The sequence below is a fragment of the Aristolochia californica genome, unplaced genomic scaffold, assembly GCF_029961685.1.
Source record: "Aristolochia californica isolate CCGP_79_NKW_82.1479 unplaced genomic scaffold, dmAriCali1.0.hap1 SCAF_12, whole genome shotgun sequence".
Taxonomy (NCBI): domain Eukaryota; kingdom Viridiplantae; phylum Streptophyta; class Magnoliopsida; order Piperales; family Aristolochiaceae; genus Aristolochia; species Aristolochia californica.
This window is the reverse complement of record NW_027181793.1, coordinates 2,562,500-2,634,588: the sequence shown is the minus strand read 5'-3', so window position 1 is coordinate 2,634,588 and position 72,089 is coordinate 2,562,500. Positions and strand designations below refer to the sequence as shown.

The 72,089-nt window shown below is 36.1% G+C and overlaps 3 protein-coding genes across 5 annotated transcripts in view; 1 reads left to right on the top strand and 2 right to left on the bottom strand.

Moving 5' to 3' along the window:
- Positions 1-22,936: 22,936 nt before the first annotated feature.
- Positions 22,937-40,516, top strand: LOC137945757 (KH domain-containing protein At1g09660/At1g09670-like). Of its 2 annotated transcripts, none has more exons than XM_068791764.1 (7): positions 22,937-23,110; positions 24,132-24,223; positions 32,793-32,938; positions 33,153-33,287; positions 33,570-33,686; positions 34,200-34,343; positions 39,917-40,516. In XM_068791764.1, the coding sequence occupies exons 1-7, from the start codon at positions 23,001-23,003 to the stop codon at positions 40,061-40,063; spliced, it is 891 nt and encodes a 296-aa protein (XP_068647865.1). In that variant the 5' UTR covers positions 22,937-23,000; the 3' UTR covers positions 40,064-40,516. The 2 variants fall into 2 exon arrangements, with proteins under 2 accessions (XP_068647865.1, XP_068647864.1); XM_068791763.1 differs by having other exon boundaries at positions 22,937-23,134.
- A 454-nt stretch (positions 40,517-40,970) lies between these two features.
- LOC137945243 (agamous-like MADS-box protein AGL11) lies at positions 40,971-52,847 on the bottom strand. 2 transcript variants are annotated; one of them, XM_068791024.1, is made up of 9 exons: positions 52,759-52,847; positions 51,211-51,447; positions 47,705-47,786; positions 43,020-43,081; positions 42,803-42,902; positions 42,658-42,699; positions 42,424-42,465; positions 41,300-41,457; positions 40,971-41,160 (listed from the first exon to the last, which is right to left on the bottom strand). In XM_068791024.1, exons 2-9 carry the CDS (start codon positions 51,390-51,392, stop codon positions 41,157-41,159), a joined length of 672 nt encoding a protein of 223 aa, XP_068647125.1. In that variant the 5' UTR covers positions 51,393-51,447; positions 52,759-52,847; the 3' UTR covers positions 40,971-41,156. The 2 variants fall into 2 exon arrangements, with proteins under 2 accessions (XP_068647125.1, XP_068647126.1); XM_068791025.1 differs by lacking the exon at positions 52,759-52,847 and adding an exon at positions 51,558-51,645.
- An 18,109-nt stretch (positions 52,848-70,956) lies between these two features.
- LOC137946522 (uncharacterized) overlaps positions 70,957-72,089 on the bottom strand; it is a 5,271-nt gene continuing 4,138 nt past the window's right edge. The window contains exons 2-3 of the mRNA XM_068792856.1: positions 71,364-71,656; positions 70,957-71,243 (exon numbers count right to left, since the gene is read on the bottom strand). Coding sequence (XP_068648957.1) covers positions 71,412-71,656 — 245 coding nt within the window. The 3' untranslated portion in view covers positions 70,957-71,243; positions 71,364-71,411. The remainder of the gene's footprint in view (positions 71,244-71,363; positions 71,657-72,089) is intronic.

The window sequence follows — 72,089 nt, the reverse complement described above, 5'->3', positions numbered from 1 at the left end:
TACGTAGATTTTCTATCATCGGGTGATCCAACCCAATTTGCATCTAAGAAGCCTTCTATATTGAAGTACCCATGTTTTTTATATTACAATCCTCTTCTTGGAGCACCTTTTAGGTATCATAGTATTCTCTCCAAAGCTTGCCAGTGAGTGATTTGTGGTTTGTGCATGAAGTGACTTACCACGCTCATAACATATGATATATTTGGCCTGGTTACCGTGAGATAGATCAATTTTGCCACGAGTGTTTGATATTTGACAGTGTCAACATCTTCTCCAATCGTAGCACACAATTTTTCATTCGCATCCATAGGTATATCAACTGGTTTACAACCCTTCATTCTTGTTTCTTCAAGAATATCCCATATTTTGACTGAAGGACTTCTATACCCAGAAAATATTTGAGTTTATCCAGATCTTTAGTCTTGAACTCTTGACATATCATATTCTTCACTTCTTGTATACTATGAGCATCATTCCCAGTCAAGATAATATCTTCAACATACACGGCCAATAATATCTTCCCTTTGATAGTATCTTTAACATATACTGACTAATCAACCAAGCACCAGTGAAAGTCAAATCGTAGAAGCGCTTGACTGAATTTATCAAACCAAGGTCGAGGGGATTGTTTAAACCCATATAAAGATTTCTTTAATCGGTATACGGACTCCTCCTCAACCACATATCCTGGTGGTTGGATGTTAAGCACCTAGCCAATACTACCCAAAAGACCAGCCTGTTAGGAGCAGAAGACATTGGTACTTAACCCAGACCCATAACCAGGATGTCCCATAACATCACACCCCCCTTCGAGAGCCGATGACCACGGCGGCGCAACGACACAGACCCGACCCAGGTTTTTATCCTACGGCCTACCTGTATTTTAATCTAGCCTCTGCACCGTTGTTGGGAATCGAACTCGCTACCGAGGGTCGGCTCTGATACCAAATGTTAAGCACTTAGCCAATACTACCCAAAAGACCAGCCTGTTAGGAGCGGAAGACATAGGTACTTAACCCAGGCCCATAACCAGGATGTCCCATAACATTGGACCATACAAATTTCTTCGCGTATATCAACCTTTAAAAATGCATTTGTTACATCAACTTGATATACTGGCCATGGTGAGTTAGCAACAACAAATAGGATGATACGTACTGACTTCAGTTTTGAAATTGGAGAGAAAGTATCTTCATAATCATCCCATAGCACTGCGTGTAACCTTTTGCAATGAGTCATGCTTTAAGACAAGCAACCGACCCATCTTGGTTGTGTTTCCCCGTAAATACCCATTTACAATCAATCGATCTTTTCCCTTTTGGAAGTGACGCCAATGTCCAGGTTTGATTTTCATATAATGCATGCATTTTTTCATCCATAGCCGTCTTCCATCCTAGATGCTTCAGGGCCTCCTGATAAGATTGTGGAATGGAAATAGATGAAAAAGAAGCAAGAAATTAAATGATGAGAAGACTTAAAATTGGCAATTGGATGAGATGTAGTACACGAACGGCGTTCCTTTAGTAACGCAATAGGCCGAGTGTCAAATTCAAGCCCAAACATAGGAGGAGGAGAAAGACTTACCTCGGGTGGATCCAACAACTCCAAAGGTGAGGGGACGATAGGTGCTTCAAGGGGTTGAGTAATATCTCCAATAAATGGCACAAGTGAGCATGGAGTGGTAGGAGGAAATTTAAATCCTGGAGGAGCCTCGTGTGAGGAGTAGAAGGAAGTGTCTTCAAAGAAAATTACATCCTGAGATACCATCAACCTCCAAAGGGTAGGATTATAACAAATATATCCTTTCTGAGTTCAAGAATACCCCAATAAAATACACCTCAAAGACTGAGGATCAAGTTTACTTTTTTGTGCTGAAGTATCAAGAAAAAAACATGTGCAACCAAAGACTTTAAGAGGAAGAGAAAAGGATCTTCACCATGAAACAAAACAAAATACGGAGTTTGATTGCTAAGCACTAATGAAGGTAACCTATTAATGAGAAAGCATGCTGTAAGAATAATACGAGGCTAATAAAAGTAGGGTAACTTCATGCAGTAGAGGAGGCCCTGAGCAACTTCACGGAGGTGATGATTTTTTCTTTCAGCAACACCATTTTGTTGAGGGGTATAGGCACATGATGTTTGATGAACAAGCCCATTACCCTAACAAAATGATTTAACCTCATTACACAAATATTCCTTAGCATTATTTGATCTAAGGATTTGATTTTTCTTCCCAAAATGCGTCATTACCATTGCATGAAATTTTTTAAAAATAGAAAAAATTTCTGATCGTTCTTTAAATAAAAATCAACCAAGTCACTCGGGTAAAATCGTCAACAAAAGTAACAAAATAATGAACTTGAGAAATGTTAAAGACCTTTACAGGTCCCCAAAAATCAGAGTGTATTAATGCAAATGGAGCAACACTGGTAGTTGTAAGACGAGGAAAATATGTACTCCTAAAATACTTACTTAATTGACATGCCTCACAATTATAAGTAGACAAAGATTTAAGAGATGGAACTAAAGAACGAAGTGACGAGATAGATGGATGACCAAGCTGGTTGTGCCAAAGTTGAGGCTCAGATGTAGTGGATGAAATAGAAGCTACTAGTGGAAGAGTAAAATAGTATAATCCCCCTTTTTCATGGCCACCACCAATCACCTGTTTCATAGTTAGATCCTGAAATGTACACAAAGATGGTGAGAAGGTGACATAGTAATTCAATTGTTTGGTTAATTGACTAACAGAGAGAAAATTTAATGGAAATTGAGGAACAAACAACACATCTTGAAGAACAATAGACGTGGTAAGAGAGGAGGAACCCATGCTAAGCACCTTGGTTTGGGAACCATTAGCAATAGTGACAAATTTATGAGGAAGACATTAAGACAATGAATGAAGCATGTGTTTGTTAATTGACAAGTGTTCAAAAGCCCCGAAGTCAACGATCTGGGTTTGAAGAGGAAGAAATTGTACATGAGGCAATAGTAGTGGCACAGTAGCTCCTGGTGGAGTTGAGGACTCCTATAAGGATTTTAACTTCTGAATTGCAACATAGTTTTCTGCAGTAGTAGTCACACTCCCGGAAGGAGAATCAGTCATTTCCTCCTTTTTCTCAACATTAACTGAGGTTGGATTTGTTGTGGCCCAATCAGGCTTGTTATGAAGTTTCCATCATGAATCCACAAGGTGGTTCTGACCACCATAGTAAGTTCACAATTGAGGCTCAATGCGAGAATGAGTCAGACCCATTCAACCACCCCTATTGAGGCCTCCTCTTGTATTTCTGCCCCGCCCTCAGGATTGGGATGATGTACCCCGATTACTAGAGAACATAGCTGATGGAGCATCTATCGAAGAAGGTGGAGATGGATCAGGAAGCCGTAACAATGTAGCACTGATGTCATCAAATGAGGGAAGAGTAGAGGAACTAAGAAGCTGAGTCTTAGCCACCTCTAGATAAGGCTTAATATTGGTAAGGCAAATAGTTGCTGCCAGGTCCTCTCGTTATTTTTCTTGAACAACAATGTCAGTAGAGTATGGTTGAGAAATTTTCCATTCTTGGAGAAGGCCACGAAATCGGACCAAAAACTCATGAATATTATCTCCTTGTTTGCTAGCCAGCATACTTTGGAAAACATCATATACTCTTTGCAAGGAGGCGGTACTTGAATAGAGCTTAGCACATGTGTCCCAAATATCCTTGGATGTTTCCAAGTGGACCACATTGTTAGCTACATGCTCTTCCATGCTGTTAACAAGCCAATTGATAACCATGTTATCATTTTTAACCCACTTGTGGTAAGTTTCATCTTCTTCATCAATCGGAGGAGGGATTTTGATAACATGACTGAGAAGGTCATGAGTAATAAAAAACCTCCATACTGATGGAGACTAGATGAGGTAATTGGAAAGACCTCTTAGTGGAATTGTAGTAATTTGGAGTATGTCACTCTTATTACTCATATGTCCGCTCTCCATGTTGACGCAAATCAACTGTTGAGGTCAATTTTCGATGGGCTTCTTCAAATAACAATTACACAATGTAATTAGAAGCACCCGTAGACCAAATTAGCCACCAACGAAAAATAAGTAGAGAATATTTTCACGAGAATAAGCACCAAATCATGAAAAAATTGTGTTTTTGTCAAGTGATAACAAGAACCAACCACTACTCAATTTCTCTTATATTTATCTAATAAATAGACAGAAGAGACTAGATGCAACTCTCATCCATAATCCAAACTCAACCACAAAAGCGAGAGCAAATTTAGACAAGGCCTTTCTTGGCTAACCAAGAGCAATTTCTTTGCAAAATAATTTCCAACTCATGGGAAGACTTCAACAAAAAAATTCAATTGCTGAAGACTTCAACATTTCTTAGTAAATGTTGGGATTCTAACCAAATGACGGTCATTCAACAACGTAACCCAATCCCATGAGTAACGTTAGATTATAAAATTGATAGAAACATGTGCTGGAATCCCATATCAATGAAGTTTGATCCAAGTTACATAAAGGTAACTGAATCCAAATCATAAAAAACAGAAAAAAAAATAACTTTTGATCAATCATGTAATTTTGCTACAAAATGATCAAGACTATAACATCCTTTAGTCATAAGAGATAGATTTTCACAATATTTATGAAGATTATCCTGACTTGATGTGACTCAAGAATTCAAGAATAGAAAAAAATAGAAACTGTAAAGAAGGAATATGAAAAAAAAAAATTTTACCTATCTCTTCGTGGCAAAACACCTTCTTCTATAAACAACTTCTTGAATGTATGACATAACTACTTGAATATGGATCCTAAACTCCAAGCTCTTATACCATGTAGAAGTTAGGATCCCATAAGAAGGACTCTAGGTTAACGTGGAAGACGAAGGAGAGAAGAGAGAGAGGAGAGAGGAAGGAGAAGGACTTGAGAGAGAAGAGTTTGGATTAAGGGAAGGAGAGAGGGTGGCTAGACGATTTCTAAAAGAGAGGTGAAGGCTTGAATGCCTTACCTCTTAGCCAAAGTTCTTATTTATAGTGTTACAATGCCCTTAGGGCTACAACTCAATAGATTAAAAGACATAATTAGATAACGTATTTACATCTTTATACCATCCTTATGGAGCTTATCATAAATTTCCACTTTGCCACTCCTTTGTCGTGTGGGCTTCTAGCCTTGAGCTTGTGGGCTTGAGCCCACCTTCCAACACTATGAGACACCACGTGCGTAGGACTGGCATGGCTAGTAAATAAGGACAACTTTCATAGAGATGGTATGGAATTATAATTATGCAAGTTGGTGTATGTCCACTTATGTCTTTTTCCTTTTGAAGCATGTAGCCATAAGGGCATTGTAGTCTTTGTAAACACTTTCCTACAATTATCAATACAACCTCAAGGCATAGTGTAGAGCATTCAAGCCTCTTTCTCTTGGCTCAAATTCGTCCATACACCTCTTTTTGTTTTTCTCTTCCTTCTCCGTCTTGGTTTCTTCTATTTTCTCTCCCAAGAGCTAGAATTCCTCTTTCCTCTCCTTCGCTTGAGATCTCTTGCCCCTAGAAATCAACACTTAAAAGGATTAGGACTTTCCAATGAGCCCTAATCTCTCTCCATCTTCTCCTCTGCGTGGCCCAGGCTACAAATACCTATACACAATTAGCATTTGGCTACATTGGCCAAATCATGATAGCTTAAGGGAAAAAATATCTTTCACCAAGTGAGTACACAATTAACTTCAACTAAACTTACTCTACACCAATAGTCACACAGGCTTAAAATGGTTGTGAGATGATTTTTGGAATTATTATTGAAATTGAGGCTCTAGATGCTTTTAAATACTTGAATTTTGATGATAACAAACTTAACCATTGTATATTAACCCTTGAATAAGAATTTTTCAGAAAACAAGAGCCTCCAAATTTTTTGGAAAAAGGATTTGAATCCATAAATGGATTCAAACCCACTAGCATGGAAAAGGAAATAAAGGAGTTGGACCCCAATAATAGTAAGTTTTAAATAAAAAAGGAGTTGAACCCTCTGTCTAGGATTCAAACTCATCAAGGAGTTGGACTTGAATCCAAGGACTAGAGAAATTGTGAAAAGATGAAAGGATTTGACCCCAAGCTACAAGAATGGAACCCTTAAGGCAAGTAAAAAAGAAAAAGAAGTCTATCCCTAGTTATAAAAACTTTTGGATTAAAAAGTGGAAACAACCCCTATATTGTGAATAAGAAAGAGGAGTCGAACCCATGTGAGGATTCGAGCCCGTCTAGGTGAAAAATAGCAAAAAGATGCAAATCTAGCTAATAGAAAGTTTTAACACAAACAAAGGATTTGGTTACTTTAGTGTGCATAAGCTAGAGGAGTCAAATTCAGGGGAGGGTTCGACTAAAAAATCAAACTTTTGGAAGAAAATTGAGTTGAACCCTGGGCATAGGATTCAAACCCACACCGTAGAAATTCAAAATTTAAGAATGTCATATCCAAATCTTGATGTTGAAGGTCTTCAAATGTTGTAAATGACCTACCAACATGTTTAAGAACAAAAATAGGATTTTATGATTGTTTTTTCATAATCTTTGAACCTTATTTTCATCGGTTTTTGCTACATGCCAAAATAACCATATCCATTCATTTTATATGCCAAAGTATAAGCAAATAATTTTTAGAAGCATTAGTTAAGCCTTATGTATGCAAGACCTAGTCTCATCTTACTTCATTGAGATAGATTTTCTTATTGAGGTTGAGGTGTTGAAAAATTCCTTTATGGGTCTAGACTTTCAATTGGTTGTTAATAAGCCCTTTGTGGCTCTAAACAAAGAGCCTAGTTGGCCACTAATAAACCCAGTGTGGGTTGTGGATGGAGTGCCTAGTTAGATGTTGAAAAGCTCTTTGTGGATCTAGGCTGTGAGCTTAGTTGGCTGCTGAAATCCCTAGAGTGGATCTTGGCTAGAAGACCTAGTGTGTTGAAAATCCCTTTATAGGTCTAGGCAAAACTTTGTAGTTTTTTGCTATCAAAATCCGAAGTAGTGTGTTGTAACCTTTGAGGATATGCTTTGCAAATTGGTTGTTATAGTCAATTGAGTGATGTAAGGCCTTTGAGTGACTAGCATTATAATTTCACCATTGTGACTCTTGATGCAGATATCATTAGGCCTTTTACATAGTGAATTTAACTTTGAGGTTCAAACACTTTGGGAGTTGACATAACAACTTAAGTTTGAGTTCTGAATTATTAGTGTACATTATATTTTTAATTGCATCCATGTGGGATCTTACCTTAAGATTCTAAATTGCAAATATCTCTTTTAAGAGTGAGAACAAACATCACCCAATCAAAAGTAACTTAATTTTTAGGAAAGAAAAATAACAAAACAATTCACTCTCCCTCTAAGTTTGTTCTCAATGGGTCTAACAAGTGGTAGTAGTATTTTTTTTTTTTTTTGTGAAATAAGAACTATGAACATTACCTCAACCAACACCTCTCCACTTTTTGATTCCCAAAACTTATAACTCTGGAAAGAGAGAATAATCCAATTCATTTGAGATCAAATCATGGAATGCAATTGTTAATGGGTTAAACATCCCCACAAATGGAAATTTGACAATTGAAGACCAGAGATATCCTCAAGTCAATGGATTGGGCCATGCATCTTCTATCTTGTGCAATTAGACATGAGGAGTTGTATTTCACTAAAATGTGCACAATAACCAAGGCAATCTAAGAAACATTGAGCATCTTGATTGACTAAACACCTGAATTTTTTCAAGAAGAGAATGAAATTCATGTTTCTGAATCCATTTCATCAAGAGATGATGAGAATTAAGCCACAATTATGAGGGATCTAGAGAATGAAATTGTCAATTTACCCTCTTCATCAAAAGATGAAGAATAAATTGGTACATGCTTCTCTACCAACTTGATTAAAACTTTAAAAATCCACCCTAGTTGGATAGTGAAGAAGACTTGAGATACTATGAAGAGACCAACCTATCCTAGTGTAAAGAAGTTATCAACTTATGATGTAGTCTTAGATCACCACAGTAAAAAAAACCCAAAGGCGAGTTTAGGACAAGAAAAAGAAACGAAGATCAGAGAGTTGAAGTGTCCCTCTCTAGGCACCATACAAAACAAGTCACAGATTGGCCCTTATCCTATAAGAATTTACTTTACGAAAATCCATCCTCAAGTCCAAGAAAAGGGACACATTAAAAAATAGAAAGTCAAAGGTAGCTGATTTTGGTAATTTGGAAAAGACCATCACATAACCCTTGCATGGTGTTGTATGCCATTTTTGGATGCCATGAGGACTATACTTTTGGCTACTTATTGAAAATCTAAGCCAAAGGCTGTGAAACAAGTTTGTAACCTGTTCATTTTTAGGACTCCATGGATTTAACTCATGGAGAACAAGAGAGAGGAACTTATTGGGAGAAAATAGGAGAAAGAAGAGGTTATGGACTTGTGTCCTAACCCTCTCCATAAGCTCAATTTATAGATTGGTAAAACTATAATATTATAATAATACCCTTAAAACTTAAACTAATTACATAAATACCATTTTTATGAGATGACTCTTTATTTTCCATCCTATCATCATTGTGTGGGCTTATGGGTATTCTCCTTGGTATATGGGTCTGGAGCCCATCTTCCACATCTCTTAGATGTGTTGGTTTTCCTTGGTCATTTGGGTTTGGGCCCATCTTCCAACACCCCCCTCAAATTGGGTGTGAGAGAACAACATTAATGCCCAGGTTACTGCAAATGGTGTATAAGATATTCCCGTATAAAATGATATTCCACCATATCTTCTAACACTATCCTTCAAGTTGGTGGTATCTTCCAAGAGGCCTAGCTGGCATAATATAAGTGAGATTAAAATCACTCCTAGTTGTAAGACATCACTCCATACTCATGCTGGATGTTGGACAGACTCCTATCCTCTATAGGTAGTGGGTCTATAGGCATTGCTCAGAAGTGTAATAAAACTTCTCCATCATGGATTCACATTGTCCCAACATATGGCAACGACTCTCAAATGGTAGGAGTAACAAATACCAATAAGGGGGGTAATAGGTAATCACCCGGAAGATAAAATTTTGGGGCCACCATTCGCTCTCTTCTTCATCAGAATAACCAATGCTGACAATAGTTAGCAATTGAGAAGTCCTTCAATAATAATATCTCAACCAAAGAGACATAATAGCAGCAGCTGAACTGGGCCTGGGCCCAATAACAGTTACCAAATAATGAAAATCTTTAAAAAAAGACCCATAAAATAATCTGCTACGAGTCCATCAAAAGGTTGTGCACCAAATAATATGTTGACCAAGGAATAAGTTTCCAATACTTCAAAATACTAATCCAACTAGAGACAAGGAACCATGTCAATCCGAGTCAAATAGTAGACCAATATAGTCGAATCATAGACGAAATAGGTATAGAACTTGGGACCCGGACACGCATAATCGAGGTAGGAAGTAAGTGAGCTAGGCTGAGTCAGGTTGACCTGACCGGGTTGACTCGGTCTGAGTTGGCCCGAGTTAACTCAACAAAACAGAAGGAACACTCGGGTCGACAAGTTCAATGGGTTAACTCGGCCCGGTCCAGGTTGGGCTGAATTAGCGCTAGATTAAATCAACCTACCTTAAGCTGGCAGATTAAATTCGAAAATAGTGTATCTTCTTCCCCGAACAATGCTGGACAGTAGAGAACTAGAGAGACTTCAGACAACAATCATGGCAATCAAGCCCAATAGAGAGGCATCATTGCAACCGTTGGCTCGGGCAAATATTTTTGAAAAGGGATAGTAGATTAATCGGCAATGGCTATAAGACGAAAGTTGGTTCTAGAAATAAGATCTCTTTCTCGATTGAGTTCCTTTCGTAACAGTGATGGCAAAGAAAAAAATTCCAGAACTGATGCAGAGTAGCCGAGCCTTCTGTTAGACTTGATGTCTAATAATAATAAAATAAACATCATAGAAATAAATAGTAAATCTTCCATAATTTTTCTTAACATGAGAGTCATACATATATCATAGAATTGAAATAATAAGAATAAAGAGAGCGTACATTTCATCTTGAAGAAAATAAATAGAACTTGAAGTGCACAAGATAACCTTTGATAATTCGTTTACAAGTGATAAGTTTGCTCCCGTTCAGCCAGACTGGGTGTGCAAATAGCCTTAGCCTCACTTGTAAGACCATGGAGGAATTTATAGATTTCCAAAGGGTGTGGCACTTATGACTATTCATAAGGATACATCCCCTTAGGAGAGATACATCCTCTAAGGAGAGATACATCCCCTAAGGAGAGATACATCCCTTCAAGAGAGATACATCTCCTTATGCCCAAGGGATGTGTCCAGTCAATGCACCCAATGAATCTACCTCTACAGGGGGATGTGCTGGCCATTATTCCCTGTACTGAACATTCATTGACAAAACATCTAGAAGTGGGCCCCATGCCTCTAATATCATGGTATTTTTATTTTATAAATAATATATTTGAAACCATAATTCTAAAAAACTCCCACTTGGTTTCAAATTCATTTCAAATTCTGATTTTCGAAAAAAACATGAAAAATTCAATCTTGACACATAAAACCATACCATGACCATAGGCATTACCTTAAACACTTTAATATACATGTGTACTTAACCCGGGCCTACACAATATATATCTTAGATATCCATGGGGAATAAATCAAATCCATACTTGTCAAATTTTCCAGTTCAGCGGTCTCCATTCATAGCATACTCAGACCTGAACTTAGGGTAAAGCTCTGTACCAGTTCGAGTATTAGCCACTAAGGTAACTGTGCCAAATCAGTACCATAGGCCTGAATAATTTAGACATCCAACCCTACCTTCCTATTGAGACACTTCCGTATATACATACAAGTATATACCTAATAGAAAAGTTGGATATCAAGGCATCTCACCGTCCATAGCATACTCAGCACCTGAGGAGCTCAGGGTAAAGCTCTATACCAGCATGAGTATTAGCCGTAAAGGAAACTGTGCCTATGCAGTCCCATTGCCCTGGACTATTTAGAGACTCAACCGTCATTCCCTATTGAGACCCTCACATATACACGTACAAGTGCATACCTAATAGGGAAGCTGAATCTCAAGGCATACACTGAGTACTCATATTATCACACAAAAGCATATGCATTCTTTCAAAATCATTCCATGGAATATAAATTACAATGTCATGACATACATAGTATTACAAATCATTGAGACCACAATGCATACAAAAACAATATTCTCCCACTTGGTCTCATCAATTATACACAAATCAAACCCATGTTCCCCACATGGAAAGTGAAACTGGTCACGGGAAGACACTTGGTTAGTGGATCAGCTAAGTTATCCAGAGAAGATATCTTCTAAATAACAACTTCCTCCTTCCTCAGCATGTCTCGTATGTAGTGGTATTTCCCTTCGATATATTTAGCCTTGGAGTGACACTTCGGATCTTTCGTGATAGCAATAGCAGATGCATTATCACGAAAGAGAGGAATAGGTCGTTTCACACAGTCTACCACTAGAAGACTTCGTAAGAATTTGTGAAGATAGACAACCTCCCTTGTAGCTAAGTTCATAGCCACATATTCTGCCTCCATGGTTGATTGCACGACATAGTCTTGCCTCTTGCTTTTCCAAGAAATGGCACCTCCGCCAAACATAAAGATAAAACCAGAAGTAGACTTTCGGGTATCAATACATCCTTGATAATCTGAGTCGGAATAACCAACCAATTCCAACTTTTCCGCTTGATAAGTCAAAGCATATGACTTTGTTCATTTTAGATAGCGCATTACCCTTTTTACCCCTTCCCAGTGAGTGAAACCTGGATTAACCTGAAACCGGCTAAGAATCCCAATAGCATAAGAAAGATTAGGTCTTGTACATATAAGAGCATACATAAAACTCCCCACAATAGAAGCGTATGGATACTTAGATTCGTCCAACTTATCTTTGAGGCGAGAAGGACAATCCACGTGGCTCATCTTTTTAGTGCTATCATAAGGTACTTTACCTTGTATACAGTTAGACATGTGAAATTGATCCAAAAGAGTGTCAATATACTTCTCTTGAGACAAACTCAATTTTTGCAAAGATCTATCCCGTAGAATTTTAGTGCCAAGAATATAAGAAGCTTCCCCAAGGTCTTTCATATCAAATGTTTGAAACAACCATGTCTTTATACCTTGGAGTAACTAAATATCATTCCCGGCTAATAAAATATCATCTACGTATAAAGTAAGAAAAACAATACGATCTCCCACTATTTTTATATAAACACAGTGATCTTCTGGATTCTGAGTAAAACCATACACTGTAATTGCTTCATTGAACTTGATATTCCATAATCTTGAGGCTTGTTTCAAACCATAAATAAACTTCTCCAACTTACACACTTTTGCTTCAGTTCCAGGTCTAACAAATCCACGTGGTTGTTCCATACAAATCTTCTCATCCAAATTTTCATTTAGAAAAGAGGTTTTAACATCCATTTGGAACAACTCATAGTCATCATATGCAACCTATGCTAGGAGAGCTCGAATAGACTGTATTCTTGCAACAGGAGAGAATGTTTCATCATAATCAATCCCATATTGTTGAGTAAAACCCTTGGCAACAAGACGAGCTTTGAATCTTTCAACTTTACCTTCAACATTTCTCTTCCTTGTAAAAATCCACTTGCACTTAATGGGCGTAACCGATGTAGGAGGATCAACAAGTTTCCAAACTTCATTTTTATACATAGAGTCCATCTCTTCTTCCATTGCCGACTTCCACTTGTCGGAATACACATCAAGGAGTGCTTGCTCGTAAGTGACAGGATCAGTAACATCTTCATTCAACCTTGTACTTTCATAAGTTTCTCCAGCATAGGTATAAAAATCTGAAGATGATAGGAGTTGACTAGGTTTTCTTTCTCTAGTCCCTCTTCGAATATCCATTTGGGTGGAATTTTCTATATTAGAAGGAGGTTCAGAAAAAAGACATTTCAACACATTCTTCCAAGTGAGACTTCGTACCTAAATCTTCATCACAATCAAATCTATCCTCAATGAATTTTACATGTCTACTTTCAATAATCACCTTCTCCTTGGGCTCATATAACCTATATCCTTTCGAATGTTCAGAGTACCCAACGAATAAACATCTTCTAGTCTTAGCCTTCAATTTGTCTTTAGGATCAAGTTTTAAAACATGAGCAATACATCCCCATACTTTAAAATGGTTAAGACTAGGAGTTTTGCCTGCCCATTCCTCATAAGGTGTTTCCTCAACCAACTATGAAGGCACTCTATTTGAGATATAGGTAGTTGTCAATAGCTTCGCCCCAAAAGGATATTGGCAAATTTGCAAGTGTCATCATAGATCTTACCATCTCTAGTAAGGTTTGATTTCTCCTTTCAGCAATACCATTCTGTTCAGGTGTATAAGGCATGTTAAACATAAGAATAATCCCGTTTGACTTGCAAAATTCAGAGAATAACTCCGAACAATACTCTCCACCTCTGTCGGTGTGCAATGTTTTGATCTTCTTTCTTGTGGCATTTTCTACCTCCAATTTGAAGGTTTTGAAATAATCTAAGTCCTCATTTTTTCTATGCAGTAAATATACTCTTACATATCTTGAAAAATCATCTATAAATGTGATAAAATACGAATGACCATTACGAGTATTCACATTCATAGGTCCACATATATCAGAATGAATAATATGCAAAACATGAGAACTTCTTGAGCCTTTGGATGGAAAGGGTGTATTTATCATTTTCCCATATATACAACACTCACAAATAGAAAAATCATTATGTGAAAGATTTTTCAATAATCCTTGAATAATCCTTGTGTCACAAGTCTTGTAATTCTATCCTTGTTTATTTGCCCTTGTCGTAAATGCCACAAATGCAATTCATTTTCTTTAATATCCGAATAAGTAGAAACATTGAACACCATATTTCCACTAAGTTGCAATTGATATAGACCAGAATTTCGAAAACCTCTCAAAATAACTTTATCATCTTGTAACATAATAAACTTTCCATTTCCAAAGTAAAATGTAAATCCAAGTTTCTCAAGACAAGATACAGATATTAGACTTCTTCTCATAAAGACAATCTTCTAAATCAAAAAACTTATTATCAACAAGCTTTAGCCGGTAAGTTCCCACGCCTTCCACAATGGCCTTTTCATCATTTCCCATGTAAATAAAGCTTGTTTTGTCCTCAATCTTTCTTAGCTCCTTGAAGCCCTGCAACTCATTCGATACATGAACAGTTGCACCATAATCAGCCCACCAACTAAAAGGCTTGATATAATAGTACAAGTTTCAAGAGATAAGGACTCACTGGTGTTCTCATGTTGCCCTTCTTGCATGGTTTTCAATGTACTACAATACTTCTTTATATGTCCCGGCTTATTAAAGAAGAAGCAAACACGTTGATTTGCATGTACTTCAACCCTTTGTTGATTGACCTTTTTGTCCTTGAAGTTTTGAAATCAAAAGTTCTTTCCCTTCTTCTTAAAATTCTTTTTCTTCGGCTTCAAAACTACGTTAGCACTAGGTGAAGGTTTATCTAACTCAATACTTGGATTGAGTCTTTCGAACTGGTGGTCTATCATATTAACCAAATCAAATATAGTCCACTTTGTCTTGGACAAAGAATAAAAATCTTGAATATATTTGAGAGATTTGGGTAAAGAGTTGATAATGGTGACCACTTTAGTTTCTTCATCCATTGGTCTACCATGATATTGTAACTCATCTGCCATGGCAAGCATGTCATTTACATGTTTTCTCACATCAGCATTTTCTTCGCATTTGGCACGAGTGAACTTTTGCCATAAGTTATTGATGTGAGTAGACGACATTTTTCCATATTTAGCCTCAATCTGGTCGAGAATCTCTTTTGTAGTGGGGACAAGAGAGTCTCACTTAGAGCCCCAAGAATATGTGACCTAGAAATTTCATTAGCATTATCCCATTCCTTGAATTTTCTAAGGTCCTTCTTATACTGTTTCAGATTATCGGGGTAGTTTATTTGGGAAGGTCTTTGAGGAGGAGTATCCACTTTGATAATCTTATCAAACCTATAGCCTCGTAGCATTAAGTCAACCTGTTGTGACCAGTTCACATAATTAGTCTCATTAAGTACATTTTTCTTTAGGGACTCAACAAAATTATGTCCACTACTGGATATTCCTGTCATCCAGAAAATATTTCAATATTTGGGAGAACATACATAATTATACAATCATTTCAGCCATCTAGTACTCCCATTTACCCTTTGGAGATTCATAAGAGTTACTAGGCAAATCATTCCACACATGATAAACAACCAACAATATCACAAACCAACAAACAAATAAATTAATTCATACTTACCCTTTAGGGATTCATATGAATTAATTTACAACATACTAATCTAATTATACAATTCCCGTTACCCTTTGGGGATTTTGCTAATCATATAATAAAATTAGTATAACTCATAAAACAAATTATACTCAAAATAAACACACATAAAATTAATTTAATTTATACAAAATGCATTACCCTTTGGGGATTTTGCAAATTATATAATTAAGTTAATTTTCACATACAAATACATAAATATATAACAAGGCATGCAATAACACAAATTATAAATACTTCAAATAGCCAAATAAGATGGAAATTCTATTCAAAATAAATTCTAGGTAAAAATAAACCCTTAAAACATATTCTGGCTCATTATATTAGCAAAACCCGGTTTGGTTCATGGTTCTGGGTCATTACTGACCCGGATCGCACAAGCCTGCACCAGCAGGCTCGCAGACAGTAGCCCGCACCAGTAGGCCCGCTTGCGGCGCTAGAATCCAATAAGCCTAAACTAGGCTTATTTCCATTCCACAAATAAATAGCCAAAAAGTCCAAAACAAATATGGAAAAATATAGAAAATTAAAATCTATCTCTATGATACTAGCAGAGGCATTATTCACTTGTAATTGTTAGACTTGATGTCTAATAATAATAAAATAAATATCATAGAAATAAATATTAAATCCTCCATAATTTTTCTTATCATGAGAGCCATACATATATCATAGAATTGAAATAATAAGAATAAAGAGAGTGTACCTTTCATCTTGAAGAATATAAATAGAACTTGAAGTGCACAAGATAACCTTTGATAATTCGTTTACAAGTGATAAGCTTGCTCCCGTTCAGCTAGACTGGGTGTGCAAATAGCCTTAGCCTCACTTGTAAGACCATGGAGGAATTTATAGATTTCCAAAGGGTGTGGCACTTATGACTATTCATAAGGATACATCCCCTTAGTAGAGATACATCCTCTAAGGAGAGATACATCCCTTCAAGAGAGATACATCTCCTTATGCCCAAGGGATGTGTCCAGTTAATGCACCCAATGAATCTACCTCTACAAGGGGATGTGCTGGCCATTATTCCCTGTACTAAACATTCAATGACAAAACATCTAGAAGTGGACCCCATGCCTCTAATATCATGGTATTTTTATTTTATAAATAATATATTTGAAACCATAATTCCAACACCTTCGGTCTCCAGAAAAAGAAACAAGCTGGCGATGAAGATGAGACAGAGAGTTTTTGGGAAAAAAAAATAGATTTCGTGAACGTATCAGGTTGTCACCAATGAAACTCGAATTTCTGAACCTTTCTAAATGAAGATGTTTGTGAAAGCAATGGCCAAGCTTATTTCGAGTAATAGAGCAAGTTGCAGCCGAGCAAGTCGGTCGAACAAATTAGTGGCAGTAAAGCAATCCAACCTCCAACAACAGCAATGGCAGCGAGGAGAATCAATGAATGGCGGTATGCAATTCAAAGAAACATTTTATAGGTTTGACTAACCAGTAGTGGGCTCTCGAACTAGTAGTCAGTGGCATCCCTTAATGAGTTGTATACAATTGAACCAGTAGTTGACTCTCAACTTTTGTTCAAGTTTCTCAAAAAAATGAGGATCTCTGCTCTCCCAATCATCTTCACCATTTTGCGACTCTTCTTCAAGGCAGGGGCAAAGCTTAGCTATGGCGAATGGTCTAATCGGTTTGGCTATGAGGCATCACAGTGCATTGAGTTGTGTAAGAAGGCGCATGGTGGCACTGCGCTTTTCCTTGCTCAGACTTGACAGAGGCATCAACTTCTACATTGGGATGATTTCGAAAGCTCCACCAAGAGAACTTTTTTTCACAAAAAACTTGGTTGGACAGGGAAAATTTATGGTGGATGTAAAATATCGATAATTGGAATATACTGGTCAACCTGAATGATCAGCTGATATAGCAAGATAGAAATTCTAAAAAACTATACTACGAGTCTAGAAAGTCCATGCTCTAATATCATATTGATTTACAGGACTCCATGGATTTTTCTCATGGAGAAAAAGAGAAATGAACCTCATTGGGAGAAAATAAGAGGAAGAAGAGATTATAGACTTGTGTCCTAACCCTCCACCTAAACTTAATTTATAGATTGATAAAATATCATATTACAATTATACCCTTAAAACTTAAACTAATTACATCAATGTCATCTCTATGAAATGAGTCTTTATTTATCATCCTACCATCAAAGTGTGGGCATATGGACCTTCTCCTTGGTATATTGGCCTTGAGCCCATCTTTTACATCTCTTGGATGTGTGGTCTTACTTGATCTTATGGGCTTGAGCCCATCGTCTAACACACTTGAATGGGCGGGCATTCCCTTGTCGTGTGGACTCGGGCCCATTTCCAACATAACCCAAGGGTAGTCTAAAATTGACTTCAAATAAAGGGTTGTAAGATCGAAAATTCGGGTACCCAAGATCACTTGATCACCATGAATGGACCAAGTCATGGAAAAGTAATTTGAATTTTTTTTTTAACAAGTCATTTTGGGAGCTTGATTTGTTATATGTGGCTTTAAGCATTTTCACATAAGCTATATTGATCATTGGAACAGTGAGTAGTTATTCTTTTGTTGATTTCAGGATTCCATACTATCAAGATCTTCAACTTAAAGTGTTGGAGAGAAGAAGGAAGAATGAGAAGAAAAGAGGAGAAGGAGGAGAGACGTGAGGACGGTTGAGAGAGAAGGGGAGAGAAGTGGTCACGTAGAGGAGAGAAGAAAAGGAGAGAATTAGGGTTGTGGGTTATATCCAAACCCTCCCCCCTAGTTTTTATTTATAGAAGTCAAGAGTACATAAATTATAAGTATACCCTTCACCCTAGTAAAAGTGAAGAAAAGAGAAAAAAACCCTAAGATATTTACAATAATGACATCTAAATTTGTCTATATCTTTCAACACTTCCCCCTCAAGTTAGTGGTAAAAAAAACATCATATATCCCTAACTTGGTATATGCAGTGGAGAGAAATTTGGAGTTGACTGATTTTGTGAATATATCAGAAAGTTGTCTATGAGTTGAGTCATATTTAAGACTTATGATTCCTACTTGCAACTTTTCTCTCACAAAGTGATAGTCCACCTCAATATGCTTAGTTCTCTCATGAAAAACTAGGTTGGAGGCAATGTGGATCACAACTTGTTTGTCACAATAGAGTTCCATGAGGTCTTCTTTGTAGAATCACAATTCTACTAAAAGATATTTAATCCATAGAAGCTCAATTACCGCATGTGTCATGGCTCTGTATTATACTTCTATACTGGACCTTGCAACCACATTTTATTTTTTACTTCTCCATATAATAAGATTGCCTCCAACTAGAGTACAATATCCTGAAGTCGATTTTCTATCATATGGTGATCCAGCCCAATCCACATTGACAAAGCTTTCAATATTGAAATGACCATAATACTTATATAAGAGGCCTTGTCCTGGTGCCTTTTTCAAGTACCTGAGAATCCTCTCCATTGCCTGTCAATGAGACATCTAAGGTTTATGCATATACTAACTAACCACATTGACTGTGAAAGAAATATCTGGTCTAGTCACAATGAGATATATAAGCTTGCCAACTAGCCTTTGGTACTTGCCCACATCAACTTCTTCTCTCTAGCCAACACATAATTTTGTATTTGTCTCCTCCATAGGGGTGTCAACAAGTTGACAACCCATCATTCCTATTTCTTCAAGCAAGTCAAGAACATATTTCTCAATGATAAGATAATACCATGTTGAAAAGAGGATATGGAATGCTCTTACATGAATCATGACTCTCACAGTAGGAACTCTCATAGAGCCGGAATTATTATGGTGGAGTCTTACAGGAGTCTCATAGAAGGAGATCTCATAGAAGAGTCTCAATTTAAAGGTGTTTTAGTTATGTTAGTCTTTTATTTATGTTGAGTTATTTAATTATGTTAGGACTTATCTTTGTGTTAGACTTGGGTGTAATTGGGACAAAGGTACTTTAATTGTAATTGGACTCTATTACTTTCCTCTATTATAAATAGGGGCTCATGTACTCAGATTACAAGAAGTCAATAAAGTTTTCCTCTTTTTCATAAATTCAACATGGTATCAGAGCACGTTTTATGAGTTGACTTGGTCAACCCACAAAGATAATGTGATCATTTTCTGATCTATCATCTCTAATAGTTTAGGTTCGTATACTATTTTTTTTTTTCTCTTTTTAGTTCCAATACCCATTGTTTTCTTGGCATTTGTACCTATATATTGAGCTTTTAATATTACAAGTTATACATTGAAGGAAATATATTCGAGTCTACTCTCCAACACAAAATGAAATTTGGAAATCTGAGTTTTCTACAAAGAGAAATCAATATTTGAAGTAGCAAAGATATGACTACAAGAGAGGTTCGAGCAACAATAGAAAACTTCAAAATTTGAGCCATCTTATGCCATCAAGAATGAGACTTTATAGGGAGAACTATATATCCAAAGAAATATTTGTAAGTCTATTTTCTTAAATATTCAACCAATTCTCAATCTGAGTTTTTTAGAGGGAGATATCAATCTTGAAAGCGTTGATGGTCATGCTGGCCAAAGAAGAAAGAATACTCAGTTTAACCAGATTATAGATTTTGAAAGCTATCAGATTCCTTATCTCAAAAGAAGTATATTTTTTTAAGAGAAATTACATTTGGATGAAATGTATTAAAGTTTCATATGGAGAAAATTTTATGTCATTCTGATCTATATTTAAGGAGATACTCGCATTATAGTCTGTAAGGGTGAAGATACTAAATGAAGAGAATCAAAAGGTCATAAAAAATTCAAGAACAAATATTTTTATGTCAAATTAGATATCAAATTAAATATAACTGAGTATAGTTTCTTGAAAAATAAACTTTTTATGATTATGAACTATATTTTTTATAATATTGATATTAGAATTATCGAAGGTCAGTTCTGCCAAAAATCTCTCATTTTCCCCTATTTTCTGTCCTATTATCTCTCCAGGCATTGATGTGATTCGAGTTTCCTTTTCTCCTAAAATTCGAGTTTTTTAGCCAAATTTGTCTTCTATTTAGAGAGTTTTGGTCCAAATTAATCACTCCATCATGTGCTCATTCAAGATATGCAATATCTTGCATCAATGTTATTTTCAAGTTTTGTGTTTTTGTTACTTAGTTGTATATATCTTCCGCATAGTTAACTCCAAAATGGTTTAGTCTACCGCCCTCCCCCCCCCCCAAAAAAAAGGACACTTTGGAAGTATGTGTATTGCATAGTCGATTCCTTTTGGTTAAAGTTGTTTTCCCCAAGTATTTCTTTAGTCCTCTCCTCCCCCCCCCCCCCCCAAAAAAAAAAAAAAAAAAAAGGTTAATTTGGAAGTATGTGTGTTGCATAGTCGATTCCTCCTGGTTAAAGTTGTTTTCCCCAAGTATTTCTTCAGTTTATCATCTTTTGTTTTTATTATTTTAGAACAATGTTTAAACCCACTACCTAAAAAGTATAGGAATGTGCCCAACATCCACCTTGAGTCAAGTCTTTTATTCTTCACCCAAGAGGTAATTTGTGTTTGAACTACCCTTAAAAAGTGAGTAGTCTTTTTTTGAAGCCCTAAAATTAGGCTAGTTTTCCGCCTTTAAAATTGAGTTGAGTGTGTTTAAGACTAACCATTTTAACTAGTGTATGGAGATTTTTGTATGGCTAGGCGTGATTTTCTTCTCCCATATTGTGTTTTGTCCAAGTTGGATCTCTATGTCATTTTTATCCCCAACTTGAGGGGAGAATTAGAAGAAGTATAAGAAAGAGGTATTTTGTTCCACATGTTGTGGTAATTTTTATGTGACCAAAATATTCAAGAAAGGGGGAGCACAAAAGATGAAGTTTTTGCATATATGAAAAAAATTGCAATAAAAAAAATTGAAGACCAAGAATCATTTTCATTGCAAGTTGAAGTTATAAACTTCAGTTTGAGGAGTGTTGAAGAGAACATATGGAAGACTCTTACATGACTCTCACAGTAAAAAGTCTCACACAACCAGAATTAATATGGTGGAGTCAGTCTCATAGAAGGAGGTCTCACAGAAGAGTCTTAGTTTAAAATTATTTTAGTTATGTTAGTCTTCTATTTATGTTTAGTTGTTTAATTATGCTAGGATTTATCTTTAAGTGTTAAACTTTGGGTGTAATTGGGACGAAAGTATTTTAATTATAGTTGGACTCTATTACTTTTCTCTTTTATAAATAGGGGCTTATGTACTCAAATTACAAAAAATCGATAGAGTTTTTCACTTTTCCAAAAATTCGACACTGTAAACAAAGAAGCCCAACACCTTCATTTTCTTTTCCAAAATCGAAGAAGCACATCTTGGTTTCAGAATCAAGGGGTAATCTTACCTAGCAAATATGAGCAACATGAAAAATATGAAAAAGAAATTATCTTTTTCGAATAAACTAAGACAACTCCTTCAAAACCGAACAACCCATGATCGAACATCAATCTTCCAATTTCATAAACTGAGTAGCAAAGAAAATAATTGGAATGCTGAAAATCAATCTCCGCTCTGATACCATGTTGATTTTCAGGATTCCATAGATAATAACTTTAGGGAAAAGAGAGAAGGAAGAAGAAAGAAGAGAGAAGAGAAGAAAAGAATACGTGAGGGAAAAATAAGAGGAAGAATAGGGTCTTGGACTTGTTCAAAACCTTCTCACTTAAACTCTATTTATAACTGATAAAAATATAATATTACAATTATGCCCTTCACCCTAGTAAGAGTGAAGAAGATACGAGAAGTATAAACTAATTATATCATACATTCCAACAAAGGTGTTATACTTAAAAATCATGACTTGATCTTCGGTAGAAGTAAATATATGATCTACATTACAAACATTTTTCTCTTTTAATTGTAGTATAAAAGTAAAAAAATAATATAAAACTAAAAACAATTCGGATGGTAACATTAGATAGGTGGGGCAGGTCATTCGTGACTGGGTTTTCTCATACCAAACTTCGACCCCAACCTTTTGCCATCAACTCCCAAGCATACCATGCATTCTATTCACACAGAGTATTTAACTTAACATTTCATGTTAAATTAATAACTTAATTTAGACAAGTATTTAATTTTTTTATTTTATTTCAAACTGTTTTGAAATAACTAAATTTTTTTAACTTATATAAATGATTCAACAAATGACGTTTTATGTTTCCTTAATATCAAGTTCTTGTAATTTTAATTTAGAAATGGTTGTAAATAAATTTTTTATTTATAATATCAATAAATGATTTTTTTATACATTACAAATTGTTTTTCTGCCTGTTCATCACAAGGCTGTCCAGCTAGTTTAAGTATAAAAACAGAGTCATCTTTTTGGGACTCCTACGGTTCTACCCCTTCTCCAGCGTCCAGTCTGCCAACCCCAGCTAGCTTGGGTCCTACACACGCACTTATGGCACAGCGTCCCCTTTCAATACTCTCGCTTTCTCCTCTCTTTCTCTCTGAGCTGCTCTGACTCTCACTGTGCCGTGGCTTGCTCCTTTTCTCGGCGAGAAAAGCTGGATAGCTCGATTTGTCGGCCATGGACGATAGAATACCGCCGCCTCCCACTTACTTTCAATACTCTCCTTCAATACACTCATCTCCCCACAACTCTCTCCGACCCTCGTCTGCTTCTTTGGATAGAGAAACGTACCTTCAGTCTCTGTTGCTTGTGTGCTGCTCCTCTCTAGATCTTTCTCATGCAATTAGACTGCCTTTGATCATCTGTTTCATACCATTTCAGTGGTTTATGTTATTGTCTATGGTGGGGATGTTTTGTTTTGCCAATGGTCTCTCCGGTTTCTTTCCGAGTTTTGAACTGTAGCTGTTTCTGCTTTTTTTTTTTTTTTTTTATATTGAACTTTGACGTTTTGATGGGGCTTTGACTTTCTCGTTATTGATATTGATTTCATTCACTTCTCTTTGATACTGCGTTTCCGTTTTGATGACTGGTTTGCTTCTATCAACTGTAAGAGAAGTTATCTTTGATACTTGAATTCAGAAAGAAAAAAAAATGGATGCGTCTCAGCGCTGAAGTAATCCTATTCCAATAAACAGCATGAAATGTTAACTATTTTGGTTGCTGTGACTACGCTAGCCCATTTGTACTCGAGGCAATTAAAGATTTGTTCAACTTTGCTACTTTCAAGAAGATTTTCTAATCAAAATTTTGTAGTCCTTTTTGCACATCCAGTTGTAACTTGGGAACTCAGCTGTATTCAAGGTGAAACTTTAAAAAGAAAAGAATGACGACTCATTTATAATAGGGCCATGAAACAGAGCATTTAATTTTGGCAGCAACGATGACTTTGAACTTTTTCCTGAACAAGTTTCTTTTCACTTGTTGGATGTGAAAATTTAATCATATGAGTCGGTTATGAGTTGTAGCATCTTGTTGTTTCTTAGCAATATTTTTAACAACAATGCTCTTAGCTACTTCATGTTTTGTGTTTATTGTTTGGTTGCATTTGCATGTTCATTGACTGGATGATCAATGGTTCTAAAATTTATTGCATGTACAGTTGGTCATAATAGTTGATGTGTGTGGGAGTGTTTTTCTGCACTTTTATGCTGGGGCATATGAATAAATGATTATTGAGAATGTAGTTGTTTCTTGGTGTGTTCACTGTTAGTCAGCTATTCCTATTTTAATTGTTGCTTGGTCTTGCAGTAGCAGATATTTGGCTGAATTGTTAGCTGAAAGGCAAAAGTTAGGACCATTTATGCAAATTTTGCCACTATGCAGCAGGCTTCTAAATCAAGGTACATGACCCTGAAGCTCATGTTATTCTCACCAATTTGAATGAGTATTATTTTCTAAATCAGCAGTGGTGGAAAATGGCATAATTTGGTTTGCTTTTGCCATCCAATAGGATTTCAGCTGTTATGTTGTGTATACAGCTTTTATTGAAATTGAATAGAATATTTTGTTGAGGTTGGTGATGGGGCGTGGAGGAAATTTTTTTATCAATTTAGGAGTGCATGAGGTGAGGTAATTTGAGCTTTAAGCTGACACAAATCTTCTGCTTTTTTTAATCTTCCCTTGGCAATTGTTAGTGGAAATCATTCATCAGTTGTCAAATATTATTGTTATCTTCCCAAGCACAGTTCAAGTCTCACACTTGTTTGAGATTTTTAGTGTGAGATCTTGATTTCAAATCTTACATGTGCTTGGGGGTTCTTAGGAGTTTGGTGTATGTAACTAAATATTAAATAATTATCTGAAAGCATGGTTAGATTGTTGATACACGTTTTTCAAGGCAGTCCAATTAAGAACTTGCAGGATCATTTTTTGAACTGAGCCAACTTCGTAGCTTTATCAGGTTGGAGTGATATGTATATGGAAGTCAAACTCCAAGGAGTAAGTTTTCCCATCACATTTTTAAGTATAGTTATATGATATGGAGGCTCTTATTAGCTTTTGTTTAGACCTGAATAAATCAGGTTGGACAAATGATGAGCTTTCTTCCTTAAGATTACAAGGAAGCTTGTTCTTTCACATTATCGGTTTCAGATATCCAACAGAGAGACATGATTTTAAGGGATGAAAGTCTTCTCTTCCTATTTTTTGGACTTGCTGGTTGTTGAAGGTGGCTGGAGCAAACACTTCTAGGTGAATAAAACCTTGTTGGACTTTTGGGTCAAGCCTGGTTCCATTATGAAATGATTAACCACTTAGGAGGCCTATTGTTCCAGTAAGTTTTCTTCCCATTTCCCTCTCAACACTTTCCCTTACATCCAGGCTTTACACATAACAGTTTGAAACACAGGTACAAACCCTCAAAGGGGCACACAAAATCCTACTTCACGAATCCCACAATACACAAACTCCTACCTCAAGAAGCCTAGAATACATAGATAACATGGGGAGTACAAATTGGGCCTCAGCCCCGAGATATACCGCTTGCTCTGATACCATTGATGGACTTTTGGGTTGAGCTCGTTTCCATCCAAATTGACTAGCTACTTAAGAGGCCAATTGCTTAACCTTATAAGCCATTAATTTTTCGTCCCATCTTTCATTGTGGGTCTTTCTCCACTCAACGCAGTTCTATTAAAGAAATTGGAGACCTATGTTGTTGCTCGGGTGCTGCTGGTTAACATCCCAAAATTTCCCAACTCTTAGTGGAAGCTGTAGCATATGAAGATTTCTCTTTCTAAAAGCTTCTTGTGGGTCATCTTTTAGCCTTTTCTTAAGCTTAGATCCTTTTGTGATTCTTCTGTTCTCTGTGTTCTGTTACTTCACTAAAATTTCATATTTTGAAAGTCGATGAATTATTTTATGACAAATGACATGAAGATTACATGTCATTTACTAGTTCATGGTAGTTCACTAATATCATTCTTGTAAAATAATGAAAAATAAAGAATTTTGGAAGAAGAAAGTGAGAAAGGTAAGAAAAAGAAGAGAAGATGTTGAAGAAACTATTTGGTTAGGGGAAAGGGTCGACCCTTTACCTCTTTATATTAGCTTTAAGTAATTAAAAAAAGCCACCAAATATTAATAAAATGAAGAAAACTTGCACTGGTTAAGACATCTAATTCACCTATGTCTAACTATAACTTCAGAACACTATATCCTAAAGTGAAATTACCAAAATACCCCTGACCTTCAATACTCTCCATCAAAGTTGGAGCATATATATTTATTGATCCCAGGTTGGAATAAAAATCAATGAATGGACCCTTTCCATGGGCCTTGGTAAATAAATCTCCAACTTGATAAGATGGTTGGCAATGCACTTCAATCTTGTTAGTCCTCTTATAAAATACTGGATTACTAGCAATGAATATTACAGCTCGATTATTGCATTTCAGTTCCATAGGATCACTTCCTTTCAGATCAAATTCTCTTAACATAAATTTTACCCACATAAGCTCACTTATAGTATATGCCATTGCTCGATATTCTGCTTCAACACTTGATCGGGCAACTACATTTTGTTTTTACCTTCACCAACTGATTAGATTATCGTTAGAAAATCTGTTGAGGGATAATTTCATCTTTTTACATCAACTGTAATGTCTAGAGTTTACATAATCTTATTCTTCATGATTAGATGTGTCTCTAGCTTTATTTTCATGTAATTTGAATATGTATATTGGGAGATATAAGGGGGTTTAAGTGATTTTTAAGTGTATAAGGGCATTTCTGCATATCACTTGATGAAAGAGATGGGGGTCGAGCATGACCCTTAACTTTAGTCAGTTTCTGAAATCTCTCTTCCTTCTTCTCTCAGTCAACTTCTTTCTCTCTATTCTTCAAATTTACCTTTTTTTTATGGTATCAGAGCAGTGAATTCTGGTTGGGGAGCCTCCACCCTTTATTGTCTCACTCCATTGAAGGCTGCGATTTCTTAGAGAAGGGTTCCTCAAGGTCTGTGCATTACTGGTTGACTAAAATCCATCCTTTTGCTTTATTTCTTTGCCATAACCCTAGGATTGTTGGCTTCTACTGCATTTATTGCAGTTTTTTTATTAGCTAGAGTCCTAGAAGGACTTTTTGATTGAGGAAACTCCCCTCCTACTTGGTGTGCAACCCAATACTAGGCTCTCTGACTATGTCATCCTCTGGAAAGTTGATGTCATCTCCGATTTTGGTATTTTTGATATATTTTGAGTGTACAATCACTCTTAGTTGGTGGAATTAGATCGAATTTCGGTTTAAACGTAGATAGCTTAAAAACCCTAATTTTTGAGAAGTGGGTTGCACCTATCTTGTTGCCTAAAGTTTTAATTGCTGAATTGTGACTATTTTGTGTCACTTATGGCTGATTCTGGTGAAGTATGCACCCTCTCAAGAGAGGTAGGGAGCTCTGAAGGAAAAGACTCCATTGTGATAACTACTAAGAAATTGAATGAGCATAATTTTCTCAGATGGTCTAAATCAGTTTGGATATATTTGAAGGCCGAGCAGAAATAAAAAAATTTATTAGAGATGATCCTCTGGTGCCTATGAATGATGATTGGGAGACAAGACTGTCAGGTTTTGACCTGGCTGATGAATAACATTGATTCCAAGTTAAGGTATCAGAATATAAATAGCGAGACTGTGCAAGACATGTGGGTGTCTTTGGAATCTCTATATGCACAAGAGGGTAATTTATCTCGGGTGTATGAAATGTATGCCAAATTGTTCAAACTCAAGAGAGGTGATAGATCTGTTATCAAAATACTATAGTGAATTCCTAGGAGTGTGGCAGGAAATAAGTATGTTTCACCCATTTAGGTGGCTAGGTTATTGAAGCTATGGGTCTAGGTATTGATGCAGTGAGAGCTCAATTGCTTGCCTCAGATGATGTGCCTTGTCCATCGCCCTCAATGGATTCATGTGTGCAAAAATTGTTGTTATAGCCAGAGGTAATAAAGGAGTTAAGATTGTTGATGCTTCTGCACTTAATACTATTAGCTACTCAGAATCTTATAGGGGTTGTGGTAGTAGCAATAGAGGTAGAGGTATAGATGGCCCTGGAAGAGGTTGAACGAGGCGATGGTAAATCCGCAAAAAATGCATTCATTGTGGCTGCTCCCACCACTTTTTTGATAAGTGTGAGGTTAAGTTCGATAAGCCTGTAAAGTTGGGTCCAAGGCCCATCCCAAAATGACTAGCCACCCTAGGAAACCTCTTTACCAAAAAATAAACTCAAGTTCTTTGTATTCACTAATCTATGTGGGACTATTCCTTAACACTCCCCCTCACATGTAGACCCTTTTTTTGTGGCTCTACAAGTGGATAATTTAGGAGTAGGCATTTTAGGAAAAGTCCTTCAACCTAACTTCACATGGTATCAGAGCCAATACTCACATGTGGGCCTGCTCCTAAACTATCTACTTGCAGAGCCACAAAAGATGGCCTACACATAAACTATTCACTTGTAGAACCACAAAAGAGGGCCTTCACCTAAATTGCCTACTCGTAAATTATCCACTTGTAGAGCCACAAAAAAGATGGTCTACACGTGAGGGGGAGTGTTAAGGAATAGTCCCACATAGATTAGTGAGTACAAAGATCTTGAGTTTATTAGTTGGTAAAGAGGTTTCCTAAGTTGACTAGTCATTTTGGGATAGGGCCTTGGACCCAATTTAACAAAGCCAACATAGGCAAATTCTATTGTTCATGAGAGCATTGAGATTCCCACTGGAGCAGTCAACAATATTGAACAAGTGGCACTTGATGAGATGTAATAGTTATTTCAACGTATGGCTCAATTGGTAGTTGCTTTTTCCTCTACATCTATGGCTCAGACTCCCATTCCTACAACCACTCTGGCCAATTCAGGTATGTCTGCTCTTCATGTGCGCTCCTCATCTACTTCAGTTCTTGACTCAGGAGCCACTATACACATGTCATGTATGTTGACCTTGTTCTCTTACTTAAAACGAGTCTTCTGATGTTAAGCATGTTACCTTATCCGATGGGTTTATTTCACCATTTCAAGGAATGGGTACATTAGTCCCACACTCATTCATATCTCCTCAGTCTGTATTATTTGTTCATAAGTTTTCTCTTAATTTGTTGTCTATCAATCAGCTCACTAAGTCTATGAATTGCTCATTAACTTTTTGTCTTTCTCATTGTATGTTTCAGGATCTCATGACGAGGAGGATGATTAGTTCCACGCGTGAGAGAGGCGGATTATGGAGAACCACTTGCTAGATAATTCACTACATGTTTTGCACTCTGCAATCTCACCTCTACACTGGTACTTATGGTTAGGTCATCCTTCTTCGGCAAAATTGGTTTAGCTTTTTCTTGTATTTCCTTCTAGTCATTCATTTAAGTGTGAATCGTGCCAGTTGGGCAAGCATCACCAAATATCATTTCCTTTAAGTCGTTCCTAGAGTAGTCGTATGTTTGATATTGTTCATTCTATGTATGGGGTCCTTGTCTTGAGACTAGTATGTTTGGTTACAAGTATTTCTTTCATTCATTGATGATTTCAGTAGATGTTGGACGTGTTTCCTACAAAGAAATATGAGGTATTTGATGTATTTCAAAACTTTTATCATGAAATAAAACATTAATTTGATACTTCTATTTGTGTACTTCGTATTGATAATGGCCCGAAATTCATCAACCAAAACATTAATATGTTTTGTCAAGGTAATGGAATTATTCATCAAACATCTTGTGTCTTTACTCCATAGCAAAATAGAGTAGTTGAACTAAGGATCGTCATTTATTGGAAGTAGCATGTACTATGCTATTTCACACGAATGTACCCAAATCATATTGGAGTGATGTAGTCCTTATTGCATGCTTTCTGATTAACCGGATGCCTTCTTACGTTCTTCGGCATCATATTCCCTTACAGGTTTTGACTCCAATCACTTTATTTTCATTGTCACCTTGCGTATATGGATGTGTTGGGTCCATCTAGAGATAAATTATCTCCTTATGCAGTAAAGTGTATTTTCTTGAGATACTTTCGTACACAGAAGGGATATAAATGTTTTTGTTCTTCTATTAAGAAGGCATTTGTATTTGTCTTTGTGACATTTTTTGGGGATACTTTCTTCTTTGCTTCATCCACCATAGCTATGTTACCTTATATTATAGGTCTAAAGGTAGTTGCTCCTACTCCTATGGAGGATGTTCCTAACACTTGACCAGGTGCTACTGCTGAGAATCCACTATAGGTATATCATAGAAGACGGGGGACTCAACATCTGGCTTCAATTCCCTCTCTCTCACCGCATCATGAACCCACTTCGTATGTTGATCTTGAAGTAAATAACCTACACCTTCCTATTGCTCTTTGGAAGGGTGTTCGAAAAGGTACTCATTATCCTCTGTCCAACTTTGTTTGTTCGATTCATTGCTTGACCGGTACAAGCAGTTTGCTTTGTCATTGTCGCTTGCACTATTTCTTCTTCTATGCAGGATACTCTTTCCTCTAAATGGAAGTAGGCATGAATGTTGAGATGGAAGCACTACTAAACAGAGATACCTGGCTGTTGTGTGACCTTTCCCCAAGTGCTATAGTTGTTGGGTATAGATGGGTATATACAGTGTAAGGTTGATAGATCTATTGAGAGATATGAGGCTCAATTCATAGCCAAGGGCTACACATAGACATATGGAGTCGATATTTTTGAGACCTTCTCTCTAGTTGCCCAACTATCTTTTGTCTGGGTTTTAATATCTGTAGTTGTAACCCAGGGATGGCCACTGTGTCAACTTGATATTAAAGATGTCTTTTTGTATCGTGACTTGGATGAGGAAGACTATATGGAACAACCTCCTAGGTTTGTTGCTCATGGGGAGATTGGCAAGGAATGTAGGCTTAAGAAAACTATATATGGTCTTAAACAAAACCCTCAAACTTGGTTTGAGAAATTTAGCCAAGTCATCATGTCTAGTGGTTTTTTCAAAAGTCATTATGGCCATTCACTCTTTATCATGAAGAGATCGTTTGGTATTGTGGTGCTGCTAGTATATGAGGACGATATTATCTTATTTCGTAGTGATGTCACCGACATTGAGGAGGTAAAGGCACATTTGGCCAAACCGTTTCAGACTAAAAACTTGGGTTCGTTAGAGTATTTTTTTGGGCATTGAAGTAGCTAGAAGCAAGGCAAACCTCGTGCTGACAAAGAGAAAATATGTCATAGATATGTTGCAAGAGTATGAATTGTTGGGGCCAAGCCCACCCATGGAGGTCAGGCGTGATCTTCATGATAGACAAAGTGGTGAACTCAATAATAAGATGATGTATTATCAGTTGGTTGGCAAACTCATATATGCTATTATTTCTCGTCTGACGTATCCTTCACTGTCAGTATTATTAGTTAGTTCATTGGTTGCCCTTGCTATAATCACCTGAAGGTTGCATAAAGAATTTTAAGTTATTTAAAAGGGTCCCCCGGAAAGAGGCTTTTCTTTAAGCCTCATGATCACTTGAAGATAGAAGCATTTTCAAACTCGAACTATGCAGGTTCTAAACTGGATAGTAAGTCTACTACAGGTTATTGTGTGTTTTTGGGAGGTAATTTGATATGCTGGAGTAAGAAACAAAACTTTGTAGCTCACTCCAATGCCGAAGTTGAGTATAGAACCTTGACTCATACAATCAATGAATTAATGTGGATAAGATTTGTGTAAGAGAATTATACCTACAAAGGGGTGAATCTGTGACTATGTACTATGACAATCAGGCAACCATATTCATTGTATGGAATCTTGTGTTCCGTAAAAGAACTAAACTATTGAAAAACTAGTACAAGGGTATTATGGTCATTTTACCTTACCCTCACTCTCATATCTTGATGTAAACTTGTTCCCTATGTTAAATTATGTTTAAAGTTCAGATTCATGTATATAGAACATGTAGAATGGGAGATATAAGAAGATCAGGATTTGACTTAAGTGTGGGGCATTATTGTAATTTTATGAAATCACTTAAATAAATAGGTTGGGGGTTGTGCACAACCTCCAACGCAGCTCACTTTTCTGAGCTTCCTCCTCCTACTTCTCTCTTCCTCACATTCTGTCTCCATCTCTCTCTCTTTACTTTTTTCATGGTATCAGACTAGTAGATCACTTCTGGGAAGGCCTTTTGTCAACTTTTATTGTCCTTTTAAGCCGACATTTACATAAAAGAAGGATCTCCTCAGGTTTTTTAGCTACTGGTTGGTAAAAATCCAATTGTTTCTTTTTTTTTTCTCTACCATAACCCTAGGGTTACTTGTTCTACTGTTCCTAAGACAGTTCTTTATGATTTAAACTGCCCAAAAAAGGGTTTTTATGCTCATCTTGGGATGTGCACCAACTCCCTCTTCTGCCCGTGCTGACATCATCCCTTGCCCATGCTGATGTCAGCCATAATCGTTGACTATTTGAGTTATTTGATTTAGATTTTGAAGTTTATGCTATAATTTGTGAATTTTGAAATGTGCACATCACAGTAACTGCCCTAACCCTAATTCTGCATGGTGGGGCCCACCTAGGCTGGTCATAAGGAAACTTTTGGAAGGGACAATTGATCAAATTTGTGTTTCTGTACAACCATTATGGCTGATTCGGGTGAAGTATATACGTCACTTAAAGAAGTTTCAGGTTCTCAAAACCTTTTTTTCATCGTAGCTCACATTTTCCCTTCTCCACAATTTTTCTTGACTTTCATTTTATGGTGCTATGCATATGCTCTCCTCAGGGATTTTTATCCATTATTAGGCCACTTTCTAGATGATAGTTATTTATTAAAATGCTTTTTGGATGACATTTTATTAAAATACTCCTTACTGGAAACTGGTAATAAAAAACACAAAGTTGTCAGGTGGTTTTGGCAAGGATCCTTGTTAATCAGTTACTTGGCTATCCTTTATGCAGAAATTGTACGAGCATCTGGTTTGGCACCTAGCCAAAGCTTTGTTGATCATGACAGATTGGATCATGGGAGTCCATTGCGTCCAGTTGGGCAGCACTCAAATGGTGGCCCAATGGACTTGGAGGGCTGGTCCAGTATGCACCCAGAGGTATTTGGCTTCAACTCACCAACTACGAATTTTGTATTTAAATGTGATTTTTCAAATAAAATTTTAATGTGCAATCACCAATTGGGGCTATCCTTCGAGGCCACCTCTTGAGTACTTCAGCATCATGATTGCTTTCTAGGGTGTTCCAAAAGGCAATTTATGTCTATATCCTATTTGCTTAGTCAAAACTAATTTTGATAACTGTTTTTTTCAGGAAACTGGCTATCTTCAAAGAATGGGCAGCTTCCATTCATCTTCAATGGGCTCGCATGGAGCCCCAGGAGTTTCCACCAATCCTCTTGTAAAGAAAGTTGTGAGATTAGATGTGCCTGTCGACAAATTTCCTAATGTAATTTCTATTTGTATGATTAATCTTTCTTTATAATTATGTCTTGAGCAAATGAATTTCTCCGGATCAACTTGACACTTGACTCAACTAATTGAGCAATTAGATGGAGGAATCTTTTGTAGTCTTCTCTAGCTATAGAAAATTCTATTGAATTCAAATCTGGTGAAATTGTTAAGTGGCTGGTTGACGGGCTCTTTAAAATATCAGTTTGTCAAAAAATGCTGTTCTTTTGATATTCTCACTTTGAATAATTGTTTTGTGTTTACATGGTTGCTTTTTCAGTTTAATTTTGTAGGTCGACTACTAGGACCACGAGGCAACTCACTAAAAAGAGTTGAGGCGACAACACAGTGTAGAGTATTTATAAGAGGCCGTGGTTCGGTTAAAGACTCTGTTAAGGTATTTGACATGTTTCTTGTCAAAGGGGAAAAACAGTTTAGCCAAATTTATCTTGATTCAAGATTCCAAAGAGATTTGAAGCAATAAATGGTCCTGGATAAATATGTCATGCGGATAATAAATCAAACTTCACTGACTTCTATTTATTGGATGTGAGGCTTGACTATAGTTACCATTATCACATGTAGATGCTCTGGTGCAGCATTAGTCTGATTTTCAATATTTACACTGGTGAAGGAAGAAGATTTTTCCAGCTTTTGAACAACCAAATAATTTATTAGTTGATGTCCATCTCTTTTTTGACAAACGGTGGTTGTTTGTTTGTCATAAAAAAGGGCTAGAGATAAACATCCATTTGGTCATCCTGTTTTAGGACTCACTAAGCTCAACCTGATAGATTTCCTGCTTTTCTTAGTTTACATTAACTGAGATTGTGCAGTATTTGGATTACTATTTTTTGGTGGACATTTCTCTCTAAAGCAGAAATAAATTTGTCCTTTTTTCTTTTCTCAGGAAGAAAAGCTAAGAGATAAAACTGGGTATGAGCATCTAAATGAGCCATTACATGTGCTGGTCGAGGCTGAACTACCAGCTGATATTATTGATTCAATGTTGAACCAGGCTATGGGAATACTGGAAGATCTTTTAAAGCCAGTGGTATGTACACGGAAGTCCATATTTCTTTTTCAATCTAGTTACATTATGTATCACTATGAATAAAAGTGTCATTTCTAAATATGGCCTTATTCTCAAAGCTTAGTGGACAAATGTGGCATCCTGTAAGTGGTTTAAAAAAATATTTCCTCTAAGTTAGTGAGAAGATAGAAAATAGTTAAATATCAAATGTAATGACAATATTAATTAAGTTTTAAATCAATTTAGTAGCTTGAATTAAAAAAATAATTATTTTTTTATTAAAATACCAGTTCAGGGGTATTTTGATCATTTCTTACATTAGATTTTATCCTAGATTCTGTCTATTAGATAGATAATGTTTTTATATTCCTACAAGTTCAAGTCTCATTCATAACAAGGGTATATTTTAGGCGATATGTGAATTTCTGTATTTAGTGGTATTTCTGTCATTTATGTAATTATGACTTAAACCCTGAAATCAAAGAAGGAATCTTGTGTCTTTCTGGCACGAACATTAAAGCAGCCAAGGTTTTTTTTTCCTCTCCTTCTTGGCTCTTCTCTCTCACTTTCTCCCTTAAATCTCTTTATTTTAATGGCATCAAAGTGGTAGAGTCAATCTTGTGCAGATTTCTTCTAGTTTTGTGGCTCCCTTTTCATTCTTTAGTAACTCCATTGAAGGTTCTTCCAAGCAATTTGGACTGGTAAGGAAAATTCTCAACTTCTTCCCCTTTCTACCTGCCATAGCCTATTGGTTACTGGCTACTACTCTTAATTGAATGACTACTGGGATTTAAAGCCATTCAACAGTCTCTACTTGAAGCCCTTACTTCATTCTTGCTTGCATCATCCCCCAAATTGCCTACTTCATCTACCCAGAAGCCTACATCATCATGTTTCATGCAATAGGATCCTCTTTCAATCAATTTGTGATCCTAGTTGCAGAATATGAGTACTATGGTTTTCTAATTGGATACATTGCTTGACATTTTACCCTAATTGAGTTGATTGTGAGGCCCACTTGCTTGTGCAGGGAAAATTGAGTTTGGAGAAAGTGATTTTGTTTGGTTATAGACATTGTATTGGGTTGAATTGTGATTTGTTTTGTGGCATTGAATGGCTGAATCGAGCTCACAAGTTGTTGTCTAAAGGACAATCAAGAACTCAGATGGGAAACATTCTCAAACTATTTAGATACCCATGATCCGGTTGAATGGATAAATTGGTCAAGGTTTGTTTTGATGTTTCTGAAGGCTAGAAAGATGGCCAAATATATTAGAGATGATCCCCTTGTACTAGTTAATGAAGATTGGAAAACAGAAGACAATCAATTATGACTTGGTTGATGAACAATATGGAGTTATGATTTAGTAACCATATTTTGAGTTGTGGGGCAACAATGGCAATGTGGACTACCTTGGAGTCCATTTCATCTCAAGAGAGTAATTTCTCTTGGATCTATGAATTATATATCAAGTACTTTAATATGAAGTGAGGAGATAGATTAGTTCATTGAGATGAGAGGGGTGCTACAAGAAATCAACACTTTTTATCTATTTACTGCGTATGTTGAGGACATTTGTAAGAAAAAGAATCAGATTCAGGTTGCTAGATTTCTAGATGGTTTGGGTTCGGAGTATGATGCCATTCGAACCCAACTATTGGCCAATGAGGATGTGACTATCTTAGAGCAAGTCTTTCATAGAGTACTTCGGGCAGGAGGTGCAGTTGTGAATAAACATGACAAAGAGGGAAGTCTATCAGATGCTGCTGCTTTTAACCTTTAGTCATCTATTGGTAAGCCCGATGGTCGGTTTCTTAGTGGTAATAACATAGGTAGAGGTCACTCTTTCTCTACCTACAACCTTGGTCGAAATGATAGAGGGAATCAGAAATGCATTCACTATGGTTGGTCAACCCATATTTTTTATAAACAGTAGGAGAAATTTGGGAGACCTACCCAGACCAATTCCATAGTCATGGACAAAGATGCCTCTTCTCACATTGGTTCATATGAAGAGATTCAACAACTAGTACAACAGCTAGGCCAGTTGACTGCACCATCTACTACTACTATCGTTGAGTCTTATCCTTCATCCTCTACAACTGCTAGAATGGCGAGTACAGGAAGGACTGCATTGGACGTGTCTCATTCTCCTTCTTGGATCATCAATTCAGGAGCCTCTACCCATATGTTAGGTATGTCCTCTTTATTTCAATTTATTAATCCATCTCCTTCATATTATCAAGTTACTTTAGTTGATGAGTTCACTTCTCCCATTCAAGGGGAGGGTACTATTTATGCTACTCCACAGATCTCCTTAGATTCAGTTCTCTTTCTTCCAAAATTTTCAGGCAATCTCTTGTTTGTAAGTCATCACTTATTTTTCAGGCAAACTCTTGTTTGTAAGTCATATTAGTTCTCTACCCATATGTTCCAGACATGAGAAGGGAGGGCTCTACCTACTAGATGATGTTTCTATTCCTAGAGTTTGGGCACTTACTACTGTTGATTCTTCTTACTTATGGTATCTATGCTTGGGACATCCATCATCAATTAAGCTGCGTTAGTCTTTCCCTTCTTACCAGTAAATATTTCCTTTGATTCCGAGTTTTGTTAACTGAAAAAATATCGTCGAGCAAGTTTCCCAGTTAGTTCTAGTCGTAACACCAAATTATTTGAATTAGTCCATTTTGATGTATGGGGGTCTGTGTTGGGTTCCTAGTTTATTTGGCTTGAAATATTTTATGTCATTTATAGATGATTTTAGTAGAATAACTTGGGTGTATCTCCTATGAGAGAAATCCAAAGTATTTAAAGTATTCTTGAATTTTTTTAATAAATTAAAGAATCAGTTTAGTTCTTGTGTTCATGTTCTTCGTACTAATAATAAATTGGAATATCTTAATCACAAGTTTTCATCATTTTGTGCCTCGCATGGTATTATCCATTAGATGACTTGTCCCTATACTCCTCAATAATATGGATTGTAGAACATAAAAATAGACACCATCTTTAGGTTACTTTGGAAGTTATTACTGCATATGAATTTACCTAAGGTTTTTTGGGGGGATATTGTTTTAACTTCTTGTTTCTTAATTAATTGCATGCTATCTTTTGTTTTGCATGTTCAGGTTTCTTGACAACTTTTGAAACTTATTGTGCGTTGTTTGATGTTGTTTCTCGTATTTTTGGGTACACATGTTTTGTACACATGTTAAGGACTTCAGTTGATAAATTGTCACTTTGGTCTATCAAATGTGTCTTTTTGGGATATTCTCATTAGCAAAAGGGGTAAAAATGTTATGACCCTGTTTGACGAAAGACCTGTCTCAGCTTATGCGACTTTCTTTGAGCATACTCCATATTTTGCATTATCTCTCGAACTTCTTATATCTTCTGACCATCGTTAGATAGTCCAGTTCCTATAGCTTCTTTGCTGCATCGGCTCTATTAGGTTCTTCTCTACCTCTTCTTCTATACAACCGAGGCCCTTGTGGTTGAGCAGTGCCTCCAACTGATACAGCTATTGAGCCCTCTCATCTAGATTGGTTGTCTTCCTTTTTGCCTGTAGGTCTCATTCTGTTAGATTTGGACTTGCCTATTAGTCCTTGAAAAGGTAAACAGTCTTGTACATCTCGTCCCATCTTAAAATATGTGTCTTTTGATGTCTTGTCACCATCCTTTAAATGCCATGTTGTTGTCTTCTTCCACTATCTCTCGTTTAGTGCAGGATGCTTTGTGTTCTCTTGAGTGGAAATGGGCTATGGATGATAAGATGAGTGCTTTAATGTCTAGGGGAGCATGACATCTATGTGATTCACCGATAGGGGCAGATATTGTGGGTTGTCATCGGGTTTATACCATAACATATAATGTTGATGGCTCTGTTGAACGACAAAACGCAAAACTTGTTGCAAAGGGATATACACATACCTTCAGTATTGATTTTTTGGGACATTCTCACCTATGGCCAAACTTACAACTATTTGTGTCTTGATCTCTATGACAGTTAATAGAAGGATGTCCCATCTTTTAGTTTGATGTGAAAAATGTGTTCTTGTATGGTGATTTACATGAGGAAGTCTATATGGAGCAACTTCCTAGCTATGTTGCTTAGGAGGAGACAGGGAAGGTATGTAAGTCACAAAAGACTATTTATAGACTTAAATAGACTCTGCAAGAATGGTTCGAGAAGTTTAGTACAACAGTGATGTAATTTGGTTTCTACAAAAGCCATTGCGACCATTCTATGTTCCTACTCAAGTGGAAGATTGGTGTGGTTATCTTGGTCTATGTAGATGATATTGTACTATCTAGGGTTGATCTTTAAGGTATTACAGAAGTTAAAAATCACTTGGCCACACATTTTTAGATGAAAGATTTGACCCTTGCTAAACCTGTAGACATTCCCATAGAAATCAACCATAATCTCCATGACAGAGTCCTACTCTCGAGGATAGAACATAGTACAAACGCTTGGTAGGTAAGTTGATTAATGCCACAATTAGCATGCTGGATATATCCTTTGCTGTGGAAGTTGTGGGCCAATTTATGGAAAATCCTCAGAGTGCAATTAGGAGTTGCCTAGAGGATTTTAAATTATTTGAAGAGTGCACTTTGGAAAATGGCCGTTTTATACTGGTAATGGAAAAATTGATGTGCTTGGATATTCTAATGCAAATCAGGTTGGGTGTAAAACGGATAAACGTTTTATATCTGCTATTGTTGCTTTGTTGAAGGTAACCTGGTATGCTGGAAAAGTAAGAAACATACAACTGTGGCTGGGTTGAGTGTAGAGGCCGAGTATAGAGCAATGGCTCACACGGTTAGTGAGCTTATGCAAATTTAGTTTGTTCTTCTTGAATTTGGTTTCTATATACCAGAACCTATTTTATGAAGTGTGAAATCAGGCTGCCATCTTCATTGCAAGCAACCTTGTATTCTATGAGAGAACTAAACATCTAGAAGTTGATTGCCATTTTATTAGAGATGCAGTTATGCAAGGAAAGTGGTAACTCCATATGTGAAATCTTTAGACCATTTTGGGAGATATGTTTACCAAACATTTGGGAAGATGTGAACACGTGTCCTTATGTGACAAGTTGGGTTTGTTCAATACCTTCTCTCCAATTCGAGGGAGAGAGTTAAAAAACCAGTTTAGGGGTATTTTGGTTATTTCTCATATTATGTTTTATCCTAGCTTATGTCTGTTAGATAGATAGTGTTTTATATTCCTATGATTCAAATGTCATTCAAACAGGGTTGTATTTTAAGGGATATGTAAATTTTTGTATTGAAGAGGTATTTCTGTCATTTATGTAACTATGACTTAAAACCCTGAAATAAAAGGAGGAAGATCGTGCCTTAAAAGACTAATAATGCCTTCCACTTAATGGCTTCTGTTAACTTTGAGAATGGTTTCTGTTCACTTGGAGGGTAGTATTTGAAATTTTGCCACGTATGCCATATTTAGACACATGGCATCTGAGAGGAAATTACCTTAATGAAAATACTTAAAACCTGAAAAACACAACAGTTTTCGTTCTATTTATCTCCTCTGTGATATACTCAATTCCTTTTCTCTGTGATTTAGGATGAGTCGATGGATTTCTACAAGCAGCAACAGTTGCGTGAACTGGCTATGCTGAATGGCACACTGAGGGAGGAAAGTCCTCACTTGAGTCCAAGTGTTTCTCCATTCAATGCTACAGGGATGAAACGAGCCAAGACAAGACAATAGCGCTTAAGTTCTGGTCAGTGGACATTTTTGAAATAGGCAGCAGAGCAGGTTCTCAATGAGACTAGAAATTCTGATCATTTGGTTATATCTATATTGGACAAATCTTTGATGGTTGTGACAAAATCATCTTTTAGTGCATAAATCTTTGATTTATTCAATATTTGCTATTCTTTGTGTATTTCCCTGGTTGAATTAAATCTTTGATCATAAGCCAAAAGTTGTTTGTTAGCCTCACCAAGTGTCTGTATTTGTCATGTTCTTTATGAAAGTTGTACAATACATAAACCTCAGACATGGTCTTGCATGCATTTTATATAAGCATTTACTCTTCATCCTCTCTCTCTCTCTCTCTCTCTCTCTCCCCCCATTTATTGTTTTCAGTTCTTCATTAATGTTTAATTTTTTTTGTAATTTGTTTGTCCAGACATTCTTACAGATGATGCATTTCAAGATATAAACATACAATATGCATTCTCTTGCTTCCTGATAAATCTAGTTTGTATAGCTGGCTCTGGATTTACTATGTGGGGTTATGAAGAACTCTTTTATCAGATTATTTCAGATTTGAACACATTTGAAGTGTTTGGATTCATTAGAAATGGTTTTGTGGATGATAGATCATGATTTCCAGCTACAAGGCTCAATGAATCGAAATATTTTTATCATTATTGTTAAAATACAAGTCCAGGAGTATTTTGGGTTTATACTATCAAATATAATGCTGATGGTCCAAATATAATACACAGACTTTTGGAATTCATATCTTTGAGACATTTTCTCCTGTAGCCCGATTCACTTCGGTATGTATCTTAATATATGTGATTATTAATAAAAGTTGACCTCTCTTTCAGTTATGATATCATGAAAAATATGTGATTTGGGAAAAAAATATAAAAAATAATCAAAATACCCTTGAACTTGTATTTTAACAATTATAAAGAAACTAAACATAGATTTATAACAGTTGTCTAATGGGACTTTCTACATCATCTTCCAAATACTAATGACATATTGGGAAAAAGACAATTATACATTTCGTGCTACATGGATACTTATTCTACCAGTCAGATGTCTGCCTTCAATCTCTTTCCTGCTAACTGGTGTCACAGAGTGATAATTGTTTTTCAGAAAATGTCGTTAATGCTAATAGACATGGAAGAAAGAAGAGAGTGGGTTTTATTTAGCTCAGTTTATTTCTCAGTTCGAGGTTGAACTAGCAGAAAATGAGAAACTTACCTAAGATGAAGGGCCGTTTGATCTGGCTGTGAATACTGCGATGGTGGTGCTTCCAACATTTGAACTTGGAAATATTCTCGAGAATCGAAGCTGGGGATTGCAGTGAATTCCGAGTTTGGCAGCATGGTTGCTTGCTCAGTCTGATCCTGCTCCGCAATCTAAAATATCCAAACAATGAAACCAGATCACAACAAAATTAACAAAACTCATTGGTTAACTGTGTAAGTGGTATTCCAATTGAAAGCACAAAATGAACCCAATTATTGATGAAGCAACAAATGGTCCTACGATTTTTTTATACTCTTAAGACAATTTTGAAAAACAATTCCCTTTAGGGTAAATGTTTGGAATCCTTAGAAAAAAAAATGAAAAAAAATGAGATAATGATCAAATTCTCATTTTTTTTCTTTTCCATGGGGTTCCAAACAAACCCTTAGAGTTAAGACAGATATATTTGAAAATCGATCTTATGAGAAGAGTATAAATCATAGGAGGAACAAAAAAAGGTACATGTTTTTTTACTTGAAAAATGTGAATTCACACTTTGTTAAAAAAAAATCGATTGCGATTCTTATGTAACAATCAATATGTCTTAGATTTTAATGGATTGTCATGCTACACGAAACATTATGGTTGTTACAACAGGGCATCATAAGTCGAAATTATAGTGAATTACTTATGTATATTAATCAGAAATATGTAGGAATCTTAGTGATATTACACAGTTATATAAGCATTAAATTGAATATATAGGTGTCTATGCTCTATCTCAAGAGTGCATAAGCAATTAACTCTAATTTTGTGAAGAACCCTTGAGGGCTTCATTAGCGTTGAAGGGTTTGTTTGGAACCCCTAGAAAAGAAAATGAGTATTTGACCAATATTATTCCCAAAAAATAGTTAATGAAAATGAGATAATGATCACTGTCCTTTTCACTAACTATGTTTGGGAATAATAATGGTCAAATTTTTATTATTTTTTTTCTTTTCCGTGGGGTTCTAAACAGACCGGAAAGATGTTGTAAAAACTATGTCACTCAACTAGCAGCAAACTTAGGGTGCATAATATTTTTAAGAGGAAGCACCGATCAAACAAGAAAAAACAGAGCTTTTGATACAGATTACCTTTGCTCGAAGGTACATGTTATCATTTTGGAGCTCCACTTCCTATTCAAATGGAAAAAAACCAATTAGCACCACAGGAACAAGTAACCCCTTAACATGAGGCATAATGAGGACCATTCATTCATGCGGGTCTCTTATATGAATGAACAACCCTTAATATTCCTTCTCATTCTAAGCTGCTGCTCTGGAAATTTGAGTAGAAAAGTATGTAAGATGGAATCAAGTTAAACTCACCCTCTTTTGCATGTACTCAATTTCAGCAAACAAGAGTTCATGCTGATAAACAAAAGAGAAAAACAAACTGATGTAGGTGAGTACTTGTTCTTCAGAGTGCCTGTGAGGAAGATATGAGAGGAAACCGCAACTAAACAAGCCTGACCTTTTTTGATCTGATGCGTGTGATTCCTCGTTCGAGTCTGTTCTCAAGCTGCTTCAGCTCTTTCACTGTTAAAGAACTTAAAGAGTCACCCATCAAGTGCCTGAATCACCCAAGCAGATGTCATATCTAAAACATAACTATGTAAGCATTGAAAAGCCCCAACAAACTACTGCCCAAAAAACATTAAAAAAGCCAAATGATAGTAGGTTTCTGTTACCTGTTTGCGTTTTGCAGGATTTGTATCTGCTGCCGCAGCTTTGCTGCTTCTTGTTGATAGTACTGCATTCACACCCAAGGAAACGACAAGACATAACCAACGTTGCCTCCAGTATTTACATCTACTCTTTTCAATCTTCAGCAAAAGCTAAATGACTGTAAGCTATTATCACTTGTCCAAGAAGCTGTAGAATTAAAAAAAAAAAAGGAAGAAGAAGAAGAAGATTGCGAGCGCTTTGATGCAACATTCAATATATTTTCAGTTTTATCCACGTATGGTAAAAGGTCGACAAGGTTCTGGTCTAGCTTGTGAGACTTCATATCCAGCTTCATTGATAGAGATATAATGAATTGGAGAGAGGCGTAATGGAAGAATAACAGAAAACAAAGACCTCAAAAAGATTACTTGCGCATGACTTGACAATGATATAACCAAATGATCAGAATTTCTAGTCTCATTTGATTACCACTTAGAAGCCTCAAACTACAAGGCATGACTCACTGAGATCTAAATAGCCACACTTTCTCTATCAATGATCTATGGAAGGGGAAGAAAAAAAAAACCCTCTTTTTGGCAAGCACTTGATTGTATCCAAATCCAACCATAATTATCATGACATGATAACAATAGCTAGAACTTGGGATGTAGTCTGCTTGTCTGTAGACTAGCAATGGAACTAGTACCCTCCCCCTATGACACCTTAGAGGTAGTTCTTCATATAAGTCCCATTCCCATTCCAGTCAATACTTACTATAACATTACAAGGGCAAAAGCCATCAACATCTTTCACACTTGCCTTAACTACTTCATCCCTCAAGAAGCCTTACCTTTTCCTCAATGGAAGCAAACCATGGATGACGAGTACAATGCTTTGTTATCTAAACATACATGGGATTTTATCCCTTTGTCTTCCTCTATGCAAGATGTAAGCTCAAAATGGGTTTGAGGCACCAAATTTCAATCAAATGGATCGTTAGACAAGTTCGAAGCTAGTCTTGAGCTCATCACCAACTTGTTGGTCTTGACTATAATGAAACATTTCGTCCTATTGTAGGACCACAAACCATTTGTGTAGTTCTCTCTTTGGCCGTTACAGAAGGTTTGGCAGTTATTTCAATCTGATGTAAACAATACCAAGACTTGCTGAAACAACCATCTAGTTTTGGAAACCCTTCCTACACCACTCATGTGTGTCATCTAATTAAAGAAGGTCATCTATGGTCTTAAGCAGGCTCCAAGAGCCTGGTTTGAATATTTTAGTTCTTTTCTTCTTGCGTTTGATTTTCAAGCAAATGCGATCGACTCTTCTCTATGTAGTTATATGACTTTTCAAGGATCTCTCTTTTTATTGGTCTATGTTGATGATAGCATACTAAGAGCAGTAATGCTTCTCTTCTTTTTCAGTTAAAAAAAAACTCTTTCTATTGATTTTTTATTTTATTTTTATAACACGAGAGCTCGGTTCTTTACATTTTTATTTTGGAATTCAAGTTATCAGGTCTTTAGCTTTTTCAAATAAAATATCTTCTTGATGTCCTTGATCGAGCCAGTATGACATCTTGTTTTCCTGTGTCTACTCCTCTTACACCGAACCTCAAGACAAATCAAACTAGTACTTTCTATAATCCCACTCTTTATTGAAGTGTTATCAAAGCTCCCCAAGATTTAAAATTAGTTCTTCGGGCCTTAGATATAGTCTTAATGCATTTGATATAGTTGCTCATAGAGTCTGGCTTTGCTGCTATTCATCAATTTATTAATTTATTATACTCAACCATACATAGGGCATAGGTGACCTTTGGTTCTTTTGAAGGAAGTTACACATAATTCTAGCTCAATTAATCTCTCAAGCTAGCTACAAATAGGTTTTTTACAAGAATAATGTTAAGGAATAGTCCCACATGGATTAGTGAGTACAAATATCCTGAGTTTACTAGCTAGGAAAGAAGTTTCCTAAGTTGATTAGTCATTTTAGGATGGGCCTTGCACCCAACTTTACATGGTATCAAAGCGGGTACTCATATGTGGGCCTAAACCAAAATTATCCACTTGTATAGACATAAAAGAGGGCCTACACCTAAATTATCTACTTGTAGAGCCACAAAAGAGGGCCTACACGTGAAGGGGAGTGTCACATGGATTAGTGAGTACAAAGATCTTGAGTTTATTATTTGGGAAAGAGGTTTCCTAAGTTGGCTAGTCATTTTGGGATGGGCCTTGGACCCAACTTTACAAATAATATGACTAATTGCAAGCCTTTCTCAATGCCTATAGCCTAATGTTCTCAACTATCTCTTTCTAACGGCAATCAACTTCAGGCTATTACTTCTCATATGAAAACTTAATGGGCAGCCTATAGTGTTTGTCATTCACTTGTTCAAATAGCTTTGTTGCCTATCAAATGTGTTAATTCATGTACTTATCTCATTTCAGACATTTACAAGTAGCTAAACAAATTATCATGCATATCAAAGGAACAATTTTGCATGGACTTGAACTCTCATAGATCTCCAAATACTTTTCATTTTTTATCTAATAATACTGATTAGGCAAGTTACTTTGATAAGAGTGATTGGAGTTCTTGTATCTTAGTCAACAAAGAGAGATATGTATCTTATCTTACTGTTGAAGTTGAATGTAGGGCCTTCAAACATATGAAAGTTGAGCTTGTGATTCAAGTATATATTTCAACAGTTAAGAATTTATTAGCACAATCAGCTCTTTTGCATTGTGATAATCTGAATGCAGCTCATGCATTTGAGAATCCACCTTGTCGCTGCAGTACTCCGTATCAATAATTTGTTTCCTCATCTAATTAGCTTGCTAACTATTCTTATAGGACATTATTACAAGTTTATCTACATTGTTAAAAAGTTTAATATTCAAACAATTCTTTGTCAATGGGGGGTAAAAGTCTCACTTCTTGTAAGATTTGGGATTTTGTTGGTTTTGTGATTTGGATAATAGATCTCATAGGGTGGCTAATCATGTTGACATGAAATTAAGCCAACCTTGGTGCCAAGGCTAAGTCCCATCTATTTGTTTTGTGCCCCAAGTGCATAATTGATGTCTTGAGCTCTCTACCTATCAATTGTATTGGATTTAGACATGAGAATGACAGCGGCTAGCCAATACACCCAAAAGACCGATCTGTTAGGTGCAGAAAGTTACCGCCTACAAGAGTGGACGGAACCACTCTGACACCCACCCCGCCCATTCTTGACCGCCTCTCACGGGATTCGAATGCGAGACGTGGCGTGCCCAGCTTTGACACCATGACAACTGCTAGCCAATACACCTAAAAAACCGATCTGTTAGGTGCGGAAAGTTACCACCTACAAGAGTGGACGGAACCACTCTGACAGAGAAAGGGTACATTGTGGGTAAAAATCCCACTAGTGGTTTGGAATTTTATTGGTTTTAAAAGTTACATGTATAATAGACTTCCTGATGTAGTACATGGTTTAATTGTAGAACAAAAAGTTAAAGAGAATGAAGACAGAGACTTTCTACCGAATAAACTAAAAAAATGCAGAAGAAGAGAATGAAGACAGAGACTTTCTACCGAATAAACTAAAAAAATGCAGAAGAAGGAAGAAAACATAAAAAGAAGAAGGTTGAAATATAACATATCTTTTTGGAAAGTTATTGTTTAGGGAAAGTTAGCAATTTTCTACTTTTAGTAATTTCCTAGTAATTTTTTTAACAGTTTCAAATAGGAGAATGTCTTTGAAAAAGTCACTAGTTAGTACATCTTCTTTATTAGTAGTCAATGTAGGAAAGTCACAAAATTATGGCTAGTGCCTAATCAAGAGTCTAGATCCTAAAGCTGACATCATAAATATGTTCAAATAACTCATTAAAAATGAAAAATATGTGATTTTGGGGAGAAAATAGAAGAGAACAAAGAGTTCTAGAAGAGGAGTAACTTGGCTGCTTTGGAATCTGAGCCAGAAAGGCCCTTCCAGCTTCTTTATAATCAGGGTTTAAGTGAAAATTTATAAGAGAACAAAAATGCCCCTCAATACTCAGAATTACATATCTCCTAAAATACATGGAACCTTCTATAACTTTGAATCAGTTTTTGAAGACTCAGACAAATTTGTTTTTTGGTTGGTGGAGCAAATTCAAGCTTTTTGTTTAAACTTGAAATTAAACCACAATTTCCTTAAGAGTTGTCAGTGGTTGGATTACTAATATTCCGGGCTTATCCTTCAAGTTTATTTCTGAAATTTTTGTGGCATTTCTTCATAGGTGGGCAATGAACCCTAAAGTCCTAATAATTCTAATATTCTACTTAGCTTGTGACTGGTTGTTAGGCATGCAAGTTACGGAAAGATGTAGAGTTATCAGAACGAAAAAGCCAAATAAGTAGTCCATCTATCTTCTTTCTCCTTAGGGGATCTTTCTTAATGAATTTTGATTCTCAATGTCTTCGGAAAAATCCGTTCGATATGTGTTTGTATGCAACAATGACACCTCTACGTGGGACAACATAGATCCCATGTGTAAGACTATATCCAGACGTGTATGAAAAAATGGGCACAATCGAGAGCCATATAGCCTTACGAAATTCCTCTGTACTTATCTAATAGACAATGAGAAGAATAGAGTTCTCTTTCTTTTCTTCCTACTCCTCTCACACTCCACACTTTCAATATCGGAAAAAGGATAAGCAGACTTACTTGAGAATTGGCTTCAGTAATGGAGGTTGTATTTGAACTGTCGGCGCATGCTTTCTTATATTTCTCAATCGTTGATTTAATGCTGCAGAAACAACAATTTTAACGTAAATAAATATATATATATATATATATAACGAGATGCTAAATAAATTTATAAATATTTCCCTGTGTTCATATAAAGTAAAATGATAAAAGAATGATAAGAAGAGTCTGAAGGAAGAGATCACTCAGATTCATCTTTCGAAGGGTTAGAAACTAAAATATTCGTAATTAAAAGTGCAGGAAAAGCAAAAGAGAATGGCGTGCCCAGACAAAGAGACAATGAAGAAAGACTGATTTTGGGAGATAACAAGTACGTTAAAGTTAGATTTGATTCCAAACTTCAATACGGAATGGAAGACCAGAGAAAACTGGTAACTGTTTTTCTTCATTTATCAAGTTCAAGTTTGGTTTTTCTCCAGCATTTTCTTCAAACTTTTATGAAATTCTAAACTGGGTTTGAACAAAAGCAGCGTATAGTGTTTCCTTCAAGCTTTGTGGAATACTAAACTGGGTTTGAGCAGCGTTATCTATTCTGATCTTCGTTTTTATGCCTTTTGATAAAATCAAACAACTGGAAGCTATCTGAACCAGAGATCTGAGGTTCAGAACCAGCTTCTATCCGTTTTCTTAAAAATGGATTCCCTATCCTAATAAAGGTTGTGGACTTCAGTAGTATGTATATGTGTGCCTTCTTATGTGCCTGAAGAGAAGAGGCCCCTTTCAACTGGTAATGCTGCAATGTGGAGAGACGTATTTAATGCTTATATGTTTTATTTTATTTATTTATTTATTATTATTATTATTTTTTTTGGTGGTTTGTCGCAGCAGCCAGAAGAGATGCAGTGTCAGGAAGAACCAGTATCTCCATTAGCATTCCAAAGAGTGACAGATGCGGGTGTTCAAAAGCTGTTCACTTCAGTTTTTCACTCAATAAGGAAAACACAGAAAGAACCCATAAAGAAAGAAAGGACCCTTCTGTAGTAAGTTCTGATTCACACCATCCCTCACAGTTCGTAGAACTTACTCATGTATGGCAGAACGCAGATGACAGCTCTCTCTCTCTCTCTATCTCTCTCTTCCCTCTCTCTATCCATGCTGTCATTGTAGATTTCAGTCTGTCAGATTTTTTCGTTTGTACCGGTAAACCTACTGAGACCGAATAATTTCTGCTTCCCCACAAAGGCAATAAAAACTATTTTCTGTTTCTCAGAAAATCTTTCAAAATATAATCAAGCCAGAACAAGAAAGTAGATCCACTACTTTCCTACTTCCTCTTCCCCATTTTACATTTTGTTTGTCTTCCAATTTCAGGCCTATCTACCCTAGCCTGGTTATCTCCTTCGTGCATTATATTACTGTCCAGAGAAGAAAAAAGGAACCCCAGTAATGGGGTTGCTAAGAGATTCACTGAAAAGCTAGATCAAAGTACCCGAAAGCTGGGATTTGCCAGGAGCACGTTACCACTAGTGTGATTCTAGTAATATGCTGCTAGGAAAGGGCAGAGCTGATCTCAGTCTGTGAACCTAGGGAGTGAGGATCCTTAATCCTATTTGAGGCATAAGTTATATATTCCAAGTTTTGTGAAATGAAGAAAACTTCAATGAAGACCCAGTAGATTGTCATGGAACTGAATTAAGATGCTTCGTGAACCTTATTCCTACAGATGTTCAAAGTGAAGATGCTGATAATCGAAATGTTGAAGGATGAAAGATAAGTTGCTCTGAAAGGGGTTGAATACCCTAGAAGATGCTAGACTCTTAGGATTCAACTAAATATAGGATATTCTAGCCTGCTTGAATGACATCCCACCTCACTTGGTACTATGAAACCTGTATCATATACAAAATCGTACTGAGTGAGGCTGCCAATTTCCATTTTTTTTTTTTTTTTTTGTTTCTTTTCCAATGAGACTGGCGCAGGCAAGTTTCTTCTTCAGGAAAGGAGTCCCACAGGGAGCTTAGCAGCCTGACAACATAAGGAAAATGTGGCGTACATTACTTCGGAGCTCGAGAAAGAAACAGGTTTCCAGATCCAAAACCTGGTCGGCTAATCCTGAATACGGAGGCGACACTTCCGATATGGGTTTTTTCTCTGGCAGCTTGAAAAGAGAGGTAACTATAGGAAGATTGAACTTTGAAGCCTGAGTTTCTTTCATCATTTAATCTACGATAGGCGGTAAGATGCTAACATTAGGAAAGAGATATTCGGAGAAAGAAAAGAAAGATTCTCTTCTGTAACTAGGAAGGTAACTGAAGAAAGAGAGTGGAAACTGAACAGAAGATAGTTTCTTTACTAAGCAGAAAAACTCATAAAGAATAGAAAACTGAAAGAGCAGATAACTAGGATTTCTCGAGGATTGCTGTCCATGTCAACATTTTCTTGGTCGGACCACACGACAGTCTAAACATGGGAGAAGGGGACTGGGTGTAGATATTCATAGATATTCATCTGAGTTCTTCTATGATTTCTAACAGTAGTAAAGAGATGGAGTACTTCATATTTTCCGCTGAGTGACATAGTGGATTGCAAGGCAATATGAACTAAACTAAGCATTTGCATGGGTAAATAAGATTTGCAGCTTTAGTTTCTTGTTTATTTAGCTTCAACAGCTAAATAGTACAATTCTTGTGAATTGAACAGATAGCATGAGTTTTACTAAATCGGAGTAATAATCTTTCCAGAGGAATGAAGACCCTAATTACTCTTTTTTTCCCATATTGTCCAAGCAAGCTTAAGTGCTTAACTCCACTCTCTTTCGATCAAAGAGAACATTTAAGAAACTTTTTCCATGGTTCCCTAAATTAAAGAAACATAACTATAACTTCTGTCTCTTTCAGTCATCAAGAACACTGAACGAAGCACACAGAGTACTCTTAAAGTTGCCTCAGAAACGGTTGAAGACGGGTAAACAATTAGATTCAAGAACTGAATAATCTAAGCATTTCTTTTCTAGTTCGTCCTACAGACACGGTTCAGTCGGATTTCTTCTTCTTCTAAACTCTTCTCCAACTGGGGACCTTTTTAGGGCTATACTCACAAAAAGAAGTTACGACTGTGCAGCAAGAACAACAAAATCCCACATCGTGTATCGAGTATGTTGTCAAGATGCGATCACCAAGCAGGAGGGCAAGTTTTGTTTTGTTTTTTGTTTTTAAGTTCTTACTTGTTGATAATACTTGAGTTACAGTGCTCTCCCTTGTTCCCCCCTTTTCCGTCCTTCTTCTTCTTCGTCGTCGTCGTCATCTAGATTTTTATTGATTTTATTTGTTTTGCAAGCTTATAATCAATTCTTGCTCGTCTTTATCTGCTTTTTTTTTTCACAAAGCCTTCTTAACAGATAAAGGTATGGATTATGATAATCATATCATATAGAGTGATCAGGATATGGATCTAGTCTTTCTTGTCTCTTGCAAAACAAAAAATTAGGAAAAAAAAAAAAAAAAAGGGGTGTGAGTAAAAATGACCTGTTGTTGGAGTACTCGTAGAGGCGGCCACGGCTGGAAAACACAATGAGAGCTACTTCCGCATCACAGAGCACTGATAGCTCGTACGCCTTCTTCAGAAGCCCATTTCGGCGCTTGCAGAAGGTGACTTGACGGTTAGTTGTGTTCTCGATCCTCTTGATCTCAATTTTTCCTCTCCCCATCGGAGTGAGTTTCTGTTTCTTTATTGCTTTTTTACCGCTCTTTTGCTGGATGAATCTGAAGAAGAACAAATGAGCAAGGGAGACGTTGTATAAACGCAAACTGATGTAAAGGGAAAAGGAATCAAATGAATAAAATTAAAAGGCTTCCGGCATCCAAATTAGTACTATATATGGAATGATACTGCTACTCCTTCCACTTTACGAGAAAAGATTAAATCCAGAAGACCAGAATTCCCGAAACAGGCGACTCGATCAACTGAGTTTCTGAACAGAAGAACAACAGGATAAATCGCTTGAGCCTTCTCTTTCTTTTTATTTTTGGTGTTAAAAATGAGGGGAGATGTTAACCCTTCTGATAATAGAGGAAGGAAGACGAACATTTCGAACCAGCGTAAAAATAATCGCTTAAGCCATTCTTTTTTTTTCTGTAAAAATTGAAAATTCTCAAGCACAGCTTACTTCGGAAATTGGCGAACGATTCATCGAAGTTAACCCAGGAGGAACGGACAACGGTAAAAAAAGAGAAGAACTTGCGAACAGTATGATCAGTCAGCTGAAACATTTCAAAAAGTTGTCAAAAGAACGAGATTGGTTTTTGCGTATTGCATCGCTTGTAATCTTCATACAAAAATCACTTTTCAATTTGAAGGAGAAAAAGTTTGAATCTGAGTATAACTAGAGGATTTCAGTTCGTAAACTACATGAGACGATTCACTCTTTTCCAAAGCAACAGAATTCTCATCAGGAAACCAAAAAAAAAAAAAGAAGAGAGAGAGAAGCAGATGTCAACCGTGAGAAAATATAGAGCAATTTGTACGCCTTAAGAGGGCATTTTAAATTTCAGAATTCGTTGACGAGTACCGTTTTGATTGTTAACAACAACTGTCGGTGAGCCGTTAAGGTAGTTTCTCAAAAGACAATTGACAAGAATCAAGTATTTGAAGCGTCAATTCGTCTAGAACACGAAGAACTCAAAGAAAAAACGATTGTCGAAAGTTGAAACTTTCCGAGACGAATTCCTGCGAAAGCCAAGATTTAAGGATGAAGTTCTGTTTGCTTTCTCGACTGCCAGTTATGTGCAGAAAAAAAAATCATTCAAAACCGTGGTGAGATCTTCCACAGAGAGAAAAAAAAAGGTCGAAATTCGAAGCGCTCGCTCGGTAGAAGACAAAATCGGCCTCCTCCTCCTCGTGAGAATTAATTTTGAAGCTTCACAGTCTCTTTTCTACTTAGAATCACTGAAACTTTCACATGCGAACAAGCGGATACTCAAAAACGAGTAAATCCAAACAGATACGGGAAAGAAGCAATCGAAAACGGAAAATCAAAATACCAGAGTTACTTTCTTCCACAGCTGATCACTTACCGAAACTGCAAATGTCGGAGTTAAGAAAAACGCTGGAGAGAAGAAATTACGGATTTAGAGTCCGAAATCTCCGCCGATCTCTGCTTCCTTTTTCCGGCGGTCCTCTCTTACAGAGAGAGAACCAGAGAAGTGTTGCATGAACATGGAGAGCTTGAGAGAGAGAGGGGGAAAACGACCGTCCATAAAGAGAGAGAAAGCTTTCCCAAATGCTGACGCCTTCGCCACCCGCCAATGCTTTATATTTTAGCCATATTGAAACATATTTACAAATTAAATTTGGTAATTTATCATCGATTATTATCATTATTATTTCTTTTCTGTCCGTTGACTGCTTTATTTACTTTTTTGACAATCTGTTTCCCATGGAAATATGGATGGAGTGTTGGGCTTCTTTTCCAAAGTAAAAAAGTACTTTTAACATAGATTAAAGTAATAAAAATATTAATCTTTTATATTTTCAAAAAATAATTATCGAAGAAGAATTCCCTCGCCACTAGGGTAGCATCGAGCCTAGCCAAGCTTGAACCTGCATATGTTTGAGCTTGGTTTGATCTGAATACTTTGAACTTGAACTTAAACTCGTGCTCGGCCTTGAGCCCAAAAGTTTTAACTAAGTTTGAACTCAAGCTCGAGTTGGGTTCGAGCTTTAACCTACATTTAAAACTATAAAAAAATTATAAAAATAAATAAAGAAAATAATGTGATGAATTTAGTACCATTGAACTGCAAGTTATTGCAAAGAAATCCAAGACTTTGTAATGGAGCATACTAATGTATAATAACCAACTTAATAGACCTAAAAGAAATAGCAAATACCTCCATCAATAGTGTTTATTCCATTGACAAACAATAACATTATATGCTGAAGAACCCAAAAGAGTTGAACTATCAATCGTCTTTGAGGTTTGAGGTAAATAAGAGCAATTATCAACCAACTAAAGAGGGAATTGACGAGAACAATTAGAGTAAAAGATATTTTCGTTAAAAAATCCATGCTAATGAATCAGCTCACAAACTAACAAGCGAAACTTGGAAAATTTTGAGTTTGGCTTTGTTAGGTGTTGGAAGATGGGCTCAAGCCCACAAGCTCAAGGCTAGAAGCCCACACGTTAAAGGAGTGGCAAAGTGGTAATTTATGATAAGTTCCATAAGGATGTCATAAAGATGTAAATACTTTGTTTGATTATGTCTTTTAATCTATTGAGTTGTAGCCCTAAGTGCATTGTCACACTATAAATAAGAGTTTTGCCTAAGAGGTAAGACATTCAAGCCTTCTCCTCTCTTTCAGATTTTTTTTTTTTTTTTTTTAGAGAAATCCAGAGGAAGAAGAGGTTATGGACTTGATGTCCTAACCCTTCCCCTAAAGCTCAATTTATAGATCTGTTACAATGCGGGGTCCACCATAGTGCACGAGCTGGTGGGACCCACCGTGATGACGTGGGATACCAAGAAGAGTCCTCACGAAAGCTAGCATGAGTTAGAAGACTTGAAGATCAAGTGGGACCAACAAAGATACCACGAGCTGGAATCTTATCAATATGAGTTGGAAGATCACGTGGGACCCATAAGGATAAGGCCACAAGCTCACCACCTCCCTTATTTCCAAGTTATTGAAGAAAAGTTATAATTCAACTTATATTAGAACTGTATTAGATTGTGTTATCCTTTCAAGATAGACTTATCTTAGAGAGTTAGAGTTGGAATGTAATTAGGAGATTTAAAGGTTAATTGTATAAGGACTCTATCACTTCATCTACTATAAATAAAGGTGTTGTACTTTCGGAATTAATCAAGTTCTAAAAAAAAATGACTAGCCACTTAGAAAACCTCTTCTGCCAACTAATAAATGCAAGATATTTGTACTCACTGATGTATGTGGGAATATCCTTAACACTCCTCCTCACATGTAGGCACGTGGATAATTTGGGTAGAGGCCCTCACGTGGTGGTATAATTTGGGTAGATGCCCACATTTGAGAACCTTGCTCTGATACCATGTGAAGTTAGGTCCAAGGCCTATCCCAAAATGACTAGTCGTCTTAGGAAACCTCTTTCTCAACTAATAAACTCAAGATCTTTGATCTCACTAATCCATGTGGGACTATTCCGTAACATAATCAAACTACTGTATTACAACATTACCCCCGAACTTAGGGTTTAGGGTTTTAACCCTGGAACTTTAACCTAATTACATTAATGCTATCTCTATGATATGACCCTTTATTTACCATCCTGCCATCATTGTATGGGCATTCTCCTTGATCTACGGGCCTTGAGCCATCTTCCACATCTCTTGGATGTGTGGGTCTTCCTTGGTCTTATGGGTTTGGGCCCATCTTCCAACACACTTGGATATGCGGGCCTTCCTTTGTCATGTGGGCTTGGACCCTATCTTCCCACACTCCCCCTCAAGCTGGGGGTGAGAGAACAACATGAACTCCCAACTTCCTACAAATTATGTATATAATTTTTTTGTATAAAATAGCACATCTTCCAACACTCCCCCTCACACTGGTGTGTACTTCCATGAGGCCCTGCTGGCATAAGATAGGTGAGAGTAAAAATCACTCCTAGTTGCTAAGACATTGCTCCATACTCCAGTCTTAACCCATGCTGGAATTAGGGCACACTCCATCTTATGTAGGTGGTGTGTCTATCAGCATTGCTCTGAAGTGTAAAACTTATCCACCACTGTGTCCCTCCATAGGACAACGACTCTCAAGTGGTAGGAGTAATAAAAGTCATTATAGGGGAGAAAGAGTAATGGGATATTTGTAATCATGGTGTCCCAACCGTGATATTTTTGAGAGTTAAATAAATGATGGTGTCCCAATCGAGATATTTTTTAGAGTCAAATAAATTATGGTATGAGAAAAGATATTGAGGCCACCTCTTCTTCAATAATAATGTCTCATCCAAAGAGATACAATAGCAGCAGCTAAAATGACTTGTGCCCATATAATACGAACCAAAATAATCCTTGTAAAATTGTCTCATGAAATAATCTAATACAAGTATTTGTACCAAATAATATGTTGACCAAGGAATAATCTGTCAATACTTCAAAATAATAATCTAGCCATAAAAAAAATATTGAGTCGAGCCGAGTTAAATAGTAGACCAATATAGCCAAGTCGCGATAGAAATATGTATAAAACTTGGGACCCGGACCCATATAATCGATGCAGAAAACAAGTGGCCTGAGTCAGATTGACCTGGACTCGAGTTGACCCAGAGCGGGTTGACTCGGTCTGAGTTGACCCAATCCGCTGGGTTAACCCGAACGGAACAGATTGAGTATGGTGCTCGCCCGCTAGGTTAACCCGGTTGAATAGAACAGACCCAGTTCGGGTCACTCAACCGAATAAAATTGTTGAAGCACCTAAGTTGGCAATGTAATTTATTCATCGTCTTCCCAACGCTTTCGAACCGAGCCAAGCTACAGAAGAGAGAACTTATGTCAGCCAGTAGTATCTGGCCGAGCAGAAACAAAACCTCGACAAAACCTAGATTTAATAAGTTTTCTAACTTAGGAAACATCAATAAGGCAACAATGCCTTCTTCATCCTCTCGGCGAGGACATAGCGAAAAACTAGAGCTCTTCGAAAGATACGAATTCTATACTTTCAGCAGAAAACCAGAGATGCAATCAGAGGAGTTTCCGGAAAAGCAACAACAAGATCAATATCAACATTCCGGAAGTCAAGAGGAAATAAATCAGCATAGAGATCTTGAAGATGGAAATGGAAACTTTCCAAACAGGAAATTTCTGAAATCTATTTGTATGGTGGACATGCTTTGTTCAGTATTGCCTTTTTCGAAAGATAAACTTCCAAAAATAAGGAAGATACCAATGAGGCTATATGATTCTGTATCAAGCAGCAAGATGACAACAAGCTCTAGCAGATAACGATATCTTAAACAGTGCGGAATGATGACGAAACTTCCGCAGGCAGAGAACAGTGTTGGATAATAATGGATATCTTCCCCATAAATAACTTCTAGAAATAATATTGAGTAAGTCTTCTTGGTCTGCCTCTCTCTCAATTTTTCTTGTACTAGATTTACAGACTAACCATGAAGTAATCGAAAAGAGAGGAGACAAGGGAGATTTGAAATAGTTTGATTATTTGATCACTTGTAATGTTGTAGTAGATTTTTGGGTTATGGAATCCAGAACTTTACCTGGATGTATGTTGCAGTCTTTTTTATCTTCTATAATTGCAGAGCTTGTTCTCTTCTCTTGTTTTCTCTTGAAACGTAAGTGCAGCAGTAGAGATCAAGAGAGTATCTTCTTCTTACAGTAGCATCAACTGGTTTCTTCTCGTTTATATTCCTTTGGTTTGTTGTAGCTGTTAAGCAACAAAGAAAGAGAGTTTCAATTTAAATTCTCATAGCAGTAGAAATTCAGAATTTGTCGCCTGCTTTGACAAGAGAAGCAGTTGTTGCTTTCTCCTCTCCCTAGAATTCCAGCTCCCTAGAATTCCAGCACGCTGATGGTGATTGTGCACGTTTTTGAAACTCCTCTAACATTTGGTGATTTCATTGATGATTGTTGTTTTAATTGAAATATACACTTGGTACTGAGATATATTTGGTGACGTTGTTGCTCTTGATGTTTTTATCTAACTGGTGAATTAGCATGATATGAATCCATCTGCGTGCCTCTTCTGTTTTGCTGCCTACTATGTGTGTCCACTGGAGACTCCATCACATTGTTGATTATTCAGCAAAGTTCCAATAGTTGGAACTAATTACTTGTGGTTTATTTTATCTAGCCGATGAATCAGGAATTGGTCACGTTGCTAATCATGAATTAAATATGTTGTGGCCATGCCTTGCTAATACTTCACATTATCAATATCTTTGGTATCTCTAATCATGAATCGAATATGTTATGGGCCTGTCTTGCTATAGTCCAGTGTATTTTTTTGCAGCAGCAATTTCAAGTAGAAATTTCTTTGAAATCTGGTCTTCGGTTATCTCAAGCAGCTGTTGATTTCTCTTGTGATATCATTGGCTGCTAATCAATTGAATTAATATGGCTAGCTCTCAGTATATATTTATCTTCTAGCTCTCTTGAGTTCTCTTTGGATTTAGCCAATGTCATTGGTTAAGTCCTTGCACTGCTGAAGGGAAGATGTAGACTTTGTAACTCGATTTGAGTTCTTGATTACAGTAGAAGAGTATTATCATTCTGCTAGCAGTTAGAAATATTACCTTCTTTTGAGAAGTCCTTTTTGTACCTCTCGGATCCAGCAACACTCGGTTCAACTTATTATTGGCAGTCTATTACTCGGATCAAGCTTATTACTTGGTGCATAACCTATTGTTACTTGTTTGTCAAGGATGGATTCACTGCAAGTTATCTTATGAGTCCTTATTACTCGTAAGGACTTTCACTATTTACAGGTTATCCGCTACTATATATCCGCATATTTGGTAATGTGGGTTTGAGCTCATCTTCCAACATTAGGAATTAGACATCCTAATTCCAAACTAACGAGAGCAATAATAATAAACACAGAAGAAGGAAAAAGCAAGTACGAAAAAAATAATAAGATTTATACAGGTTCGCCTCATGGTGAGACTACATCCTGTCTTCCACCGCTGTAATAATCCACTATGATGATGAAATATTTTACAAGAGAGATCGCACACACTTACATGTGTTTTTTTTCTCTAACCTCTCTCAGCCTCAACTGATGCTCCTCGGATGATTGAATCCTCGTCAAGGTGATAAAAAACCTCATAACGATGCCCCTATATATAAAGAGAAAATTAGGGCAATCGGAATACAAGTGTGAAATCCCCAAACTACTCTTAATGACATAATAGTCAATATATCCCGCCCTCCTTCCAACGCCCACGACAACCTTACCGCAAGGGTCAATCTGCGACAAAGAGTAATAATTAGGCTCCACAACTTAATTGGCTCGTTATACTTAACGAGCCTTATTTCCAGTTTGAGATCAAACCGAGCTCAAGTAAAAATTGAATTGAACCAAGCATTTTTTAGCCAAGCTCGAACGATTTGGCTTGTTGCCACTACAATTCTTGTAGGAGGGAAAGGCTTATAGGCCCAATCTTTCCCTTGCTTTAGTTGTCATAAAGGAGGGGATGCGGAGGCCCCTTTTAGGTTTATATAACAATGGGAGGAGGACTCACGCACCATGCGACATGTTCAACGGAACTTCATCTCATCCTTATTCTCAGTTTTTAATTGACAAATTTGATTTGGTCAATAAGGTTTTGATCTGGGTCTTGGAAGTTTTTTGATTGGAAGGGGACCCGTTGTTATAATTCATTTTCCATATAGTAGTAAATATTTGTGATTTAATAATTTCATAAGAAGCAAAAATGTGGAATTAACTCAAAGACCTATATCCAATACGAAAAACCATTTGGTGTGAAACATGCGACACGGTTGGGATAACCGTTTATCAGACAACTAAGATAGCGTTTGATCGGACGACTGAGATAGTCGTTTCATTGGACGACTGAGATAGCCATTGATCATGATCGGACGACTGATATAACCATTTTGCATGTTTCACACTAAATGGTTTTTCATATTTGATCAACCCTCATACTTGACTAGAGATAGATTTAGTGGGCCCACATGAAGATGTGCATATATTTGAGAGCCATCCTGATGGTTAAGTAATACTCTCCCTCTCTCTTTTCAGAGAAAGAGAAGAGGTAGGAGTAGGATTTAATGCATTGGTAAAAGAGTTTGTTGAGGAGAGATGATCAAAGCTCTCCCTTTCTATTTATATTCTTGATTCTTTTGTTAATCTGTATATTTTGTTCAAAGAAGAGAGAGAGAGATGTGGTTGAGTAGATTATTAATGGGAAGCCAGGCCATAGCTCAAGACTTTGTTATAGGAAAACCTGTTTCAGGAATGGCCGTCCCTTTCTTTTTGCCATTTCTTCCCACAAAATGCCACTCGTTTTCCCCCCTCTCCCTGATATGCGTTTCCATGAAACCAGATTAATCATGTTAATGCTACCAATTTACCGAGTAAGCATCAAGAGTTTTCTAACACAGAAAAAAGTCTACAAGGAATCGTATCGTTTCATCAACCACCAGAGAACTCGAATCCATACGGAAAATTAAGCCATAAACTCCACCGATTTGCGTGTTCAAGCAACTCGTTCAAATGCCTGACGTGCAGTTTCCTCATCTTCATTAGGTGAGACAGTTAATTCTTTTCACTAAATTGAGATTGAATTCACATCTTTGAAGCAAATGCCTATTTTGCTACTGGACTCCGATTGGTAATCTTCCTTTAATGGAAGCTTTCTCCAAAGGCCAAACATTTCCACTGTAAGTCCTTTGTTCAGAAACTGCTGCTTATGCTTCTTCTTCTCCATGTTAGTAACTCCAGCACAACCTGATAATGGTCTTCAATCAGACCCATACACTGCCCATCTCCCTCTCCAACTACCTGGATTAAACCTCCATTTTCGAGTGCTCCAGCACTATTTGTCCAGGAAGAGCTTTAACATATATGGGATGAAAGATGTTCTTCACAAGAAGAGCAGATTTTGGTTGTTAACCCATCGATTTCCTTCCATTAACCCAGACTGAACTCCACTGTTCATTCCCTGGCTTAAAAATTAAGGTGAATCACGAGAAAAGCATATTTAAGAAAACCATGCAAGTAGTAATTGACCCTTCATCTGATTCCTCAACCTCACTCATTTACTTCAAATGTCTCCATTTTCTGGTCTTCATGTGAGTGTTTGTGACCTCTTTGTCTCATTATCTGTTTTGAGATTGAGTGGAGGAGCTCTCCATGTGAAACTTCCTTGCTTCAACAGATTGCTTCATCAGAGATTTTAGCCTCTCCATGTGAGAAGATTTTGCCATTGTTTCTGAAAACTTCGAAGTGAGGGAGACTGCTTGGGCCCCACAATCGTAAGCTTTCTTTTCTTCCAATGGCCACCGAGGAAATACGCAAAAAGATTCGAGATAATTGCTTTCTTTTCTGGACTGGTCATCGGCTTCTGCCTCCTAGGTGATGAAGGGCCAAAACAGGGAAGAATTTAACCAAGTGGGCCCATCTCTGTCTGGCCATGCAGATCAAATTTTCATCGCTCTTATTAACAAAATTTTACCCAAAAGGATAGGAATTTATCCTTTTGTTCTTTATTTAATACTTCAATTAATTAATTTATTAATAAAATTATTTTATAAGGTTTATATTCTAAATTTAAATAATAAACAAATTGCTATTTTTAAATTTATTTTTATTATTAATAAAATAAATTTATTTTATCTCAATTAAGGGCTATCCTGTACCCCCGATTACCCGATCATACATAAGAGAAAATTGGTAATATTTTTTTATTTTAGTGAGTATATGTTTGAGATAAAATATAATTCAATTGCCATTTTAAAGGATTTTTTCTACAATAATTTTTTTTTTTGTATTTTAAGATTTTATATATATTAAATATTATTTTTATTATTCTTTATATTTATCCAAATACTTGTTTTATGATGGGTAAATAGGTAAACAAATGGTATATGGGATACCTGATTCTATATCGATATACCAAGTATAAATAAAACAATAAATAAAATAATTTATTTCATTCCGTTTATATACCATTTACACTCCTAATTTGCACAATATATAAATACATCTTAATTGCAACGGATTAATTAATATGTAAATGGTAAATACACAATACTGGGCCCACCGTTAAGGCAAACAACCTTTTCATCAACTTTTTATTCCTACATATCTTATATCTATAATTTATTGAAACGGATGAGAAGGAAAACATTCGACATTTTAAATCCTTCTGGCTCTAAATTCAAATTTCAACCACAAATACTTACTAAATTTGGCTTAAATTGAAGATCTCTTAATAAGGTGGAACGCTTATAAAGTGGGTCTATTTAATTAAATAATGATTTATAATATTAACTAAATATTTAAATATTTTATTTACAATTTAGGTAAATTTTAATTTTTTTGGAGTAGGGTTATTTTTTGGTTCTCATTAACCAAAATAAACATGGTTACTACACTTATAAGTGATTTAACGTGTTGAATTAAAATATATTAATATCCTAATTAATGAAAAACTTTATTATATGACTTAATTATTATAGTTTATTATAAATTAAAACAATAATTACTTGTGATTAGAAAAAAAGTAAAAAATAACAAAAGCGAATATATTAGATAAATAAATTATTTTGTAACAACATAAGATATATATTAACATTAAAAACCACTATTTTAATATATAAAAAATACATAATAAATAAATAAATATCTTAATTTATCAATAACATAATATATATTTTTACGTATTATTAATTAATAATTTATTGACACAAAATGTAAAACCAATGGTTTAATTAATTATAGCAATTGGATAATTAAACCAATTAATATTACAATTTATTATAAATTAATATACTAATTACGTGTGACTAGAATAAATTATTTAAAAATTATAAAAATTTTAAAAATAGCATAAGCGAATATAATAAATAAATAAATAATTTTTTAATGACATAAGATATATATTAACATTAAAACTAACTATTTTAATACAAAATAAAAATATACATAATAAATAAATCAATTTATCAATAACATATCGAGGCTCAGTACAGGAATTATTCGAACCCGTTCGACCACCTCTATTTTCTACCCCCTTCATAGTTCTACCCCCTCTCATATTTTTGTAATGTCCTCGGTATGAGTGTGATGTACCCCGATTGCTGGAGAACATAGCAGATGAAGCATCAATAAGAGAAAGAGGGGATGGATCAGGTATCCGTAGTAATGTAGCACTGATGTCATCGAAAGATGGAAGAGCAGAGAAACTTAGAAGCTGGGTCTTCACAACCTCAAGGTAAGGCTTAATATTTGACAAGCAAATAGTTGTTACCAAGGTTTCTCATTGTTGTTCTTGAACAACAATGTCAGTGGAGTATGGCTGAGCTATTTTCCATTCTTGGAGAAAGCCCCGAAACCGGGCCAAAAATTCATGAATGTTATCTCCGTGTTTAGTATGCAGCATACTTTGTAAGACATCATATATTCTTTGTAATGAGGCAGTACTTGAGTAACGTTTAGCACAAGTGTCCCAAATGTCCTTGGCTGTTTCCAAGTAGACCACATTCTTAGCTACATGCTCTTCCATGCTATTGATGAGCCAACTGATAAACATGTTATCATTTTTAACCCACTTGTGGTAGGCTTCATCTTCTTCATCAATTGGAGGAGGGATTTTGATAACATGACTTTGAAGGTCACGAGTAATGAGAACCCTCCTTACCAATTATGACCAACTAAGGTAATTGGAGAGACCTCTTAGTGGAATCGTAGTAATGCAGAGTATGTCACTCTTATTACTGGTGTGTCCACTCTCCATGATGAGGCAAGGCAAATGTGGAGGTCAAAGGTAGGGGTCTTCTTCAAATAACAATTACTTAATGTAATTTGAAGAACTCGTGGACCAAATCAGTCACCAACAATAGAGGGAAAAGGAGAACAAAATTTCTTCACGAGAGTAAGCACCAAATTATCAAAAAATTTGTGCTTTTGGCAAGTGAGAATAAGATCCAACCATTACTCAGTTCCTCTCATATTCTTAAAGGGGAAAACAAAAAGGAGAAGGTAGATGCAACTGTTTAGGCCTAATCCAAACTTCAACACAAACTGAGAGAAAAAAATATTTAGAAAAAACTTAAAGGCAAACCAAGACACTTGGAAGGAAATTTATCTTCAACTCCTGGGAATACTTCAATGTAAAAAAAAATGCAACTGTTGAAGTTCAATAGAAACAAAAATAAAAGGGATAAGTGAGTGCAAGAATTTCATCAAACATATAATGGGCATCCAACAACATAAAACAATCCCATGAGCAACATCAAGTGGGAGAAGTTATAGCAACATGAGCTGGAATTCTACCTCAAATGAAATTGATCCAAGTTACATAAAGGTAATTGAATCTGGAATTCTACCTCAAATGAAATTGATCCAAGTTACATAAAGGTAATTGAATCTCAAATATCAATCTTGATAAGATACAAGTAACAACTGATCTTGATCAAGCTTGTAATTGATCTACAAGAAGATCAAAATTATAACATCATTTTAGTCATAAAAATAAATCTTCACAACATATGAAGATTATCTTGACTTGATGTGATTCAAAGTTCAAAAAGAAGAAAAAAACGTAAAGAAGGAGGAAGAAAAAAATGTAAAGAAGAAGATAATTATCTCTCTATGGCTGAACTCCTTCTTTTACAAACTTCTTGGACAAATTTCATAACTACTTCATCAAGTGGGATCCTAAACTCCTTACTGTAATACCATATAGAATTTAGGATCCTATGAGAAGAACTTTAGATCAATGAGGAAGAAGAAGAGAGAAAGGAGAGGAGAAGAATAAGAACGTAAAAGGAGAGAGTTTGGATTAATGGAAGAAGGGTTTGTATCAAATAAGGAGGGATGGACGAATTTGTGGAAGGAGTGGAGAGGGTTTCAATGCTCTACCTCTTAGTCAATGCCTTTATTTATAATTTTACAATGCCCTTAGGGCTACAACTTGATAAAACAAAAGACATAAAAGGAACACATATTTACACCTCTATGTCATCTTTATGGAAAGTACCATATTTTACACATATGCCACTCCTTTGACGTGTGGGCTTATTTTCTTGACTTTGTGGACTTGAGCCCATCTTCCAACACCCATGTCTGATTCTCATAGAGTGTATGCATTTCTTCGTCCATTGCCGTCTTCCACCCTGGATGTTTCCGAGCCTCCTGATATAACTGTGGGACTGAGATGGAGGAGATAAATGCAAGAAATTGACAACATGAAGAGGATAAAAGATGGTGAAACATGAAATTGGATTGAGAAGTAGAGGGCCTAGAGTAAGTTTTGGGTTCTTTTCTTAAGGCAATGGGTCGAGTATCACATTGTGGTCCAAAAGAAATAGGAGAAGATGGACTTACCTCAATGAGATCCGCAAACTCCACAGGTGTGGTGTTAGCTAGCGCTTCAAGGGATTGAACAGTTTCTATAGCACGGGGCACAACCGGTCGAGGAGAGGGTGGTATAGAAGAGAGACCTAGATGAACATTATCAGAGTAGTATGAAGAGTCTTCAAAAAAAAATTACATCCCCGGACACAAGTAAACTTTGGAGAGTGTGATTGTAGCAAATATAACCCTTCTGCGTGTGAGAGTATCCTAAGAAGATACACTTGAAAATTTTTGAATCAAGTTTACTATATTGTGGGGAGGTAATATGAACAAAGCATGTACAACTGACGACTTTCAAGGGAAGCGAAAAAGGATCATCATGTGAAAACAATAAGGAATATGAGAATTTATGATGGAGAACGGAAGAGGGTACGTTATTTATAAGAAATCATACAGTAAGGATGACTTGCAGCAAATAAAAGTATGAGACTTTCATAATATACAATAAGTTGCAAGCTACATCAAGAAGGTGATGGTTCTTCTGTTCTGCTACACCATTTTGTTGGGGGGTATATGCACAAGATGTTTGATGGATAATGTCATTCTCTTGACAAAAAGAGTCAATATCTCTAGAAGTATATTGTTGGGCATTATCAGACACAAGTACTTTAACTCTCTGACCAAATTGAGTGACAACCATAGCATGGAAGGATTTAAAAACGGATGGTTTCTCAGATCACTCTTTAAAAAGAAACAGCCATGTGGTACGAGTAAAACAATCAATAAATGTAATAAAGTACTTGATGCGGGAAATGTTTGAGACGCTCAAGGGTCCCAATACATATGTGTGGATCAACAAAAAAGAAGCGATACTTTTAAGTTTTGGACGATGTGAGTATGTGGTGCTCAGGTGTTTTCTTAGTTGACACACTTCACATTTTAAATTTGACAAATCCTTCAAGGTAGGAAAAAGAAGATGAAGAGATTGTGCGGATGGATGTCCCAACCGATTGTGTCATAGACTTGTCTCAGTTTCCTTGGTTGAGATGACATTTATTTGAGGCATGTCCAGGTAGTAGAGTCTCCCTTGTTCACAACATCCACCAATCACCTGCTTCATTGTAAGATCCTGAAACACACAGGAAGAGGGTGAGAAGGTAATTGAGCAATTAAAAAATTGTGTTAGCTGACTAACAAATAAAAGATTCAAGGGAAAAGTAGGAACAAAAAGAATATTTGTGAGCGAAAGTGATTGTGTAACAGATGTGGATCCTTTTCCGAGAACTTTTATTTGGAAGTCGCCAACTATGGTAACAAATTTATTTGATAGACAAGGAGAAACTAAGTGGAATAGATTTTTGTTACCTTTGAGATGCTCGGAGGCCCCTGAATCAATTATCCAGGATGAAGAGGAGGAAGTGGCAATGAGCAAACCTGAAGCGGTGGTGGCAACAACAGTTGAGGAGGAACTTGGAGGAGAGACCATTAGTGTTTTCATTTTCTGGGATAAGTCATACTCATCATCAGGAAGTGTTTTCTTTTCTATTGGTGGGGTAGACTGGTCCTCCTTTGTATCACTTACTGAGGGTTAATTAGCCTTAACCCAAATGGAACTTGGCGTCAACTAGCCACTCCCTTTCTTATTTTGTATTTGATTCCTTTTATTTAAAACACAATATTCAATATTTGATTTTCCAATAACAATCAACCACCTCGTGGCTCTAAACAAATCTCTAAAAAATCACAAAACCAAGTAGAGTTCTTCAAACAACTTGGTTAATGGAGAAGCTAAGTAATTATATTTCTGAAATCCAGTGGATAAAAAACCATTCAAAATAGGTTCAAGAACAATTTTCTTAATCAAGAAAATCTTGTTCCCAAAAAATTATAACTTTTTATGCAGAAAATCTCAACATTAACCGATTTTCAGCCAAGAACTTCCAAACTGACAAAATTTCCTTGGTAAACTTCTTCTAATCCGAGATGCATCAATCTCAATAATTTCATAAGATGAAGACAACAATAAAATCATCTTTGAACCATCTTCTAAAGATCCGAAAACCAAGAGCATGAAGTAATAATAATAATAATTAAAAATTTATCTATTAAGCTTTGATCTTGTTTCACAAAGAGCCTTCTATGAGTAGCTTTGATCATTTCTTAGAGCATTCTTTTGATGTGGGGATCCTAAATTTGATGCTCTAATACCATGTTGAATTTAGGACCCCATGATTGAAACCTCGAGCAAGATAAGAGAGGAAGAAAAAAAAGAGCAAAGAGAGAAATAGATAGATAGAGAGAGAGAGAGAGAGAAGAGAAAAGAGAGAAAAAAGGTATAGGCTTGAGAGAGATTTTTCATGAGTTGAGAAGTGGAGAGTTTGATTGAACCCTTCAATCAAGACCCCTATTTATACTATTTCAATTACATATTAAGAGATAAGATAGGATCCCTAATTACATCAATCATGATTATTAAATCATCAAATCTACATAAATCAAGGAAAGATAAATCGATTACATTAATCAAAGAAGATTGCCAAATCTTCCAACTCATGTGATAAGGATTCCAGCTTGTGCGATGACTCATCATGCCACCTCACGTGAACATGGTGGGTCCCACCAGCTCGTGCGATCATGGTGGGTCCAACCTTGTAACAAGTATTTATGATACTTTCTCTCCTCTGGCGCTAGGGGGAGTGTTGAAAGATGTAACCCGAGTATAGTGGAAATGATGTAAAATATCTTTATTTCTTGTCCATTTTTCTCCCTTCTTAGGGTAAAAGGGTATTGATGTAATTTGTAAGATATACAATATTATAAATACATGTTGACGGGGAGGATTAGGTATCACTTAATATCATCATCCTATCATCCTTCTCTCTCACTCTCTCTTGGCCGACCTCTCTTGTTTTCTCTCTCCTTTTCCTTCCACTCGTGCATCTCTTCTTTTTGTCTCTCTCTTGTTTCTCTCTTCTCTTAATCTAGTTCATTTACTACAAACCACATGGGATCTTAAATCTAACACAGCTCATGGGTAACCAACAACCCACAAAATGAGGATGAAGGAATATGAGAAAGGAAAAACTAGAATTAAGAAATCATATGCTTTGCTTGTTGATGATAGTAATTGTTCCACTAGTGACTTTAACATTAACGATGATGATTTTTCTCTATTTGCTCTACGATAAATATTCAAGAAGAACTTGCTCCAATTCAGCCCAAAATTGTCCCTATTGAGAATGAGAACATGAGCAATCAGCCTACCCTAATTACTCGAGAATAACTTGCTCCAATCCAACACAACACTATTCTTGTTGAGAATGAGAACACGAGTAAATAAATATGCCTTGACAACGTTGAGTTTTGAATCGGACAACAAAACACCCTACCTCAACATTCTTTCTAAACTACAAGTTAGTCCCATCTATCTTGGTGGTAACCTTAATTGCATTAATGTTTTTTGTGTAGAACTAACTCAATTTAAGATCTCATGCCACCATTATGAAGCATGATTTATGATCCCCATAAAACTTTCTTCAACCATCATCGTTCTTCCGATAGAGATCAATGAAAGTTGTGAAAGAATCTCTCCCCTTGCCACCAACCATCACCCACCCTTTAGCTCAAATCACCATGTACAGTCTCAGATTATCTTGTATATAAAGAGACAATGAAATACTCCATATCCACTTTAGAATGCTTATAACTTTTAGGAAATTTTATAAATTATATATTAATTGATGTTAAATCTACAATTCATAGATCAAAGATGTCAAATTCATAATTCATAGTCTTCTAGACGAAAATGCCTCTATTTTCGGCCAAGGAACAATTATGTTACTCTATAATGGATACAATATTCTACACTATGATGATACTATCTTTAGTAGTAAAAAATAGGAAAATTTACAGATTTTATATTTGATGATGTTAAATTCATAATTCATATATCAAAGATATTATATTTATGATTTATATTCTTTGAGACAAAATGCCCTTATTTCCAACATAGAATTGTTTCATAATATAGAACTAGAATAGTGTATAATATAGTATTCTACTGTAAAAAAAAAAAAATGTCCTTGTTTCCAAGTCCAACATAAGATATCTTTTTTCAAGAAACAACTATGTTACTATGTAATAGAATACTATGTTATGCAGTAGTTTGATACTATATTAAACAGTAAATAATAACTATGTTACTCTACTGTGAATACTATGTTATGCACTGTCATAATCCTATCTTATGCACTACAGAAAAATGTCCCTATTTGCATCCCAACCTAAAACATTTTTTTCTAGGAAACAAATATATTAAAAGTAGTAATAGAATACTATGTAATTCACAATTATGATAGTGTTAAACAATAAATAAAAATTATGTTACTCTATAGTGGAATACAATGTTACGCATTATCATAATCTTATGTTATGAAATAGTTGTGAGATAAGAACATGGGCATTTTAGCCCCTAAGAATATGAATCGTAAATATAATATCTTTGATATATGAATTGTGGATTTCACATCATTTAATATAAAATCTTCAAATTGACCTAAAAATAGTTATGTTCCTTTGTGGTGGAATGTTATGTTATATACTGCCATGATTATGAGTTATCAAATAGATGTCAGGTGAAAAGAGGGGTACTTTTGTTCCAAAGACTATGAATCAAAAATTTGGGAGCTTTAATCTATGAATTATGGATTTAACATCAATTAATATACAAATATAGGATAATTAAAATGAATCCTAAATAATCTTTAGCTAATTCAATTATAGATCACGTCCATCATCGATGCTAAATGCAAGTTTTGCACCATCTAATTGTCATTCATATCCACAAAAACATTTCCAAAAATCCAAGACAAAGAAATGGACTTTTTTGGATCCTAATCATGAATCCCTTCATGTCATATCCAACAACAAAGAAGGGTTGTAGAATTAATTCTAGAGTCTTGAACTCCATTATGAATCTTCACGTGGATATATTCTTCTAAAGAAATTGTAACCAAATGATGCAATTGGCACACAATACAACTAATTCACCTATGTGATGAGAAGAGCCAAAGACAAATCCATTTAACACGAATTCATACCATTTCACAGCTATATCATTGCATGGCATGGCATACCAAGACCTTTAGAGTCTATTTAGAACCCCAGAAAAGAAAAGAAGAAGAAAAAGAAAGTAATTTTCTGTTGTTTAGCAGCAAAGAATCATGGAGATGAAAGAAAATGAGAGAGAAATAGTCTCTCTTAGTTACAATATTTTCCATCTTAAAATGATGAAATTCCAAGCAAAAAGAAAAGAAATAGAAAGGGGTAAATAATTTTTTAATCATAAAAAAATAAAATATTACTAATCTTCTTTTCTTTTTCATTTTTCACGTGTATCCAAACAAGAAAACTATATTTCTCTTTCATTTTCCATAGACATCCAAACGAGATAAAAGAAACCTCTTTTCTTTTCTTTTCTTTTTTAAGAAATCCAAAAAGACCCTTATGGTCTAAGCATAGTGGCATTATAATTGAAATCCCATTTTTTCCCTGTACTGAGCATAGCTACACAAAAAGTTCAGATAGAATCAATTAAAATTGCTCAGACATAAAATCAGTCGGATTTGATCAAATACACATAAGACTTTCAAATATAGTTTAAATCAAATGGTTCAAATTCAGACCCCTTTTAAACAAAATATATTTATAGACTACTTTTTTTCACGGATACAGTTACTCCAATTCAAGCTGGAACTCTGTCAACTGAAGAAACTAACACCTAATCCATTTTCCAATATGAGTGAAGTACTAACAGAAACGAACAACCAGAGGATCACGATACTACTCAAGGTTTTGATTATCTTTGTCATTTGAGCAGTTTGCTTTAACACAAAAAAAAAATCATTTTTCAGGGAAGAAAAAAACACAATTTGCTCAATCCTTGTCAAATCTTGCAATAAATAACGCCTGAAAATGATGCAGAGACCATGCAGACGACCTACATTAATCTAAACCTCTTCAGCAGGATGAAAACCTCTCTAATCCATGCCCTATATTCGGAAAACAGCAAGGGGCAAGAGATTGGTTAACGTTGGCAGCCAAGTTTCGGTAAATCTCCTCTTTACTTTCTAAGGAAATCTGAAGTTTGATCATAAATTTCACATTCTTCTTTTCTAGGGCTGTTGACCAACTACTCTTCAATATGTTACCATCCAATCTTCTCATGCTGATTTGCAAGTAACAACAAATTTAACTATTGCTGTAGTACGAAATCTCAAACATCTTGAACATGAAAATAAACAATTTGGAAGCTACAATGGAGTATGCAAATCATACTTTACAGAGCGGGTAAATTTGATATCTCAAAGACCATATAAAAAATATTTTGTTTACTACAAGAAGAAAAATTACAGTGACTATAAAGAAATAGGATAACTCTGACCTTTACCTTGGAAACATATTCCATGTTTTCAATTTCATCCACCTAGTATTTGATGCAGCTGAGGGCCACCAAAACCTGCATTGTGGCAACAAAAGCAAACCATCTGTAGTAGTTCTTCAATTCTTCTTTCGGGTAACAAATGTCAAGAGAAACAAATAGACAAGGATTTCAAAACAAAGGGAGTAAATATATTACCATAGAAGACTCGGTTCACATCAACTGTTAGACAATGACCCAGGCCTCTCAATCACGGAGGCCAAGCTCAAGCTCGAGTTCATCGTCTTCCTCAAACAGTCTCAAAAGGCGAGCATGTTGTTCCTCTCTTTTCTTCTTCTGCCATATCTTGAACAAGAATAACGAAAACCCCACAACTGCTAACAGTCCAAGGCAAATGACTAATACATTTAGCCCCTTATTGCTCTTAGAAGAAGAAGCTGATTTCCCAGCATTTTGCCCATCTTTAGAAGTTGAAGGGTCCTCAGACAAGCCTATGAAGGTACATATGAGTATGTTAGTCTATGGTACACATCAACAAGCAAGTAGAGAACTCCAGTAGTGAAGTATTTAATACCTAAAAGAACCTGTACTTTTTTCCTGGTCAGAAACATATGCAAGACAATACCCAATAATAAGATGAGTGAATATGCCTATGCACCATCTATATCCATACCAAAAGTAATGCCACAGTGATTTATTTTTAACAAGGCTAATGTTGGCTCTTTTTAAGAGAATGAGATGTCTATAAGAATAAAGGTGTAGATCCTACAGATTCCTCCGAAAAAGGAACTGCAGTTGCGGATCTGCAAACACTCACAACAGGAATCTGATGTATTTTGTAAGGCCATGGGCTGGTCAAGTACCAGGCTAATGCACACTACTACATAAGTATTTTCTTTAGAATGGACTTCGACTTTAATATTC

Excerpts from the sequence above, each read along its gene's own strand:
- LOC137945243 (XM_068791024.1), bottom strand. The coding sequence starts at position 51,392 with ATGGGGAGAGGAAAAATTGAGATCAAGAGGATCGAGAACACAACTAAC. Across the intron at positions 42,903-43,019 it reads ATCCTGCAAAACGCAAACAG|GCACTTGATGGGTGACTCTT; the intron begins GTAACAGAAACC and ends TGGGTGATTCAG. Across the intron at positions 42,466-42,657 it reads TTGAGTACATGCAAAAGAGG|GAAGTGGAGCTCCAAAATGA; the intron begins GTGAGTTTAACT and ends CCATTTGAATAG.
- LOC137945757 (XM_068791763.1), top strand. The coding sequence starts at position 23,001 with ATGGACGATAGAATACCGCCGCCTCCCACTTACTTTCAATACTCTCCT. Across the intron at positions 23,135-24,131 it reads CTTCAGTCTCTGTTGCTTGT|TAGCAGATATTTGGCTGAAT; the intron begins GTGCTGCTCCTC and ends TTGGTCTTGCAG. Across the intron at positions 34,344-39,916 it reads AAGATCTTTTAAAGCCAGTG|GATGAGTCGATGGATTTCTA; the intron begins GTATGTACACGG and ends TCTGTGATTTAG.